This window comes from Dromiciops gliroides, chromosome 5 (assembly GCF_019393635.1).
Source record: "Dromiciops gliroides isolate mDroGli1 chromosome 5, mDroGli1.pri, whole genome shotgun sequence".
NCBI lineage: Eukaryota > Metazoa > Chordata > Mammalia > Microbiotheria > Microbiotheriidae > Dromiciops > Dromiciops gliroides.
In genome coordinates, this window is record NC_057865.1 from 288,367,232 (window position 1) to 288,439,320 (window position 72,089).

Consider the following 72,089-nt stretch of genomic DNA (forward strand, 5'->3'; position numbering starts at 1 on the left):
CCCCTTCCACAAGGCAGCAATGAATCTGATATAGGTTATATATATACAATCATGTTAAACACATTGTTGTGAAAGAAGAATCAGAACAAAAGGGAAAAACCTTAAGAAAGAAAAAAAAAGTGAAAATAGTATGGTTCAATCAGAATTCATGTTCCACAGTTCTTTTTCTGGATGTGGAGAGCATTTTTCATTATAAGTCCTTTGAAATTGTCTTGGATCATTGTATTGCTGAGAAGAGCCAAGTCTATCATGGCTGATTATCATACAATGTTGCTGTTACTGTGTACAATGTTCTCCTGGTCCTGCTCACTTCACTCAGCATCAGTCCACTTAAGTCTTTCCAGGTTTTTCTGAAATCCACCTGCTCATCATTTCTTTTCTTTTTCTTTCTTTCTTTTTGTGTGTGAGGCAATTGGGGTTAAGTGGCTTGCCCAGAGTCACACAGCTAGTAAGTGTCAAGTGTCTGAGGCTGGATTTGAACTCAAGTCCTCCTGAATCCAGGGCTGGTGCTCTATCTACTGTGCCACCTAGCTGCCCCCATCATTTCTTATAGCACAATAGTATTCTATACACCATTCATACACCACGAATCGTTCAGCCATTCCCCAATTGATGGACATCTCCTCAATTTCCAATTCTTTGCTACCGCAAAAAAGAGCTATTATAAATATTTTTGTACATATGGGTCCTTTTCCCTTTTTTATGATTTCTTTCAGATACAGGCCTAGCAGTGGTATTTCTGGGTCAAAGGGCAATAAAATAAAGGCAATAAAAGGCAATTTTATAGCCCTTTGGGCATAGTTCCAAATTGTTCTCCAGAATGGTTGGATCAGTTACAAATCCACCAACAATGAATTAGTGTTATGGAATATAATATTTATTGCATTTCCACCAGTAAGGGATTGATAGAAATGGTGTGTATGCCTCAGTTGGCAGGATACATTATTCAAGTCCTGGGGCCTTCTCCCCCATCTCTACCATTCCTTTTACTGTTGAGTTGATGAGCTTTAAAGCATATTCCTCTCAGATAAGAACAAACTACATAATTCAAGCCCTAAAAGCTTATTCCCACTCCCCAAAATTCCCCTTCCTTTTCTCTGCTGAGTCAACAGATGTTTTTTAAAGTTAGATAACAAAGAATCATAAATTTTCCAGGTCTGGTCTTCCCAGGGGTAGGGGCAGCCACTGTGGTGCCACATTTGGTGGAGGGGAAGGAGGGTGGTCTATATGTTTAGAAGTGTCAGTAAAGAATGTGAACCCAGATGGGGGAGGGACCTTGTATTAGATGTAGGATAAAAGAAGGGATTTTCACTGGAACAAACTGCGGTACATAAAGGGAGGTAATTGCCTATCCTTGTAAGGTAGAGAATAGATGGCCTTCCTACTTTGCATCAGACTGAGGTCCTATTTCAGTTTATCTGTTTCTTACAGGGATATATTTAATATTTCTGATTTTATACATTTTGGAGATTTTTATGACCTTATACAAGGCCAATTTCTGGTAAATATTCCATAAACACATTAGTATATGTATACTCCTTTCCATTCCATTTAATAGCCACTAGAGAGCTATCATACTGTGATGTTTAAAATCTAAATGGGATGTCTAAAAAAATATAATGTGTGGTGGCCTTAAATTAGAAGCTTTAGCACCAGTCTTTGGGCATTAAACATTTATTAAAGCATACTAAGTATTAGAAAAAAGAGGACATGTGGAGTTAAGAAAAGGCCTATCTAGCCTAGAGTTCCAGCCTGGTCTGGTTCTTCCTCAAGTCCTCAGCCACAAGCCTGCTTCAACCATGAACTCTTCTCAAACTGAGTGTGGAAGCTTTTGATAGGTCCGGAGCAGAGGCGGGCCTTACACACTGCTTCAAGCTGATTGGTTAGCATCATCCAAATCCATTGGTTCACTGGACTTGAAGGTGGTCTCGAGTTGAGTTCAAAGTCTTTAGCTTCTGAGAACAATACCTTCTTTTTTTTTTTTTTTTGGTGAGGCAATTGGGGTTAAGTGACTTGCCCAGGGTCACACAGCTAGTAGGTGTCAAGTGTCTGAGGCCGGATTTGAACTCAGGTCCTCCTGAATCCAGGGTTGGTGCTCTATCCACTGCGCCACCTAGCTGCCCCTTAATCAGGCTTCTTAAGGGCTAGCCAGGTGTGATTACAATCTAGTTAACCTGAAGTAGGCTAATGAGCAGTCAATCACTCTCACTTAATTCAATCAATTTATATTAATCTCCAGGTGGGCCTTTGAGTATCTGCCAAATCCCATTATTTTCTCACAATATCTAACTTAGAAATTCTACTTAAGGGTCTTATCTTCTTTTTAAACTTTTTAAGGGGAATTATATGTCAGAAAGGGTTACACTGAGACCCCCCCCACTATTATAATTTGATTTTTCTTTCTTCCTATAATGTCTTTAGCTTTTCTTGTATGTATTTCGATTATTTGTCATTCAATGTATATAACTTAATATTGAAAGTAATTTATTCTGTCTCTCAGAGTAATATAATTTCCACGTTTATATATATATATATATATATATATATATATATATATATATATATATATATATATATATATATATTGTTGTTGTTGTTGTTTTGGGGGTTTTTTTTGGTGAGGCAATCGGGGTTAAGTCATGTTTATGTATTTTAATCATCTATGATTGCTATTGTTTTGTATGGCCTTCATTTTACAAATGAGAAAACTGATGCTCACAAAGTTAGAGTGACTTATTCAAGGTCATGGAGGTAGTAAGGAATAAAGGCAGGCTGTGAAGCCCAGTCCTCTGCAGCCAAATTCAACCTTTTGCTTACAAATAGCTTTTCTTGCTACATTGTTGAGGAGTTATTTTGAGCCTTGGGGATCTTCCCTGCCTCTTATCCCTATCCTCTCTTGGAGAAGTCTGTCTACTCAGGCTGAATGGCCATGGTTTTGAAGTTCTCCCAGGGAGAGGTAGGCACCAGTGTTCATAATTGGGTAGGAAGATAAGACAGCATGAGTCTGGTCTGGTACAGGGGGAATATCCCAGGGAAAGGGAGAGGCAGGTCCTGACTCAGGATCTAGGGGAAGGCCCTCATCCTGGGTTGATTCAGGTCTTGAATCCAAGGAATTCTGGAATCTTGAGAAACTGGGTTGGTCACAGGATGGGGCAGTGGCTGTGCCTTCTTCAGGTGGTGAAGTTTCCTTCTTGTCCTCTTTTCCTGAGAAGGAGATACTTTGGAGTCCCAGGTTATTCCCAGGGCCCTGTAAGAGCCTGGGGGAGAAGAGGATCATGTCATCTCCAGGGGGAAATGTGCAGTATGAGTCATCCTCAGGACCTCCAGGGGGTAGCTGGGGCACCAGGGAGCCCTGCCCCCCTTCCTCTTTGTTCTCTTCTTCCTCACTGAAAGGCTCATAGGTGAAATACACCTGGCAGGACTCAACCTCCAGAGCATCAGGGAGGTGGAAGAAAAAGTAACCCTGGTTGGTGAAGCAGCTGGAGAGGGACTGACCGCTGGTGTCTGAGGACCTATAGGCTGGAACCAGCTCCTTGGAGAGCAACAAACCCAGGTTTAGATCTTCCTTCTGCATCACCTCCAGTGGAGAGATTTCTGGGGCCAAAATGCTGGTGGTAAAGGAGGCAGTGGGGAAAGGAGAGGAAAGCCACTTCTGCAAAAGAGCACATCATTATTAACAGGGATCCAAGTCCCACTTGAGACAGTTCCTTACTAGCTATGGAACCCTCAGCAAGACTAGGATTCTTTCCCCCATTCCCAGGGCACAATTCACCCTCAGAGTTTTATCTGGTTTCTGGTGGGCGAGAGTTCAGTATATCTAGTGCGTCCCAGACCCGACACAATGCACTCTCTGGCCTGATGCCAGGGTTGTGCCCCTCCCACTACCCCTCCTGCCTTCCTCTGGCAGTATTAACCGCATCAATACCATCATCCCCAGAAAGGTGATGACTCCATTCACCTTTACTGGGACTTCCCAGACCAACATCCCCCTCCCTGGACACATCTCCCTCAATGAGTTGTTGCTCATTTGAGTTACTTGTGGAGAAGGAATATCTTGGTTTTCTGTATTCGTACCCCCATTGCTTAGCACACTGTTTGGTTCGTACTATTTCATTATTTCCCTCCCTCCCTTCTTCCTTCCTCCCTCACCCCTTCACTCCCTCCCTCTTCCCTTTTTTCTTTCCACATTTATCCTCTTTCCACTTCCTTTGGTAGAGCACAGAGGGCTGGCCAGTCCCAGGGAGTGGGAAATGGTACCCAGGGAGCATATTGCTATACTTCCCACTGGAGTTTTAGAATCCCCTTCCACTGGCTTCTCTGCCCTTTTCATGGGATGAAGGACTGGTAACTTTGGGGAATCTTTTTTTAATTAATTATTTTAATTAATTATTTTTTTTTTACGGGGCCATGGGGGTGAAGTGACTTGCCCAGGGTCATACAGCTAGTAAGTGTCAAGTGTCTGAGGCTGGATTTGAACCCAGGGCCGGTGCTTTATCCACTGCACCACCTAGCTGCCCCCAGGGAATCTTTGATAAAAGAGAGGGAGAATGAGGAGAGGAAGAAACAGAGAAAACAGGTGAAAGGTGGAACAAGAGAAAGAAATAGTTTTTATTTTGTTGGGATTTGAAATAGCGAGTGGATTTGACTATGTGTTAGTTACTGTGGGTTACTATGAATTGGGATGGAGGAGAAGCAGAGAGTAAAAGTGACCTTGGCAAGGGGAAGATTAGCCAAGATCTATCTAGAGTCAGCGAGGTGTCCTGCACAATGCACAGAGTGCTGGGACTGGAGTCAAGAAAACCCAAACACAAATTCAGCCTCAGATATTTACTAGCTGTGTGACCCTCAAAAAGACAACCTCTCTGTACCTCAATTTCCTCATCTGTGAAATGGGGATAATAACAGCACATACTGCCTATGGTTGTTGTGAGAATTAAGTGAAATAATAATTGAAAAACAATGCCCGTCACATAGTAGGTACTTAATAAATGCTTGTTCCCCTTTTCTTCTTCAACAACTACACAACTAATTTATGCCCTTACCTCCATTCTCCTGGGTCTCCTAATTTGCCTGAATTAATTATTTAAAATATTTATTATACTGGTTGACTTATTAAATACTTGATATATGCCAAGTACTGTGCTAAGCACTGAAAATAAAAACAAACAGATATAGCAGTCGTGAGATGGATCAGGCTTGTTTGACACCGCCCAACCCAGTCCTCTAGCTCCTGACCTGTCTTAATAGGCTTCTGCATATAATAGGTCATTCTTTTATCTTGGAATTTATATCAAAGGATCTATAATTCCATTTTAAAAAAATCTCTAAATCCACAGTCAGAGACAATGCTCTGGCAAAATGCCAGTGTTAAATCTATCTCTTAGGGGCAGCTAGGTGGTACAGTGGATAAAGCACCAGCCCTGGATTCAGGAGGACCTGAGTTCAAATCCAGCCTCAGACACTTGACACGTACTAGCTGTGTGACCCTAGACAAGTCACTTAACCCTCATTGCCTTGCCAAAATAAATGAATGAATGAATGAATAAATAAATAAATAAAAAGAAAAAAAGCTATCTCTCCCTCTTCTGAGGGGATGCAGCCCATTCAATTGTTTCCTCCCAATTTCATTTGTAAAAGAACATCAAGACCAGGAAAGGTCTGGCTTCTAGTCCCATTCCTATACAATCAGTCTTCCAAAGAGATGCTTGAATAACTTCCCTAATCATCCACACAGGAAAAACCAAATGGATGAAAAATGTATCTTTTTACAGATTATGATATGCTATTGGAAAAATGACTCATTGATCTGGTCTATCAGTGTTTGTGTGTATCTATATGTATGTGTATATGCACATATAAGACAGACAGAAAGAAAGATAGATGATAGATGATTAGATAGATATTTTGTAGGTATATTATATGTATATAGTACATATAACATACACATGTGACAAAGGCAGGATTGGTTATTTGGGAAGAGTCACTGTTCTTCTCATAGTTCCTTGGGGCTTCCAGAAGCCTCAGGAATAAACTGTGACCTCTGTGGCATAAAATATAGGTCATAGGGCAGTCTCAAAACCCTTTGTCCAAGGTCTCGAGAACTAGAAAGGACTTTCTAACTTATGTATTCCATGGAATCCTCCCTACAGATTCCTCAAGTAGAAGTCAATTAGCCTGTGGAAATGTTTTGCATGACTGCACATGTATAACTTACATTGAATTGCTTGAGTTCTTAAGGGAGGGTGGGGAGGGAGGAAGGAAGAGAATTTGGAACCCAAAGTTTTTAAAATCAATGTTAAAATTTGTTTTTACATGAAACTCAGGGGGGAAATTCTAAATAAATAAAACTAAGAAGTCAATTAGCCTCTGCTTTTGAATACTTCAGGAACAGGGATCTCACCATCTCCCAAGGCAGGCAGCCCATTTCATTGTTGGACAACTCCAGCTGTCAGAAACTTCTTCCTTATTGCAAGCCCTGATACAAGGAGGGTGGGAAGGAGGATAAGGCAGGGACCTAAAGGGAGAGGGCCCAGCTCTGCAAGGCCACCAAGTCATTAGACTGTGAACTCTGTGAAAGAAGGGATTCTGTGTGTGTGTGTGTGTGTGTGTGTTTCTTTCTCTGCATCTCCATTGCTCAACAAAGTACCTGGCTCTTAATAAATGCTTGTTGAATGACTAAATGACTGACAAAGGGTATGTGGGGTCTAAAAGCGCTATTTGTCCAGCTGCAGCACTTTGTCCTCCTCTCCCTCTCACTTCCCCTCCTCCACTTCCAAGTTCCTACTTCCTTCCATCACACACACACACACACACACACACACACACACACACACAAATTATACCTGGAAATCTCCTCCATGCTCTGTGCTCAACGAGGAAAAGAATTTGGAAGGGTCAGGAATGTGACATTTTAGAACCTTCTTCAGCCTGCCAGGGAGGAAATGAGGATGAGAGAGGGGAGAACAAGGATGTAGGAAGCCCCTTTTCTATGTGGAGACCCTCCCCTGATTCCCAGAGCTCTTAAAAAAATTAGCAAATAATCATTATCAGGACTGAGAGTGGAAACACATGTCCACACACAAACATACATAGCCTATGTACACAAACATGCAAATATAATAAACACAAATATGTTATGTACATGCAATACATACAAAGATACATGTACATGTCAATGTATAAAACATGCATTCATGATGTATGCAAACATACTACTCACACAGAAATACAATATACTCATACACCTGTTCAAATGCACAAAAGTATGAGTGCAAACAAGCATGTGAAATATTTACCTCCCACAAATGCCCATACAAACATGATGCACACAAATGTGCATGTGGGCATGAACACACACACATGTGAAATTCTATGCACGCACATGTACACATGTTCACATGCCATGACTGAGATTTCAAGATAAATGGGGGTACCATGGGTTTCTTATTCCTTCTCACAGCTTTTCTCCAATAGCTCAAGCCCAGATCACCCACTCATTCATGGAGTAAAAGATGGGGAGGGAGAGGCTCTTCACTACTTTTAGCTAAGAGCCAAGCAGGAGCTCCAAAGGCTCTAGGAAGAGGGAGTGAGAAAGGATGGGGGTGCCTAGTGATGGATCACAGTGAAGGATAGAGGAATCCAGGCAGGCAAGTAGGTCAGAATCTCTCACCATTTCTGTGGGTACTGCTTGGGCACCAGAAGAATCACAAGGAAGATGCCAACGATGCCACATAGACTCATAATTAAGTGGAACATCTTGAAGGTGGACACTGAGAAGGGGAGAAAAAGCCAGGTGAGTTACCAAAATGGAAGTGAATCAAGGATCAGGGGACATGGTGTGGGGAAGGTCCAATCCCACTCAGTCCCAGGTCCAACCCACCAGTTGTAGATTTATACAGAACTTTATGAGATCAATAGAATACATTTTACCAGCCCCATTTTATAGATGAGCACACTGATACTTAGGGAGTCTAAGTGAGCTGTGCAAGGTCTCTCAGGTAGTAAGTGAGTGACAAGCTAAGAGCAGAATTTCATTAGGTCTTTCAGCTCCAAACCCAATGAATGTTCTTCCTCTATAGCTCCAGTTTAGACAGAGTGCTTTCCTCATTATGACCCTGTGAGGTAGCTAAAGATTATCTCCATTTTACAGTGGGGGGAAACTGAGGCTCCTGTAGATGAATTGTCTTGCTCACATTGCTCCTTAAGAGCAGAAACTGTCTCCTTTCCTTGTATCTCCAGCACTTAGCATGGTGACTCACACATAGTAGTCACTTAATAAGTGATTATTGACTGACTGGCATTTGTGCATCTAGAAAATAGCTGTAGAACATTTAGGGAAGGTTTGTGTAGACCGATTAAGAATATTGGAAGTAGGGGGTAGCACCAGCCCCGGATTCAGGAGGACCTGAGTTCAAATCCAGCCTCAGACATTTGACATTTACTAGCTGTGTGACCCTGGGCAAGTCACATAGCCCCGCCCCCCAAAAGAATAATAGAAGCATCTTTAGGGCAGAAATTGTTTCATTTTTCAGCTTAGTATTCCCTTCACTGAAAGCTTCCATTGGTATTTATACAATGTTAAGAGAACTCAAAGTCTCCTGGAAAGCTGGATGGATTAGTTGTAGATTTATGGTGGGGGAAGGAGGATGAAGAAGAGATCAGAGGAGGCAAATGGGAAAGAGCTCTGATCTGTATCATTGGAGGGAATAGCCACATCATTAACACTGGAGTATCTCTGGGCCCTACCCAACACAGTTCCTTACACATAGTAGGTGCTTGATGAATTTGGAATGGCTTGTTGTTTAGTGCTTTCAGACCACCAACGATTCAGGATCTTTTTCACATACACTTTTGCGACCAGTCATAGCTGCCTCTCTGCTTTTACTTGAGCACATGATTTCTTGAACCCCAGTGTGGAACTTGACATTTATTCTTTATTCTATTTCCTCACATCAGAGTCTGCCCACCATTCTAGTCTGTTTAAATTGTTTTGAATTTACCAGTCAATGAGTTATTTATCCCATGAAGGAGTCTCAACCCAATCCTTCACCATTTCCCTCAGTAACAAACTTCCCCTGTTCCTCCTCATTTTCTCCCCCCCCCCCACTTTCTACAAATAACCCTCATGTTCCCCTTATTTCTTTTTTTCCCCTTCCCTGTACTTCCCTCCTTAAATCTTCCTACCCAGGGATATCTATCACAGTCCCATCTCCTTCCCCAAATGATCTTCTTTTTAGATACCTTGTGGTTTTGTCTGGAAGATGAGGGACTGGCTCCAGGGACTCCAGACTGCCAAAGTCCCGTCTTTTTTTGGTTTGCCTCGGACCTGGAACTCATATGTTGTGTCAGGAGCAAGGTTTTCAATGGAGATCCACCTCTGGTCTTGCTTTATGGGCAGCACAGTGGCTTTCTGCAGACAACCAATGAAGTAACCAATAACCAGTTATTAAATACCCACTACGTGTCCAGAACCGAGCTCAACCAGGCACTGGGAATACAAAAACAAAAAATGGCAAATAAAACAATCCCCAAGGAGTTTCTTTTCTATAAGGGGGATATATACACACACATAAACTAAACACAAGGTCGTTGGGCAGGGGAGGTACTAGCAGCAGGAGAGATCCTCTGGAAGAGGTGATATTGTTTTTTGTTTTGTTTTGTTTTTTTGGGGGGTGGGGCAATGAAGGGTAAGTGACTTGTCCAGGGTCACACAGCTAGTAAGTGTCAAGTGTCTGAGGCCAGATTTGAACTCAGGTCCTCCTGAATCCAGGGTCTGTGCTTTATCCACTGTGCCACCTAGCTGCCCCAAGAAGTGCTTTGAAGGGAAACAGAAAAAAGGGAGGGCATTCAAGGTGTCTGGCCCTGCCTGTGCAAAAACACAGAAAAGATGGACTGTCTTGTTTTAGGGACAGTGGGGGAATTTATAAAACCTTAGAATCCTGGAATTGTAGAATCTTGAACTTTTAGAATCTTGGACTATTGGAATTTACTTCATATGAGTTTTTATAGTTTGTTGACCTGATTTATGTTGACAGGGCAGGGTCTAGGGCAATGGCAGCAAGACAAGGATGGTGAAGTCTTCCACACATGCTGCCCTGTGCCCCAACAATCAGCTTCTTTCACCACCTCTCACCTGGTAGTCCTCACACCCTCATGCTGTTATGCTCTTCTCTGGCACTCTGAATCTAGTCTCAAATATCTCATTCATGCTAAAGGATCATTAACTGACAAAACTCCTTTTCCATGGGTGGGTTTGACTCAAGTCACGGGACTAAAGGGTGATGCTTGGCCCTAGTTAATGTTTCACTTGGTCCAAGATGGCAAAATAAGACTGAAGTAATTTACGGGAAATTAAAATTTTGACTAGATATAAGAAAGAATTTCCTAAAAATGAAAGCTGTTCAATAATGGAACAATATGGATCAGTTAATAATAACAATTATCATATATTATTCTTATATTTTATGTATTATATATTTTACAAAACATTTTTTACCTGACAGATTATTTCATTGGCATAGGGAATTCTGGATAGGAAATTCTAATTCCACCAATATAAATCAGTACTTCCTTGGCCACTTTTAATCCTCAGAGAATTGGCTAGGGGACTGGGAGTGGAAGGGATCACAGAGTCCCACAGCCAGTATGTGTCAGAGGCTGGATTTGAATGTAGGTATTCCTGTCTCCAAATACCTAAGACCAGGTCTCTCTCAACTACGCCATATTTGCCTCTAATTGTTGGAGTTATTGGTCTGGACCCATGATTTCACTGGCATGAGGAATTCCTCAATGAGGAAATGCCCTTTACCAAAGCAGATTGGTATCTGCTCTCCAACTTCTATTCTTAGAGAATTGGTTGGGCACTGAGAGGTCAAAGGCCACACATCCAATTATATATCAGAGGTAGGACCTGTACCCATGTCTTCTTGATTCTCTTCACTGCCAAATTGCCTCTCCAGTTATCATACTCTTTCATCACACCTTTAATCTATGCTCCAGGCTAGGAGTAAGAGATCCTTTAGTCTAGACCTTTTTTGTGTGTGTGCTGGAGCCCATGGGCAGTGAGTCTGGTGAAGTCCCTTCTCAGAATCATGATCTTAAATGAATACAATAAAATACATGGACTTATAAAAGAAACCAATTATCTTGAAATAGTTATCCAAATACTTTTCAAAACTTCATGACCATCAGGTTAAGAATCCTGGTTTTAAGCTATAAGAAGGCTAAGAAGAATTTGAGGAAGGGTCCTGAACTGAAACAAGAAAAAAAGGAGTGGGAATAGCAACTGAGCCCAAAGCCTCAGTATTCACTCACCTCCCAGGAGCTTCCTTGAACCTGATATCTAGCCTCAAACATTAGGCTTCCATTCAGGTAGTGTGAACATACAGGTACTTCCCAGGACACCTTATAGGTGTGTTCTTCTTGCTGGATGAGGCAGAGGTCACTGGGGGCCATCAGTCGGACTGAAAAAGGAGAAAGGGACAGAAAAGTTAAGGATGCTGGAGGAAACCTCAGTACAATAAGGGCTCAGTTATCCCTCCTGCTTTCCTCCATCTAGTTCCATCCACTTTGACTGGAAAACTTCCCCCTCATCTGAGATCTCTGCCTTCTAATCCCTGTGCCACTGCCATGGCCAAGGGATAAACAGGTCTCTCTTCTTCATACTTAATTCAGATGAGAAAAGCTAAAAAAACAAAATAGGAAGCTAGAAAATAAATATAGGATGGATTTACAGAGCCTAGAGCCAATATTTGAGTAGATCTAAACTCTGACAATTGAGAGGCATTGGCTAAAATAGTCTATGAGTCCTAGAACCTTAGAGCTGGGAAGGCCCTTAGAACCACATTCAATTCCTAGGCCAAGAGGATGAGTTTAAGGCCCATATAGGAGCATGAACCAAAGAAGAACAAGGCATAGAGCCAGAATGTAGGAGATAAAGTCCATACCTTGCCCATCTTTGGAACCATGAGCTCTTCCTACTGTCCAGATTCAAGAAAAGGAGTTGACTTTCTACCAACCCTATTTTATTTCCCTGTCTGCTCTTTCTTACATGCAAGAAAAGGGATCTTGGGAGCCAAGTTGGCAGAGAGAAGCTTGCATGAGAAACAACATTAAATCAAGCCTCTAAATGGATTCTGGAGCTATAGAACCTACAAAAAGACAGAAAGAAACAATCTTCCACCTTGAGATAATTTAGAAGACTTCAGAAATGATCTGCCTCACTTGGGCAAGAACAGTACAGAAGATATCTAGGCAAATCAGTGGGAGGCTCTTAGCCACAACACAGATCAGCAGCTGAGGCCTCTTGGTCCTAGCTCAGCAAGCTGGCACAGCAAGCCAGTTGTGAGACCCCCAGCCCCAGATGAGAAGGCAAACTGCCAGCTAGAGAAACACCCACAGGACAGGTGTGACTAGGCCAAGCCTTCCCAGCACAGAGAGCAAGTCCAGAGGAGTGAGGAATCCTTGAGCCCCAGAGGCTTCAGGGAAGAAAGCCAGAAACTTGCAACAGTGACTCTTGTGCCCCAGGAGCAGAGGTCAACTTAAAAAGTCATAAAATAGGCTAAAATATAATCAAGAAACAGAAAAGAACCCTTATCATAGAAAGCTTCTATGGCAACAGGGAAGACCAAAACACAAACTTAGATGATAACAACACTGTCAAAATGCCTGCATATGAAGCCTCAAAGGGGAAGATGAATTGCTCTCAAAACCAAAAAGCCTTTTTGGAAGAGCTCAAAATGGATTTTAAAAATCAAATGAGAGAGGTAGAAGAGAAAATGGGAAAAGAAATTAGAAAAATGAGAGTTTTGAGAGTTATGCAAGAAAATTATGGAAAAAAGAGTCAATAGCTTGGAAAAGGAAGCACTAAAATTGACTGAAGAAAACAATTCCTTAAAAAATACTATTGGCCAAATGGGAAAGAAGGTGCAAAAGCTTACTGAAGAAAATAATGCTTTAAAATTAGAATTAGGCAGGTGCAAGCTGGTGTCCATGAGACACCAGGAATCAGTCAAACAGAATCAAAAGACTGAAAAACTAGAAGAAAATGTAAAATACCTCATCGGAAAGACAACTGACATGGAAAATGGATCCAGGAGAGATCATTTAAGAATTACTGGACTACCTGAAAGCCATGATTAACAAAAAGAATCTAGGCACCATATTCCAGGAAATTATCAAGGAGAACTGCCCTGATGTTGAATCAGAGGATAACATTGTCATTGAAAGAACCCACCCATCACCTACTGAAAGAGACCCCAAAAGGAAAACTCCAAGGAATATTGTAGCCAAATCCCAAGGAGAAAACACTGCAAGCAGCAAGAAAGAAACAATTTAAATACCAAGGAGCTATAGTCAGGATTACACAGGACCTTGTAGCTTCAATATTAAAGGATTGGAGATCTTGGAATGTGATATTCTGGAAAGCAAAGGAGCTTGGATTGCAACCAAGAATCAATTACCCAGCAAAATTGAGCATTATCTTTCAGGGGAAAAGATAGACATTCCATGAAATAGGGGACTTTCAAGCTTTCCTGGCAGAACTGAAAAGAAAATTTGATCTTCAAATACAAGATCCAAGAAAAGTATAAAAAGGTAAACAGAAAAAAAGAAACGGGAGAAGAGTTGAGTCCATATCCCCTACCTCCCCCTGAATCCTGGATCCAGCATCCCCTCACTCACTGTTCTGAAAGGGTATGAATTCATCTTCCATCACCATCCTCTTTTCCCCAATAAGGCAGCTCACCGTCATGACCAGGACATCAGCAACAGTCAGAGACTGACTCTGGAAGGAAAAGAGATAAGGACTGCAATTAATGGTCCTAAAACCAGTTCTGAAGAGGATGGGTTTTGGGGAAAGTGGACCCAGGTCATCAACAATAAAGAGGCAGGGCTCTATAGAAACTCCCACTCCCCTCCTACCTTGAATTCATAGGGCCGTGGCTATGGAGTCAGAATGAACCTTATAGGTCATTGAGTTGAACTGCCTCATTTTTCAGGTGAATAGGGCTACAGAATTAAAGCCCAAAGTCTCCCTTGATCACTCCCTCCCTGATTCTCTGAAGACCCAAGATATCCTCCCTTGCTTTCTCTGCCACTTACTTCTACTGGGTCTGGCAAGACCCGACTCGAGACTTATAGAGTCACAACCCTTTTTTCATCTCTTGTTATTGTCAAGATGATGGAACTAAGGGCCAGAGAGGGAAGGTTACTCAGGCAAAGCCAGTGGCAAATCTGAAGTTAGAATTGCATTCAAATCCCACTGCCAATGTTTATTGCCTGACTTTGGGCAAGTCCCTTCATTTCTCTTGGACTCAGTTTCCTTATCTATATAATCAGGAGGTAGGGCTAGAAACTGAGATTCCTTCCAATTCTGGATCTATGATGTTTTCAAAAGAGCCCTGCCACCAGTCTGCTGGTTCTGGGTCTAAATATAGAGAAAATCTGCCTCTTGCCTGAGGACTCCTCCCTCACTCTCTTTACTGTCTCAGCCCTGTTCTTCATAGGATTCCAGCTACTCACATTGATTCCTCCTAAGATTAAGTCACAGGTACACAGTGTTGGCCGCACGCAGAGAAGCTCACAGCTTCGGTTCTGTGTTCTGCCAAGGGGAAAATAAAATAATTTTTAAAAAATCTCTTTTAGGGCATCCAGAAATAGAATCATTCCAATCTATCTCAATCTCTCTATACCTTGTTTGTACATAGTTGTTGGTAGATTGTCTCCCCATAGTAGACTGTGAGCACCTTGAGGGTAGATTGTGTTTTTGCCTCTCTTTCTATTTCCAGCACTGGTTCCTGATACATATTAGGTACTTAATTAGTACGTGTATTCTTTTGGGGGGGGGGCAATGAAGGGTAAGTGACTTGCCCCGGGTCACACCACTAGTAAGTGTCAAGTGTCTGAGGCCGAATTTGAACTCAGGTCCTCCTGAATCCAGGGCCAGTGCTTTATCCACTGTGCCACCTAGCTGCCCCCCACCATGGCTTTTTCCTCAGTCCTCTTCCTTTCTCCCTCTTCTCTCTGTAACATCTGCCATCAAGGAGTACTAATTCCTTCTTGATACTCTCTCTTCCTTGGTTACAATTAAATAAAAGTACCTGAAGGGCAGGGTAATTTTGTCTCTGAATGCCTACAACAGGCATAGTCATACATAGTCATTGCCTAATAGGAACATGCTTGCCTAATAGATGTTGATTAATTGATCTACATAATGCTTATCTTTGTGCATGTTGTTTCCCCCAATAGAATGCAAGCAATTTTCAACAAAGGCTATTTCATTGTCTGTTATTGACTTCTCTAGTACCCAGGAGAGTGCCTGGAATATCGTAAGTGCTAAGTAAATGCTTGCTGATTAATTGAATATATCTATATCTATATCTATATCTATATCTATATCTATATCTATATCTATATCTATATCTATATCTATATCTATATCTATATCTATATCTATATCGATATCGATATCGATATCCATATCGATATCCATATCGATATCCATATCCATATCCATATCCATATCCATATCTATATCTATATCTATATCTATATCTATATCTATATCTATATCTATATCTATATCTATATCTATATCTATATCTATATCTATATCTATATCTATGTATGTGTGTAAATTTGCACATGAAATTTCCTTTAATAAAATGTAAGCTTCTTAAGGATGGGGGATTTCTCATTTTTGTCTTTTTTTTTTTTGTATCCTTGGCACTTAGCACAGTGCCTGGCACATATTAGTTGCTAAATAAATGTATGGTTGTTTAGTCACTTTCAGTCATGTCCACTCTTCATGACACCTTTTAGGGGTTTTTTCTTGGCAAAGATGCTGGAGTGGTTTGCCATTTCCTTCTCCAGCTCATTTTACAAATGAGGAAGCTGAGGCAAACAGGGTTAAATGACTTGCCCACGGCCACATAGCTAGGAAGCATCTGAGGCTGGATTTGAACTCTGGTCTTCCTGACTCCAGGTCTAGTGTTCTGTGCACTATGGTGCCACCTAGCTGTCCTTGTTGATTAATGATTGATTTATTGATTTCATGGCACTGCTCCCTTTCTCAGTTGCCTGGAAGTTTTCAATATGGAAGCCTACTGGACTATAAGCCTCTTGGATATGGTAGCTGGAAGGTGTAGTAGATAGAGCACTGTACTTGGAGTCAGGAAGACCTGACTTCAAATCCTATCTTAGACACTACTTTTATGACCCTGGGTAAGTCACCTAACTTTTCTGAACCTCAGGTTCTTCATCTGTAAGATGGTGAAGTTGGGTTCTAAGGTCCCTTTGAACTTTAAGTTCCTATTTTCCTTCCTTACCATCCTACAGTAGTCATGACCAGTAGGGTGCTAAGCAACCTCAGCCACTCAGAAGAGGTCACAAACACAGATACAGTTGTAACAATAACAAAAAGGTGTTTGAACAAAGCATAAAAATAGTTCTCACAAAGCCTTTGCCCTTTACTTGATAGAAAAGGGATAAAGGTGGGGTAGTGAGGTGGCATAGTAGATAAAGCACTGGCCCTGGATTCAGGAGGACCTGAGTTCAAATTCGGCCTCAGACACTTGATACTTACTAGCTGTGTGACCCTGGGCAAGTCACTTAACCCCTGTTGCCCCACAAAAACAAACAAAACAAAAACAAAAAACCTGCTGTTCCTTTGTATAGCTAAGGTGACACTGAAGGTGATCAAGGAAACCATATAATGAGGCTTTTTAAGCTAAGTATGCATTTTCTACACACTATAATATAATGAGTCAACCTGACCTGTCTGGGGCTTTACAAGTGGAAAAGCCTATTGTCCCCTCTTATACATATCCCACTCCACTTTAATCAAACTCTCTTATCTCTGGAATTAAATATAAAATCCTGATGGGCTTTCTAAGCCCTTCAAACCCCAATCCCCCTCATCTTTACAGTCTTTGTAGAACTTATGCCATTCCTTCCTCCATTTATTTGGTGAGCCAGTGACACTGGACTCCTGGCTGGTCCTCTCACAGGATGCTCCATCTCCTGACTCAGAGAATTTGTGCTGGTTTTCCACTGCGCCACCTAGCTGCCCCCCAGGAATAGCAGCTTCAAGAACAGTTACTAGTGAATACAGGGGTCAGCAGGGAGACTGGACAGTTGATGACAAGGAGATGCTAGAAGCATTAATGACCACCAGTTCGTACCGTAGCTTGGACTTGGAATAGATACGGCATCGCTCAGTCTTCAGGGCAGGGTCTGGGCTCCAGGTGCAAGAGATGTTGGCTCTTGAGTTATAGAAGCAGGAGAGCTGAGAAGAGTCTGAAAGTAATCCCATCATCAACCAAGGCTTAAAATCCTCCTAGCAGTATCCACTATCCTATCATAAGCCCTTCCCCTTGGGGCATGAATTGATTTTTCTTTCTCAGTGCAAACAACTCTATGTTTGATGAGATAAGGGTTATTCTCCCCATTTGACAAGTGGGAAAAGCGAGTCCCTAAACTGGTTTAATGACTTGCTCAAAAATCACATAGTTAATATGTGACTGGGGAAAAACTAGAACCCAGGTTTCCTTACTCCCTTTCCTGGATTCTTCCCCTTAATCAAAGATGTAGATGATTTTAAGTGGGAGCTATACTGGAAGGGACCATGTTTTATAAGGTATGGAGTTGGAAAAGACGTTAGAGCTGTTCTAGGGCAACCTTCTCAATTCACAACAAAGGGAAACCGAGGCTTAGAAAGATCTGCTATGGAGTACTATTCATAAGGTTGCATAAATGGCAAATGATAGAACTGGGATTTGAACCCCAATTCTCTCACTCCAAAGGCAACACTTTCCCCACTGGACCACAATGGATTCAGTCATTCTGGAAGCTTCTGCTAGAAAGCATGAAACATTCTTCTAGTCTGTGTCCTCTGGGCTTCTCTACTCTCAGCCCAACTCAGTGTCAAATCCTTAGTCCATTATAAAGACTCTTGAGCATATAAAATAGTCCATAACACTCAAAATTCACAACCTGGACTTACCTGCAAGAAACCCTGAACACACACACACACACACACACACACACACACACACACACACTCCCATCTAAGCTGGATGCTCAGCTTATAGAATTAAGTTATGAAGCATGGGACTGGGAGATGGGTTCCCCCTCCTTGAATCAGGGCAAATGTTGGAAAATGGAACCAATGAACCGAAGTAGACTTCAAAGACCATCTAGTTAACCCTCTCATTTTACAGAAAAGACAAGTGTGCCCAAGGGAGATTCAGGGAGAGGTCCAAGATCACTGAAGGCAAATCCAGGTTTCCAATGAAGTTCAATGCTTTGTACCAGTTCTCCAACTGCAAGCTTTCCTCACCTTTCAAGGCTCCCTGGATCCAAGGGAGAGCAAGGAGAAGGAGGAAGAGAGGTAGGTACCATGGAAGAGGAGAATAGGTGGTCATACCCACAGGATGAAGTTGAGTATGTGGCCCCTGGAAAAGAGAATGTCCCTGATGTGTTATTACCCCCACAGCCATCATTATCACTATAATTATCATCACCACTGTCACCATGAAGAGCATTGTCACCTCTACTATCATCACTTCCATCATCATCAAAAGTAATAGTACTAACACCTCCATCACTACAACCTTCCTGTGTGACTCTGGTTTGTGGCTTCCTGTTAATCTTCCCCAGGTAATACAACCAACATCAAGGGGGGGGGGCGTGTCTTCTTTTTCCTTTGACATAACAGGGATATCAACTGAGCATGCAATTTTCCATTGTCTGCTCTCAAGAAGTGGCAGTACCATCTCCTTTAGGAAATTATATAATACTTTGAATGGTTCTAAGCTTTTTCCTCAGGCAATGACCCTTCTTTGTAATAGCCGTATTCTTCAGGACTTGGCTATAAGTCAATGGATACCACAGTATCCTAAGAATACAGGCTGTGGGTCACCCAGAGGTGGATGATGCAATGGAGGGCTGCATAGTAAACATAAAGAGGCTATAATTTATTGGGTACTATTTGTGAGTACTCTTTCCACTTCCTCCAATTATCCTATACCGCACATGTTGTGTTTTATCCCTTCCATCCAAGGAGAATATAAGTTTCCTAAAGGGCAGGAATGAAAGTCTTCCTCTTTGGTTTCACTTCATATCCCCAGCACCTAAAAAAAATACCTTGTATACAGTAGGTACTCATTAAATGTTTGCTGAATTGAATTACAGTGTTAATCCACATTTTATAAATAAAGGTACTGAAGTTTAGAGATGTAAACTAACTTGCCCAGGGTCACAGGGTTAATAATAGTAATTAATATTTACATAGTTTTTTAAGGTTTGTACTTTATAAGCACTTTACAAATATCTATCTCATTTTATCCTCACATCAATCCTGGAAGGTAGGTGCTGTCATTATTCCAATTTTATAGACAAGGAAACTGAGGCATAGAGAGGTTAAGTGACTTTCCTATGGTTATATAGCTAGTAAGTGTTTGGGGGACAGATTTGAACTCAAGACTTCCAAAATCAAAGTTCAAAATCCTATCTCTGAATCACTTAACTGTTAATAAGTGTTGGGTCCACCTTTCAAAGCTAGAGTCTCTGATTTTAAGGCCAAGACTCTTGGCACTATTCCACACTGCTTTTTAGGACCATAGAATCTAGAATCAAAACTAAGGTCCAGAGAGAATGGATTATTTGCCCAAGTCATAAACTAGTAACAGAACCAGGATTCCAAGCTCTGACTCCAATTCCAATGCTCAGATATTCTACCATACTGCCTCTTTGAAGGGACTCAAAGGAATAGAGTAGGAATGGTGGGAAGGGGGCAGTGGACTTGGTCATTTGCCTCTGCCTCCTTCAATCATCCTTAAATCCTGTAGGCTTGGGGAAAAGAAAGGAATGGGGTAAATGGGTTGGAAATGTGTTTTTGTGTTTTCTAATCTACTAAGAACAAAGATCCAAGCAGTTACCATATGGAGAAAAGGTTGTGTTGGTATGTCCCTAGTAGCAGATGTAAGTCCTCTTCAGTTTTATTCCTGGTGCAGCTACCAATAAGAAAGGAAGTCTTAAATCAGGCTTGCTGTTCATCTGCACCCTAATCTTCTTATCTATAAGAGGAGAAAGATAAGAGAACTCAGGTTCACAATGAACTAATTCATCTCAGGGACTTCTTTCCAGACATGCAAAATGTAACCTATCCATGCTTTCTAGGTAAAAGATTTTGTGAGCCCTAAAGAAGTTTGCAAATGTTAGCTATTATTGTAATTATGATCACTACCATGATAAATCATGACCCAGTATTATCATCATTGTAGCAATGGGCATATAGTATAGACCCTAGGGTTGCCACAAGGGAAGTACTTTGTGATTATTAAATCAAACATTAGAGAAAAGTATTTAGCAGCAGCATCACTGTCACCATTATGTTGTTATTATAATTCTCATCACCATAATGATGGCTCCCATCATCCATAACTGTCATTCCCAAAATCACCCACATTGCTATCATTGTATAATCTTCCATATTGTCATTCCCATTCTCCCAATGACCATAGCCATCATAATCAACATCACCCTCATCTCATCATCTTTTTTTTTTGGTGGGGCAATGGGGGTTAAGTGACTTGCCCAGGGTCACACAGCTAGTAAGTGTCAAGTGTCTGAGGCTGGATTTGAACTCAGGTCCTCCTGAATCCAGGGATGGTGCTTTATCCACTTCGACACCTAGCTGCCCCTCATCTCATCATCTTTGCCAACACTATCATGATGTGGCCACTAGAACCATCCTCTCCATTACTGTCATCATCATAGTCATGAATTCTGCTAGCATTCCCATTTTCATTACTATTATCATCACCATCATCTCTATCACTGCCAGTGTCAACAATCCCGTGGAACTCTCTTCCACGCCTTCTTGTTAATTCTCCATAGGGAATGCATTTAACATGCTGAAGGCATTCTAAGACCCTTGATATATTGTGGATACCAGTGGAATACACAGTGGTCTGTGCTTTGCTCTCAGTAAAGGAAAGCTCCACTTTCTTGGGGAAACAATAGCTTCTCCCTCAAGCAAAGTATTTTTTTTTTTGGTAACATTCTCATTCTCCCAGAGATGTCTTGTGACTTTGAGCCCTGAATGCCACAGTCTCCAAAGAATTAAAATTGTGAATATAAGAGAAAATAGGAAACACAATCATTTCACATCTTGATGCACTAACTAGAAATCCCTCAACCACATGGGCTTGGACTAGATGACTTCTAAGGTCCCTTCCAATCAATGAAATTATGTTTCTCAGCTGTCCCAGGTCACATGGTTAGTAAATTGCAGAATTGGCATGGGGATCCCAGTATCCTCACTCTTAAGTCTAATGCTCTTTCCTCTATTCCCATGCAGTCTAATTTGGGTTGCTAGTTACTTGTATATCCCACAATCCACCAGGTTTTCTACTTGAAATGCTGGTGAGGTGCTAACATCCCATGCTGTCCATAGCTGGGCACTTTGAAGGCCATGGTCGGAGGCCAAACACACTCTAGCAGGCTAGCACGGCTCCTCTCTCTCTGACTCCATCGTCCCACAGTGTTCTATACTCTGTTTCTCCCTCCTCACTACTACCTCCTAATCATTTCAGTATGACTTCCATTCTTTTTGTTTTGTGCTCCTTTGCTTCATCTTTTAATTTTATTTTTTCCACTTTGTATTATTTGATTTTTTCCCAATTACATGTAAAGATAGTTTCCAACATTCATTTTTGTAAGATTTTGAGTTCCAAATTTTTCTCCCTCCCTCCCTTCCCTCTCCCAAAGACAGCAAGCAATCTGATAAATGGTACAATCATGTTAAACATATTTCCACATTAGTCATTTTGTGAAAGAAAAATAAGAAAAAAAGGGAAAAGCATGAGAAAGAAAAAGTAAAAAACACTGAAAATAGTTTGCCTCCATTTGCATTCAGACTTTATAGTGCTTTCTCTGGATGAAGATAGTATTTTCCATCATGAGTCTTTTGGAATTGTCTTGGATCATTGTATTACAGAGAAGAGTTAAATCTATCAGAGTTGATCATTGCAGATTGCCGTTACTATGTATAATGTTCTCCTCATTCTGCTCACTTCACTCAGCATCAGTCCACTTAAGACTTTCCAGGTTTTTTTCTGAAATCTGCCTGCTCATCATTTCTATAGCACAATAGGTTTCCATCACATTCATACATCACAGCTTGTTCAGCCATTCCCTAATTGATGGGCAAACCCTCAATTTCTAATTCTTTTCCACCACAAAAGGACATGCTATAAATATTTTTGTACATGTAGGTTTTTTCCCTTTTTTATGATCTCTTTGGGATACAGACCTAGTAGTGTATTCCTGGGTCAAAGGGTATGCATAGTTTTATAGCCCTTTGGGCATAGTTCCAAATTGCCCTCCAGAATGGTTAGGTCAGTTTTACAACTCCACCAACAATGTGTTAGTGTTCCAGTTTTCTCACATCTTCAACATTTATCATTTCCTTTTTTTTTTTTTGGTCATATTGGTAAATCTGATAGGTGTGAGCTGATACCTCAGAGTTGTTTTAATTTGCATTTCTCTAGTCAATAGGGATTTAAAGCAGGTTTTTCATAAGACTATTGACATCTTTAATTTCTTCATCTGAAAACTGCCTGTTCATATTGTTTGACCACTTATCAATCAGGGAATGACTTGCATTCTTATGTTTGATTCAGTTCTCTACATATTTGAGAAATGAGGCCTTTTTCAGAAACACTGACTGTAAAAATTATTTCCCAGCTTTCTGCTTTCCTTCTAATCTTGGTTGCATTGGTTTTGTCTGTGCAAAATCTTTTTAATTTAATGTAATTAAAATTATCTATTTTTCATTTCATAATGTTCTCCATTGATTATTTGGTCATAAATTCTTCCCCTGTCCATAGATCTGACAGGTAAACTATTCCTTCATTTCATAATTTGCCTATGGTATCACCCTTTATGTCTAGATAATGTACCCATTTTGACCTTATTTTGGTATACAGTGAAAGATACTGATCTATGCCTAGTTTCTGCCATACTGTCTTCCAGTTTTCCCAGCAGTTTTTGTTAAATTATGAATATTTATCTCAGCTGCTAGTCTTGGTGTTTATCAAACAGTTGATCACTATAGTATGACTTCCATTCTTATCAGTCTCCTGACAACAACTTTTCAGTCACCAGTCACCAGTGACTTACTAGGGCAAAAATACTATGGCCATTTTCAGTTCTTCTTGTAGTGATCACCCAGGAGCCTGAATGGGTTTACTAAAAGCAAGTCATGCCATAGTAATCAAATATTCTTTTTAATAGGACTACCAAACTGATAAATGAAAAAATATTATAATCATGAATTTTGATGGTCTCCCACAATATCCTTGTGGGTTACATGATGATCCAGTTAGATGAGTTTAAATACAATGATGAGACAAGGTGATGACATATTAAGATGGATAATTAATTAATGGTAAATTCATCCTTCTTTTTTGCCTTGTAGCTAAGTTGAATAATGAAGTAATAACTGCAATGATAAACATTTTAATAGCACTCTGAGGTTTGTAAAATGCTTTCCTGGTCTATGAAATAAGGAGATTGGACTAGGTGACCTTCTTGCTCCTCCCAGTTCTCACATACCATGATTTGAGTGAATCCTTGTTAAGCTGGAGAAAAGTGGAGTGTTCCAGAGATCTGTCCTTGGTACCATGCTATTTAACACTTATCAATGACTTCAGAGGTCTCGTGGATGGTAGATTGAGAGGTGGGCTCTTTGTCAAGAAAATCTGGGCTTTAAGTGCTGCCTTTGATGCATAGTCTTTGAGTGACTCTGGGCAAGTCACTAAACTCAGTTCTCTAATAAGTCTCTAAGACTGTGGAGTTGGGGTGAAGACATCAACTTGCATTTGGAGAGTTTCCCCATATAAGCATTCTTTTTGTTTGTTTGTTTGTTTGTTTTTTGGTTGGGCAATGAGGGTTAAGTGACTTGCCCAAGGTCACACAGCTAGTAAGTGTCAAGTGTCTGAATCTGGATTTGAACTCAGGTACTCCTGAATCCAGAGCCAGTGCTCTATCCACTGCGCCACCTAGCTGCCCCCCCATATAAGCATTCTTGATGAAATCCCAAGTCCCTCCCCAATCTCTGTCCCTACCAGCTTCTTGGATGAAGGCACCAAGGTCATGTGGGGTTAAACAGGAGCGTGGCACCAAGCAGGGAGGGATATCTAACTGGTTGGATGACAGAATCAGGATCTGTGGGGGCAGAGCCAAGATGGTGGAGGAGAGGCTGTGACTCCCACAAGCTCCAGACAGAATCAGGATCTAAAAGAGTTGACACACTGATGGATGAAATTGAACAGGAGGGAGATGAAGAAGGATAGGCCCTTTAATTGAGTCCAATGATCAGCTGCATGAATACAGGATGTGGAAAATGTGGGGAGGAAGCAGATCGGGTCTAACCACATCACTCCTCGGTGTCAGGGGTTCCTCCTGCCTACCAGAGCAAAGAACATCAGAGAAAACATCAGAGCTGGGAGAGCCCTGAGAGATCCTTGTGCCCAACCCCCACCCCAAGATTTTACAGAGGGATTTCCTATTTCCTCTTCTGTAAATGAGGGTTTTGGAGTAGAAGGCTTCAGGAGTAGAGCTTCCAGCTCCAATTCTATCAGGATCTCGAGGGACTGAGTTCAAATTCAGCCTCACCAGTGCAGCACTGGGCAAGTCACTTAACCTCTGAGTGCCTCGGTTTTCTCAACAATAAAATGGAATTATTATAATGTGGATTTCATAGAGCTGTAGTTAGGATCAAATGTGATAAAATTTATAAAGCACTTAGCACAGTGCCTGGCATATAGGAAGCACTTAAGAAATTCATTTCTCTGTGAATCTATGGTCTGGGCTCAAAACCATGGTCTATTCCCTCCTGCTCATGTGACTCTTGTCCAGTCAATTAGTCTCCATAAGCATCAGTTTCTTCATTTGTAAAATGAAGGGATTGAATTCAGTGGCCTCTAAAGTTCTTTCCAATTCTATACCTATGATCCTTCTCAAAATATACATTCTCAAAATGTTTTTGACATATTTCTGTTGGGATCCCACCATGAAGGCAAGTTTGGTCACTCTCAGAGGAGCCCCTGGTGCTCACTTTAACCAATGGGGATAACAGGAGATATTTGGAGTGATGATCTAGCAATCTGTAGAGATCTGCCAAGTTGACAATGGAAATCCTCTTGATTCTTACTCTAATATTCTCTATGTGACTTTTTTCCATGTTCTTTCATTTATCAAGTTTTTACATTCTCCCAAAACTCTATCTAGATTTTGTGTTAACGATTCAGCAAGTCATCACAAATATATAGGCTCCTGAGCCTGGCCATCCAGGGCTTCTGATTACTGGAGGGGATCCCATCATCCTCCTGGCTTCATTTGCTGAAATCATCTTTTGTTTCCTCCTTACCTGGGATCTGGACTTTCTTTTTCTTCTCTTAATCACCAACATGATGCCAAGGCCACCATCGGTTAAAAGGGAGCCAAGGTGCTAACCCAGAAAGAAGATTCTCCCTGGAGCCAGAGGGATGGGATCAGATCTGGGCACATCTATTCACTACCTTGAGCAAAGCCTTGCTTTCCTGGTCTGTTTGATGAAGGGTTGGACTATGACCTCCTTCTGCTTCTCCTCCTCTTTTCCCCATAACACCTGGAAATCCTTTCATTCTTCATTTGTTGACTCCATCACAATTCCCATAGTGTCAATTCCAAAACTTTTTAAACTTATCTTAAGCCCACTACACAACTTCCTTTCTCCTATCTCACAGTGGAGGGGTGCTCTCCTACTTTACCAAAAGAATAAAGGTCACCTGTTATGTACTCCCCCTTCTTCCCTACTCCACACCTCCACCCCCTTTATGTCAACCCCCATTATCATCTTTATTCCAGTCCCTGAAGAAGAGGTAGCTCTTCTCCTTCCCAAACTCAACCCTTCCCTTGCTTCAGATCTCATTCTCTCCTTGCCTCCCATTCTCAATCCCCTTCATCTTCCCTGGCTCTTTTTCTGCTGCCTCCTTCCCATCTCTAGGACAAGTTTCACTCAACCCAGCCATCCACTGGACCTATCCTCTCATATGCCTCTTCCTTCTCACCAATAAACTTCTAGAGAAAACTTTCCTCTCATTGCCTACATTTCCAGACTTCCCACTTATTTCCCATCCTTTTGCAGTGGGTCTTATGATCCCCAACACTACTCTCTCCAAGGTTACCAGTGGTGCCCTGGTAACCTCAGTCCTCAATTTTCTTGACCTCTCCTCAGGTATTTATTTATTTTTTTTACTTGTCGACTTCTCCCTTGTTTAGGGAATTGTCTTTGCCTTTAAATTTTGTGACAGAGCTCTCTGTCTTGGTTCTCCTCCTCCTAATAGTTCTTTGAAGGAGATAACTGACTGCATCCTAAACCTGAAGTGTGGGTACATCCCAACACTATCTTGGAACTTCTTCTTTTCTTTCTACAACTGAACTTTTCAGTTCACTACAAGTGAACTTTTCAGCTCTGCTGGTTATAATCTCTTTCTGGAGAAAATTATGGAGTTGTTCCTACTGGTTCTAAAGTCCCTTCCAACTCTCAAACTATGATCCCATGAAATACTGTCTTAATAATGACTCCTAAATCTATATATCATCACTCACAATCTCTCCAGAAACCCAGTCTTATGTTACAAATCACATCCTAGATATTTCCATATGGTCACCTAATAAAGAAGCATTTATTAAGAGTCAAGCACTGCTCCAAATAGTGGGAATATAATGAAAGACAAAACTAGTTCCTGCCCTCAGGGAGCTTACATTCTAATGCCTGATACAGGATCTGAACCAAGGTCTTCCCAACTCCCTGTGGCATTTCTATCTCAACAATGGTTCTTGAATCTGTCCCTTTCTTTTTATCAAATGAGACAATTTGCAGACTTTAAGGTGCAGTATGAATGCTAGTGGTTGTTGGTGGTGGTGGTGGTGTTGGTGTTATCTAAAACCACCACCATCCTCATTCAGGTCCTCATCCTCTCTCACCAGGGCTACTACAATAGACTCTGAATTGTTCTCCCTGTCTTCAGTTTCTTCCCTCAACAACTTTTTGTCCACAGAGCTATCAAAGTGATTTTCCTCAAGGGCAGAGCATACTACCTGATTCCCAAACTCACTAAATTCCAAAGGCTCCCTGTTGCCCCTAAGATCAGATATAGGTTGCTTGGGGGGGGGCGGGGCAGAGCAATGAGGGTTAAGTGACTTGCCCAGGGTCACATAGCTAGTGTCAAGTGACTGAGGCCGGATTTTAACTTAGGTCCTCCTGAATCCAGAGCCAGTGCTTTATCCACTGTGCCACCTAGCTGCCCCCCAGATAAGAGCTTTTTAAAGATATGGGCCTTTAAAGTCCAACACAACCTGACCTCAACTCAGTTTCAACTTTATTTTGTATATTGCTCCTCTTTTCACACTGTCCCAAGGCCCCTCTGGCTTTGCTGTTCCTCACACAAGATACCATCTCTCATCTCCATGACATTGTATTGGTTTTCTCACTCCCCCCACTGCTTCCCCACCCTACCTCCAGAATGCAATTAGGTTGCATGGTGGGTAGAGCGCCGGGTCTGGAGTCAGGAAGACCTAAGTTAGAATTCTGCCTCAGGAACTTACTGTTTGATGCTGGGTAGGTCATATAGTCGCCGTCTGCCTCAGTTTCCTCATCTGTAAAATGGGGAAAATAACAGCATCTGCTTCCCAGGGTCATTGTGTAAAGCATTTGAGAGGGTGCCTGGCACACAGTATGTGCTTAATAAATGCTTGTCCCCTTCCCCCTTCTGACATGAATCTCTTAAAATCCCTTGCTTCTTCAAAACTCTTCTCAAGCACCATTCTCCAAACAGGAGTCTTCCTTGATCCCTTGTTAGCCGTTGGTTCCCCCAGCCCATGCACAAAAAAGTGAGCTTGGGTTTGTATCCTATAAGCTCCTTAATCACATGTTGTCTTCCCAACTCAAGCTCTCTGAGGTCAGGGACTGTTTTGTTTTTGTCTTTGTATTGCAACACAGTATCTGGCATATGGCAGGCACATTTTTGTTAATTGATTCCTCATCTCTCCTTCATTCTCCCACTCCATTGCCAGCTCACCAGTTGGATCCTCATGACATCTTTCCCCTTCTCTCCACTCAGCTGGCCACCACCTGATCTCTTGCCTTCATCACCTCTCACCTGGATTGGTCCCTCTTACTCTATCTCCTTAAATCATCTCTCTTCTCTTTCCAGTCAAACTCCAAACAGCGACCAGAATGAATCTTCTCAAATAGAGGTCTCATCATGTCATACCCCTGCTTTAGAAGCTGCTATGGCTCCCTATGGTAGTGAAGATGAAATATGAATAGCTCAGCCTCCATTTAAATACCTGCACAATCTGACTCCTGCAGACCTTTCCTGACATTTCATGCAGCTCCCCTTCATTAATCAAGCCATTGACAAGCATTTATTAAGCACCTCCTGTGTCCAGGTTATTCTGATAGGTCCTAAAGATACGAAGATGGGGCAGCCATGTGATACAGTGGATAGAGTACCGGCCCTGACATCAGAAGGACCCAAGTTCAAATCAGACTTCAGACACTTACTAGCTGTGTGAAACTGGGCAAGTCACTTAACCCTGTTTGCCTCAGCTTCATCATCTGTAAAATGAGCTGGAGAAGGAAAGAGCAAACTGCTCCAGTATCTTTGCCAAGAAAACCACAAATAGAGTCATGAAGAATCAGATGGGACTGAAACAGCTCCACAACAACAGCAACAACACAGAACTTTTGTGTGGAGACTCAAAAGCAGGAAATTGCAACGAGCCCATGGTTCAACATAGTTGAGATGGAGCGCCATCTCTTCAGGACGTGCTCCAGCTTGTCAATCAATATCTTTTCTAAAGACCTGGCACCCTGATTAGAGCCTGATGTTGTTGGGTGATTAACTGGGCTCCCAATCTGCTCTTAATTCAGTGGGAGACTTTGGGCAAGCTGTACCCATTTCTCCTTGGCTTAGGTCTATGAAATCCCAGGGTCTTCAACCCAGGAGGAATCCCAGCGATCCAACTTCATTCCCAGCACACAATCTCCCTTGAAGTCATCCCTTTCATGAACAACCTTTGCATGAAGACTCCTCCCCAAGGCAGTGGATTCCAGTGTTAGGCTATTCTGCATTGCATTGAGGTTAAATCTTCCTGTCTGTGATCCCCCCCCCTCCCCGCCCCTGCAAGTTGGATGGGACGTTAGAGATTCTCTGAAGAACAGAGTTTATTTTGTCCAATAAGGAGACCAATTAATTGATCTAGAACTACAGAGAACCTTAGAAGATAATGGATCCAACTCCTTTTTTTTAAATTTACAGATGTGAACCCTGAAGCACACAGAAGAGACATGTCTTGCTCCTTGCCTCCCCAGGTCCTAAAGTGGGGGAATGAGTTTCAGACTAGATATTTACCCTCCCCACCCCCATCAGTCTTCTCTCCCTTTGAAGCTGGCACTAATTCTTCCTGCCCCTGGCAGCTGAGTGGAGGGAGGCATTGAGGTACCATGGGAAAACATCAGATTTACATGCCCGGGAATGCCATCTACAACATCCCTCAGGCTGTCTCTTGGTCCCTTTCTCCTAGTTTTGTCCTCTGGAGTCAAGTAGGGTGACGACCCTTCAGATATGGGAAGACAGCTCTCCTGGTCTCCTCTTCCCCTTCACAAACCTTCTCATCATAAGGGTTAGTTCCTTTAAGCAATTCATATGAATGTGTCACAAACCTCCCTTGGGAGGGCTCAAGCTTGTTGGTGACAGAGGACATACTCCAGGTGGGGGCTGCCTGGGGCACAGCTCAGTGGGAATATCACACCCCCCTTGCCCTGGACATTCTTCCTGTGGCCAAGGAAGGCACTAGCTTTGGAGAGGCTCCGCTGCAAAGCTGACTCATAAGGAGATCACAGCCCCAGTTCTAGCTCTCATAATTACTAGCTGTGTGACCTTAAACGAATCACATCCCCTCTTTGGGGCACAGTTTCCTACTTTGAAAATGAGAGAGATGGACTCCATTATCACTGTGGTATTCTATGATAACCTGACCCCCAGCCTTCTACAGGGCGTAGGGCAGGAGGCTTAGGAGTGGGGGAATCTTGAGTCATAGAGATACACTTTGATCTCATGTGATGAGACACAAGGGCAGACACAATCCCTCTGCTTCCTCATCCCCTGACAACTCAGTGGTCACAAGCTCAGAAAGGGAACCTAGGATCCTTCCCCATTCTTCTAAGGAGGAAGGGAAAGGCAGGTCTTAGGGCACAAGGAAGGCAATCTAGGGGGATAAAACTGGAGGAACCTCACCACTTCCCTGCCTGGCTGTCCCCCAAGAAACAGTGGATGGTAATCTTTTCGCCCATGGGCCCCAGATCTGTCTTACTGCTGGGAAAGATGTGTCAGAATGAAACTGCTGGTATATGTGCCTGCCATCCACCCCCTCCTTAGCTGGGAAGCATCCCCAAGCAGCCCCTCCCTTTTCTCATGGCCCAACACAACATCCCCATTATTATTCTCCACCATAGCCCTCTTTCCCCCCTGTTCCATCCATGTCCATACTTCCCACCTTCCCCATCCCACTTACTTCAAAGGTCCCTCACCCAAAGGAACAGAGAATATAAACCCACTAATTTCAAGCTGGGGAATGGCATCTTAAGAGATTGCAGCATCACAGGATCTCAGAGCTCAGAAGCCATCCAGTGCAACCCATCTCTGACCAAGAATCCCCTTTACAACACACCTGCTGGGTGGTCAGTCCTTCCATCTCTGCTCAAAGATAAATGTCCAATGAGACATTCACCCATCACCCATTCAACCCATCACCTCTCCTGGCCACCCATTGCACTGTGGTCCAGCTGTCATGGTTAGGAAGCTTCCTAATGGAAGCCAAAATCTCCCCCTTTGCATCTTGCACCCACTCCTTCTAATTCTGCTCTCTGTAGCCAAACAGAACCAACTGAACCCATCTTGCACATGATAGCCAGCCCTCCAGAGACTTGAAGGCAGTTCACATAACCCCTCAGTCTCGCACCTGAACCTTCTCTTCAGAATCAGCATTTCAGTTCTTCCAACCCATCCTCAAATGGTAGGAGCTCCATCCTTGTCATTACCACCCTTGTCTACTCTCTAACTTGTAAGAGAACTGGAAGGCACTTCAGAGGCCAACCCAGGATCTCTAATTCCAGAATCAAGGCTTTTGCCAGCATCCCAATGGCCTTTCTAAAACGGACTCAAATCCAAACATTACTGTCTATTTCAAATCCTATATATTGACAGAGAAGGAAACCGAGGCCCAGAGTGGTAGAAGAACTTGTCCTAAGTTGTATTAGAGGCAAGATTTGAATGCAGGTCTTGTTTCCAATTCTAATGCTATTGTCCCACCACAGTGACCTGGGTCCCTGGGCATTTCTTTCCCCATCCCTCCCATCTACTTCTCCCCCCTTTCACAAGGTCCGTTATTTCTTCCCCCATGTTTATCCCCATCATCCAGTCCCCACCTCTCCTCTTCCACATCTCCTCCTCCTCTTTGAGAAGGTTGCCGGCCCCAGACTTACCTCCTCTAACTCAACTCTCCAGGCTCTGTTACCTTCTGCATCAGAAGCTGCCCCCTCTGCTGCCTCTTTCAGGGGCACAGCCCCTACTAGGGCCACCAGAGGGGGCAAACACTCTTTGAGTCAGGGATTTCTTAGGATGAGAAGGGATTCCCAGAAACCATAGGTCACTGTCCCTTAGGTGGCCTGAGGGGGAAAGCAGGATCTTCTTAGTCCCCTGCCACTCTGCCCTAAGTGCTCCATGCACTGGCCTGGCCCAGAGCCTCAAAGTATGAAAAGGCAGCTAGCTGGGCAGAGACTAAAAATCCCCCAGGCTCAGCCCACTTCCTGTGGTGACTGGGGGAGGGGGACAGAGGTGGGTGGAAATTAGGCTAAGTCTGAAACTCTGAACAGAGCAACCAGGTACCAGATAGAGATCTCCCACCCCCCACCCCCACTCCCACAGCCTGAACAAACACCCCACATTCATATGTACACACATGCCCCATTCTGCATGGAAGAGGAGAGACTGGTGTGTGCCTCTCAGGAAAGGCTTCCCTGGGACTCAGCTCCCACTTCTCAGGTCTTAAACCCACAAAATCCTCCTCCAATTACTGCCCCCCAACATATATACACAGACCACCCAATGCAGAAGTCAAGTGCACTCTTACCCACACAGTCACACATCGCCACAGGCACTACACACACACACACATACATACATACATACATACATACCTGTAGCAGCAAATAGCCAACATTCCTATAAAGCTGTCTTTTCACATGTAAGCTAATCTGATCCTCACAGCAGTCCTGTAATATAGGCTTGGCAGTAACCATCACTCCAGTTTTACAGATGGGAAAAGTGAGGGGGCTTGGCCATAGTTACAAAGCTAGTAAACATGGAAGGCTGAACTAGAACCCAGTAACCCAATGACAGAAATGTTACTCCCATTACAGCTACTGTACCATCCATTCAATTCTCTCTGTCTACACACACACACACACACACACACACACACACACACACACACACACACACAAATTAGATAATGTATATAAAGTACTTTGCCCCCTTGGCATACTCTAGAAATGGTAGCTCCTGTTGTTGTTATTATTATTATTATCATTATTATTGTTGTCATTATTATTATTATTATTATTATCATTACCTCAGAGATCATTCTCCATGACAACCCAAATACCTGCCTGTCCCAGAACTTCTCTGGCCTCCCAGAGGCACTCCCTGGGCAAGGAAGGCAGCTCTTGGGACTGTGCTTCTCTCACTGGAAGAAACATCAAATACTTATTTGAGCACTCTTTGGTGGGTCGAGCCCTGCATTGGATGGTCTTGGGGGAATGCGGAGGAAAGAGGAGACAGTCCCTGCCCTTTGAGAGTTTTGTGTACAAGGTCATGAGATGGAGGCTGGGAAAGGAAGCAAACACAGCCTCTATTCTTGGGAAGTTCTGGACTGAGGACACGGAATGCCATGGCCTTGATCCTCACGAGAACTTTCTCTCTGATAGGAGACACAGAGTCTCTGTTCTCAAGTATCTGTCAGAGATGTGAGGGGGAGGCAAGTTCTCTTCTCTCAGGAGGTGTCCATTAAAAGGGGGCGACCCTTCTCTCACATGCCCAGAGCTAGCCTATGACACTGCCATGAGGGCCTAATTCTCTCCCCTGTGGTAGGGCTCAAGCAGGAAGATTTGAGGTGTCTGTGATCAATGGTGGGGGGCGGTGGCTCCCTGGTATCCTGCTCTCCCCTTGGGCAGGGCACTGTGGGGAAGTGAGAGGAAGCCTGGGCCGTGTTGTTCCAAGTTCTCACGGAGGCCACCCCACCCTGACACATCCATTCATGTGGGCAGGGTCCCTACCCCTCTTTCATGATAGATTTAAAGGTATGATGCCTCTAGTTTCGCATTTAATGACTCACAGAAAAACAGACTTAGAATAGACTTAGAATAGAAATGAATAGGTCTCCACTCTCTACAGGCAAACATACCACTCCAGAATGTCAGGGTTAGGAGGGGCCTTAGAACAGGGAAGGTCAGAGCTGGGAGGGACGTTAGAACAGGGAAATGTGAAAGGTGTGAAGGAGCTTAGTGAGTCATTAAGCATTTATTAAGTGCTAAGGACTACAAAGAAAGACCAGACATTGACTCTGCTGGGGAAGGGGGGTGGGGGGAGTGGTGCCAACATGTTATATATACATGGACACACACAGAATCGAAGGGAGGTAATTTCAGAGGGAACAGACCGGCGCTAGAGGTGGGGGAAGAGAGATTGGAAAAGGTATCCCGGTGACAGATTTGATCCGAGTCTTGAAGAAAGTGAAGATGAGGAGGGGCAGCATTCTAACCTTAGGGGACAACCACTGTGTACGTCCCTGGAGGAGGTGGGGGTTACTGCGGGGCTGGATGGGTTGTCTCCATAGCAACCCCGAAAACTTTCCTCTGCTGACTAGTACCATAAGTCCAGAGAATTGTAAAGGTCCCAGAGGGAGCTAAGGGCATGTCATTGCCTGTTGAACTCCTTCCTACCTCAGATATTATCTTCCCCATAAAGCTCTCTCTGACCCTCTCCAGCTAGAGTTGGTTCCTCTCCATTCAAGTTTTTATTAGGCATCTCGACAGGACTTCTCATTCATTCAATAAGCATTCACCAACCTTACCAGACAACAATTCTTCACGATGTTGTGTTATAGTTACTCATGCTGTTTCCTATCCTCTTGAGTGATGGGTCTCAGCTCTCCCCAGGACTTGGATTTGATTCCAAGTGCCCCCACTCCAAATCCAGGGCTCTTTCCCTCACACACTATATAGTCTTCTCCTAATTCCCACCTCCAGGTCTGTCATTCCATGTTCTAAAGTCTTCCTATGTCCACCCATGTCACCATCCCCTGTACGCTCAATAAATGCCAATGGCTTCCTATTTTCCCCAAGAGGTAGAGTGGATAGAAAACTGAACCTTGGGCCAGAAAGACAGGGCTGAGTTCAAATCTAGCTTCAGATTTTTCTTAGCACTGTAAACTGGGGGAAATAACTTGACCTCATTTTTCTCAACTGTAAAATGGGGATAATAATAGCACCTTCCTCCCAGAGAGGGAGGATCAAATGAGGTCGTCATTGTGAAGTGCCCAGCCCAGGACCCGGCATGTAGGGGGTGCTATAGAAACGCTCCTCTTTCTGTTTATTAGTTACATCAGTTTATTATCATTAAATTCAAAATCCCTCACAACGGAGGCTCTTCTGACCTTGTGCATTGGACACTATTCCCCTTCACACATGACTTCGTGCAACTTGGCCTCAGATACATACTAGTCATTTGATCCTTGTCAAGTCACTTCCCCTCTGTTTGCCTCAGTTTCCTCATCTGAAAATGGAGGTATTAATAGCACCTATCTCTCTGGGATTTTGTGGGGATCAAATGAAATAATAATTGTAAAGGGCTTAGAAGACTGGTGGGTACCTAGTAAGCCCTATATAAATGTTAGCCATTGTCATATAATGTCACAGAGAAGGATCAATGACATAGGCGATATAAAACTGGCCTTAGAATCAGAGAGAACAGGGGGCAGCTAGGTGGTGCAGTGGATAAAGCAGGGGCCCTGGAGTCAAGAGGACCTGAGTTCAAATCTGGCCTCAGACACTTGACACTTACTAGCTGTGTGACCTTGGGCAAGTCACTTAACCCTCATTGCCCCACACAAAAAAAAAAAGAATCAGAGAGAACCGAGTTCAAATCCTTACTAGGAAATACATTTTTTGTGTGACTTCAAGAAAGACACAACTTCTGAGTACTTCAAACCACTCTTAAGGATAGACAGAGACAGAGACAGACAGAGACAGAGATCAAAAAAGAGCATTTATTAAGCCCTTTTTATGTCCCAGACACTGTACTAAGCACTGAAGAAACAAATAAAAGCAAGGGAGATGGTCTTTGCCCTTGGGTAGCTTATATTCTAAGACTGTGAGTAGCAGACCCAAATGAGAATCTGCATTAGTGAAGGGAGTTTCTTCTCTGACACCTGCCTTGTATGAGTGAAATTCTAGCGCTGGTTGATGCCTCCCTCTACCTGCCCCCCCCCATATAGGACTATACTACGTTGTCAGTAAAAGTCAGGCAACAAAGTATTTGTCACTTTCTCGTAGGAGAGAATATTTCCGTGTGGTTTGTATATTATCCAGTAAACTCTGTTGTTGGTTCAAGTGAATGTGAGACAATGTGTCTGTTCCTTGAGTCCACTCTGTCCTATATGCTTTGTTGTGAATGGATGGATTTGGCTACTGTAGTTTCCTCTAACATACTATACCATACAATTCAAAGCTATGCCACACCACAATTTATTACACAAGATGATATGATTTGGGCATGAGGGGAGGAGAGGGCAGGTGATAAGGGTTCTGATTTCTTTGATATAAAGAACTCTCAGGTGAGAAAACTCCTTTTACCTGTGCGGGTGTGCATCCTCTCCTGTCTTAGAGAGTTTACTAGAGCAGAGATGTCAAATTCAAAGAGAAACCTTACATAAGGATGGAGGCAGCTGCATATTGACTGAGAAAACCACATCTTGACGTTATCTATGTTCTATTCTATTTTTATTTATTTTGTTAAAAATATCAATTACATTTCAATCGAGTTTGGGCTACATATAATGGGCTTCTTGCAGTCAAGGGGCCATCTTTGACGCCTCTGATCTAGAGCACTGAGGGACTAAATTACTTTCCCAGGGTCACATAGGCAGGAGGGGTCAGAGGTAAGATTTGAACTCAGGTTTTCCTGACTGAGAGGCTAGCTCTGGAGCCAATCTGACATGTTATCTTCTTGAGGACAGTACTTTATTATAAATACGCACACACTAATATTCTTTACTGAACTAAATGAAACCTACTGTGCTGGTCATTGCTGGTAATGGTAAGACTAATACTATATAGGCTAGGTACCTCTGTGGATAGAGCTCTGGATTGGAGACAGGAGAACCTGAATTCAATTCTGACTTTAGACACTACCTTGGGCAAGTCATGTAACCCTTTTTGCCTCAGTTTCCTCACCTATAAAATGAACTGGAGAAGGAAATGGCAAACAACTCCAGTATCTTTGCCAAGAAAACCCCAAATGGGGTCACAAAGAATCAGACATGACTAAAAATTACTAAACAACAACAGACTAACCTGTGGAAATAATCCACACCCCCTCATTATGCTTCTGAGGTGTTTGGAGAAATGTTTGTAGGTGTGTTCTAGCCATAACCCTTAAATAAATATCTCTTTGTAAGAGTGAATTGGATGTTAAGTGGTTAAATGGAACTTCAGTACTAATGACTAGGACCCTAACATTGAGGAAGGAAAGATCGGCAGAAGGGACTCAAGTAGATGAAAGAGAAGAGACTCCCTGATCCCTTCAGAGTAGCTGAGAACCCTGAGGGGCTAAAATGGAAAAGACCTGGTCCTGAGAGAGTGGGAGCAGAACCCACCACATTACATACCAAATTGTATTATAGTATGCAAAACAAAACTATACTATAACTTACTAAGAGGCAAAATCTGGTGTTACCTTTATTACATATATTACGGTACCTACCCTAACAAGCTGTCTCCTTGGTCTTGGGCTTCTTGATCTTGGCATATAAACTAGCTCTTATTAATTCTTCTCCCACCCATCTCACTCTTCTTTCTCCATCCCATATGGCTGGCTCACCATCCTTCTCTCACCATATAATGGTGAGTGTTCCCCAAGACTCTTGTCCTGGGTCACCTTCTCTTCTCTCTCTCTCCACACTCTCAGTTACTTTAGCAGCTTCAATGGGTTTAACTATCAATTCAATCCAGCTGACTCCCAGATCTCTATGCCCAGCCCTGAGCTTTCTCCTGACCTCCAATCCTGCATCTCTGCTTGTACATCCTGGAGGCATCTCAAACTCTACGTAACCAAAATAGAATTCATCATCTTCCCCTTCCTCCAAGTTCGTTCTGCTGTATCCTACTTTGTTATTATTATTTTTAAATTTTATTTTATTTTTTTGTGGGGCAATGAGGGTTAAGTGACTTGCCCAAGGTCACACTGCTAGTACATGTCAAGTGTCTGAAACAGAATTTGAACTCAGGTTCTCCTGAATCCAGGGCCAGTGCTTTATCCACTGCGCCACCTAGCTGCCCTATCCTACTTTGTTATTAATAAAAATGACCAAAAAAGAGAAACAACATCATAATCTCTCCCCCAATATTGCTACTTTCGCACCTCCCACTCACTATTTATAGTCTGGTTTCTGCTCCAAACAATCTACTCCAACCTTCTCTGTAAGGTTAACGTTAACATTCTCCTTGTTATCCAATCCAGTTGCCCTTTCTCATTCCTCATCCTCCATGACCCTCTCCTGACCACTGAACTTTCTCTCCCCGCCCTGCCCCCCTCTCTCTCCCTTTGGTTTCACACTACATTGTTCTCCATTTACCTCTCTGACAATTGCATTTCTAATAATAGCTAACATTTATATAGCATGCAAAGGTTTGTGAGATACTTTCTAAATGTCTAATTTTATCCTGACAACAAGCCCAGGAGGTAGGTGCTTCTGTCTCCTGGATCTCTTCCCATTCCTTGAAGGTAGATATACTCCAAGACTGTGTACTGTAGATTTAGACCTGAAGGGACCTTGGATGCCATCAAATCCAACCCTCCCGTTTTACAGGTAAGGAAATTGAGGCACACAATGAATTACTCAGCTAGGATGTGTTCAGGCAGAATTTGAATTCAGGCCTCCTTGATTCCATACCCAGTATTTCAATTTAGTTCAATAAATATTTGTCAAGTCACTAATGTGACAGGCATTATGCTAAGGACTGGGGATACAAACAGGAAAAAGAACAGTCCCTGACCCCAAGGAGCTTAGAATCTCAAGGGGGAGAAATGATGCACAAAAGAAAGCTAAGAAGTGGGGAAGGGCTACCCAGCATAGAAGGGCATGGTATTCACGAAATTATAACCAAACAAAGCTGCTACAGGAAAATGAAGAGGACTCATACCACTGCACCAACTGCTTAAAACCAACCAACTAATTTAAAAAAATTACTTAGCCCACCAGGTGTTAGGTACTGTGCTAGGTTCTGGGAATACAAAGGCAAAAATGGCATAATCCCTGCCTTCAAGAAGTTTATATTCTAGTGGAGGAGATAACACACATTTACTAATCAATCAACAATCCATTTGCCAAGCACTGCGCTTGGAGGCTAGGAGTCAGGGTGGAGGGTTAAAAACAAAAGCGAAAGTCTCTGCCCCCAGGGCATTTAAATCCCACTAGGTGGCTATACCCAGAGGTATACAAAATTAGTACCAAGTGATTTCAGGGTGGGGGTGGCGCTAACAGTTTGAGGAATCATGAAAAGCCTCTTGAAGGAAGTGGTATTTGAGCTGAGTCTTCAAGGGAGCTAGAGGTTCCAAGAAGTGGAAGGGAGGGAAAGAAAGCACATCAGTTGTTGAGAACTGACTCTACAGAGGCACAGAGATAGCAAGTGCGCTAATCTAGCTGAAGTCTTATACGCATAATGGAAAGTGATGTGTCATTAACCTGGACATTTAGGCTAAAGCTTGATTTTGAATAGCTCTAAATGTAAAATGAGTGTTCTTGTACTAGGGGTAATGGGGAGCTACTAAAATTTCTTGAACAGGAAAGGAACCTGGTGTTATCAGTTTGTTGTTGTTTGTCCTTCATTCTCAAAGAGGACCGTGACATCAGGAGGTGATGTCTTGACTTGCAAGTGAATTGGATTTAAGTGAGACAGAGCTGTGGAAAGTCACCAGCTTCACTCCTCCAGAGTGAAGGCCGGCTAGTTGGAGCATGAATTGAAGAGGGGCGAGACTGGCCGCAAGAAAGGCTTCCTATAGGAGATGGAACATGAGCTGAGCCTTTAAGAAAGCCAGGAATTCCTAGGGATGGAGAGAGAGAGAGAGAGAGAACCCTAGGAATGGGGGAGAGACCATGATAAGGCACAGAGTCAAGAAATGGAATGTTGAGATCATAGAAGAGCAGACTGGCCAACTGGGCCAAGGCTGTAGCTTGTTAACCAGAGCGACCCCGCCAAGCTACAGGGAACAGAGAAGTTCTAACTGCATTCTGCAATGGAGGAGTTTAGCTGGGTCATCAGCTGTTATGCTTAGGTTCTTCAGCTGATCTCACACTCTAACCCCTCCCCTCCCTATCCTGTGTGAGTTCTGCCATAAATCATCCAAAGACATTCTAACTAACATGGCAGCAGACTCCTTTCAGGTCAGGAATTTTTAGCCTGGGGTCAGTGAATTTGTGTGTGTGTGTGTGTGTGTGTGTGTGTGTGTGTGTGTGTGTGAGAGAGAGAGAGAGAGAGAGAGAGAGAGAGAGAGAGAGGCAATTGGGGTTAAGTGACTTGAGCAGGGTCACACAGCTAGTAAGTGTCAAGTGTCTGAGGTTGGATTTGAACTCAGGTCCTCCTGAATCCAGGGCCGGTGCTTTAACCACTGTGCCATCTAGCTGCCCTGTCAGTGAATTTTTAAAAGATATATTATGATGTCTGGAACCTATCTCAGATTGCTTATGCTCTGGAGGGGGGAGAGAGAGAGAGAGAGAGAGAGAGAGAGAGAGAGAGAGAGAGAGAGAGAGAGAGAGAGAGAGAGAGAGAAGAAGAAGAAGAAGAAGAAGAAGAAGAAGAAGAAAATTTAGAACTCAAAACTTTTTAAAAAAAATGTTAAAAATTATTTTTAACAAGTAATTGGGGAAAATGAAATATTATATACACATATATATTATGATGGATGGAGGAGGGGCAGGAAGGAGAGAGAATTTGGAACGCAAAATTTTAAAAAATGAATGTTAAAAAATTTTTAAAATTTAACTGAGAAATATTTAATGAAATAAATAAAAACACAATCAAAATACATTATGATGACTTTTCCCTCCCAATATAGCTGAGTTCCCTTGTAATTCTATGTATTTGATTCTATTCATTTAAAACCATTCTTCTGAGAAGGGGCCCATAGGTTTCATGAGTAGTACTGTGTACAAAGCACTTTTCTCATATCAAGATAAACAAAACATTTTAAGGACAATAGGGAGCAGAGGAGAAGGCCAAAGATTTCGTCAAGAAGAGGGCTGCTGCTAGAATGCTAAGGGAGGTTGGACACCACTCAGGGATTTGCTGGAGCCGGCTCCAACTGAGTCTGAGAGCCTTAAATTTTCAGTGCAAGCAATTAATACCTCGGGAAATTGGCAAACACTACGGGCCAGGACTTGATTTATTGTTTTGTTGATTGTCTCGATTTGAGAAAGTGATGGAGAAAAATTGAACAATATAGATTAAATTTAAAAGTGTGTCTTCACACAGCTTTTCCAGAGAGCTAGTTGTTAAGCGTTTTCCAGTAAATGTATTGACCGATGAAGCCACTCCTCTTGGAGTGGAGGGAGAGACCAGAGGAGTGCTGAGAGAGGCAGAATCCAAAGGATATTGTTTCCTTGGAGGGGAAGGACAAAGCAAGGCGAGGGGACTGGACAAGGAAAATGGATTTTATTTATTTTTTTTTTTAGAGCCAACTAGTGAGCTTTGCCCTGAGTTGGGGGAAGTGTCAGACAGTAAGACGATGGACTTACAAAACAACCAAGTTCTAGACTTGGCTTTACCATTAATTCACTAGGTGACCTTGATTTTTTTTAGTCACGACCTTGGGACAAGTCACTCTGTTTTCTCATATGTAATAATATGATGCAATTGGACCAGATGATCCCTTAGGTTTCTATAGCTCTCAAAATCTATGCTTCTGTGAAGCTCCCAAATAAGATTTATTCCTCTCTCAAGCTGGAACCTCCTGGGTACCCCTCACTTGCCAAGGAAGAGATACTAGAGCAGGATGCAGTTTTAGCCCTCGGGGGTGGTGGTTGTCACAGCAGTCACATCAGGACAGAGGAAGTGGAAGCCCGGCTTGAAGCATGAAATAAAGAAACTGCTACTGTTTTCCCCTACCCTCCACTTTTACCCTTCTTAACCCTGACCACATATTCCTCTGAAACTGCTTGATGTTTCAGGGAGGGGAATGAGGAGAGGGAAGAAGCTATGATATCACACATAGCACTAGCTAATTGACAAACCACTTTCCTTCATCTCTGTGAGGTGAATGGTACAAGTCTTATATCCACTTTACCAATGAGGAAATGGAGGTCCAAAAGACTTACCTAAGGTCACATGGCTATAACTCAACTGCATCTAGGTCTCCTTTTTTTTTTTTTCAGGAAATTTGGGGTTAAGTGACTTGCCTAGGGTCACACAGACAATAAATGTCAAGCGTCTGAGGCTAGATTTGAACTCAGATCCTCCTGACTCCAGGGCCAGTGCTCTATCCACTGTACCACCTAATTGCCCCATTTACCACCTAGCTGCCCCAGACCTAGGTCTCCTGATGTTAAATCCAGGGTGCTTTCTACTAAATATGTAGTTTTCTTTTCTTTTCTTTTTTTCTTGTTGGTGGGGCAATGAGGGTTAAGTGACTTGCCCAGGGTCACACAGCTAGGAAATGTAAGCGTCTGAGGTCAGATTTGAACTCAGGTCCTCCTGAATCCAGGGCCAGTGCTTTATCCACTGTGCCACCTAGCTCCTGCTTTCTACTAAATCTGTGGGAAATTGGGGAAGGGGACAAAGGAGAAAGAAAATAGGAGGGAAGAGCAGGAGACGATTAAAGGCAAATTCTAAAACATTGACACCTGTTCAAGGATAGGGGAGGGAAAAAAAAGACTTAAAGCTGCTAGTAGAAGAGAAACATCTTTGCTCCTGCCTCCCCTTTGAATAAATTCTGTACAAGGCCGTCTGAGGAGAGAGAAATCACAGACATTGTTAGGATGGGTGCAGATTTATCCATACCCATGCCTAGCTAAATCCTGTTTGGGATAATCGATAACTTGAAATGCATTTTCTCTTCTTGAGCTATAATCCACAGCCTGTTAATTAGTGATAGCAAATGTGTCGATTGGTGTCTTCCTCCCCACACCCTCACCGAATGCCCTTATGTCCCCCACCCCACTAAGTTCTGACAACAAAGGGGAGAGTCAGGGGCAGGAACCTACCTCTCCTTATTGACCTAGGAATCAGCACCCCAAGCCAGCACAGGAAAATATAATTCAGGATAAAGTCCCTTAGAGAATGAGGGATCACCATGAAGGCTGGCGTTCCCCCCTCATGGATTCCTTCAGTAAAACTATAAAAAGCATGCATAGGTGGAGTGTTGGTTAATGTTTAACAACCAGCTCTCCCCCCTCCAAAGAATAAATGCACGTGGCACACTTTCAAGTTTTTAATCTACATTAACATTTTCTCCATAGCTTTCATATGTCTAGACAATCGACAAAACAATAAATCAAGCCCCAATTTGTAGCTCTTGCTGATCTCAGAGGTGCAAATGCTTCTACCAAAAAAATTAACAATCAGCTTTCCTGGCCCTAGCTGGCTCCAGCACACCCCTGTACGGGGAGCGAGGGCAAATGGGCCCAACTTGATACTGGGATGGCATCATTGTACCTGTCACCCACACATATTTGATGACTCATTCATCTCCAGACTGAATTCCAGACTTCTTCCACCACAAGCTAGCTCTTCATCCTGAAGCCTCACTCCCAGCCCCAAGCACCCTCCTGTAGCCTCTGCTTCTGATTGAATGGCCTCTCCCAAGAACTCAATTTAAGGAGAGTGCCTGGGCTTCATTCCTCATTAGGCTACACTATGCACCCTCTCTCCTAAACACCTTAGTTTGCGCCTACTCATCCAACATCCCCTTTTAGTTTCTTTTCCTTTTTATGAGTTGTTTTACCCTATTAGAATGCAACCTATTTGAGGGCAGGGACTCTCTTTGTTTCTCTTAGTATTGGTATCCCCAGTATTTATCAGAGCACTTCAGCCAACGAAAGCTCTTAATAAAGGCGTGTTGACTAAGTGACTGAAGACTGAGGCTTCCAGCATACTTCAGAGTTTGGGAGGATGGGATAAGCAGTGGTTATATTGAATGAAGAACGTGTCTGGGAATATAACTTTGCATATTTCTATGCTGTGATGTGCTCATTTCCAGTCAGACCTCAGAGTTGACCCACATCCTTCAAGGTAACACACACTCTGTAAATGATCGATTATCCAACTGAATTTTAAGAATAGTTTGTATTTTAATCTATGCATTTAATATATACACTTTCCAATCATTTAATACATACATTTTACATAATAGAACATTTTAATAGTAACTCACATTTCTGTAGTGATTTAAGGTTTAGAAGTATAAATAGGAATCTGGCACATGGACAGAGACCCCCTCAGCTTGGCTCAAATGGCTGAGGACCAAAGGTAGAACATTTTTGTTTTTGTTGTTCAGTCATTGCACTCATATCCAACACTTCATGACTCCATTTGGGGTATTCTTGACAAAGATACTGGAGTGGTTTCCTTCTCCAGCTCATTTTACAGATGAAGAAACTGAGGCAAAGAGCATTTAGTGGCTTGTCCAGGATCACACAGCTAGTAAGTGTCTGAGACCTGACTCCAGGCCTGGTATTCTACCCACTGGACCACCTACCTTACTTCACATAGTGACCTCCATCTGAGTCAAGCTGATGGAAGTCTGTCCTGTGCTAGGAGTCCATTACAATAAACACTATCCTTAAAATAACCCTTTCAGGTAGGTAGTTGAAGTAGTCTTTTCCCCATTTTATGAAAGCAGAAACTGAGGTTTCATGAAGTTATGTGAGTTGCCCATGGTCCTGTGGCAAAATTTCATCCCAAGTCTCTTTGGAGCCCAGTGCAGTGGTCTTTCCGATATGTAACACTGCCTTCCCAAGCAGGGCTAACTCCTTGTGACCTGAACTAGGAACACTAAAGTTGTGGGAACCTCAGGCCAGACTATTGCTCGACAGACTTAATATAACCAGGTTCTTGAAAGACATCACCCAGAAATGGAAGTAAAACCAGGACAGGGAGAGTGGGGATATTGCTTAGACACTGTCCTTCTAAAATGACCAAGGTTGAACACAAGCCCTTCAAGGTCCCTTCTGTCTCTAACTCCAAAATCCTACGAGGAAGGGAATGGATAATCTCTTCTTCTTCTTCTTCTTCTTCTTCTTCTTCTTCTTCTTCTTCTTCTTCTTCTTCTTCTTCTTCTTCTTCTTCTTCGGGTGAGGCAATTGGAGTTAAGTGACTTGCCCAGGGTCACACAGCTAATAAGTGTTAAGCGTCTGAGGTCAGATTTGAACTTAGGCAGGTCCTCCTGACTCCAGGGCCGGTGCTCTATCCACCTAGCTGCCCCTTGGATAATTTCTTAAGAGGTCACCCGACCTCTCATCACACCTCCTGTGTCATGGCTAAGATCAGCCCAGCAGGGTGTTCAGGGCTGTACGGGGGCCCAGGATTCCACTTAGGCTTATGCAACTGATGGCCCATCTCTTGAGCCACAGGCAGGCAGGAGGGATCCATAGTGGAGGTTACTCGAAGGATGGAAGCTTTTGGGCAGAAATGACTGAAAAAGGAGGAGGGTTGGGAACAGGCCATCTGCCACAAGAAAGACCACACTCGGGAAAGCAGAAGGGCTTTTTAGAGCACCCCACTGGGGAAAAATTTGTAGAATCCATATTCTCCCACCTTTCGGAAACTAGGACAGATCTGCCCACAGCCAGACCTGTTATCTCTCTTCTGTTCTCCTAAGCACCTCAGAGATCACCTCCAGCATTCCGCAATTAGTAAGTAATAATAATACAACAACAATAATAAGCATTTATATAAGGCTTTAAGGTTTGCAAAAAGCTTTACATATATTAACTCATTTGATCCTCACAACAGCCTCGTGTGAGTTATTATCCCCATTTTACAGATGAGGAAACTTAGGATGGGAGAAGTTAAAGGACCTGCCCAGGGTCATACATCTTGTTAATGTCTGGATTAGTTTCAGTTTTAGTGTCTTGTTAGTGTCAGTATCGAAACTTAGGTCTTCCTGACTCCAAGTTACAGGACCACCACTTACACCTACCATTAAAAAACCAAACAAAAACAAAACACACCCATGGGGATGTATTTGGATTTATCTTTAATGCAGCTATAAAAACTAACATCTTGGGGCAGCTAGGTAGCACAGTGGATAGAGCACAGGCCCTGCATTCAAAAGGACCTGAGTTCAAATATGACCTCAGACACTTGACACTTACTAGATGTGTGACCCTGGGCAAGTCACTTAACCCCAATTGCCTCACCAAAACAAACAAACAAACAAACAAACAAACAAACAAAAAACTATCATCCTAACTCATAGGGTTGGCCATCTCACCTCACTCCTCTGCTCCCTTCCAATCTAAGTCAAACCCTCTCCATCCTCAAATATCTCCTGTCTACTCATCTACATACATGTGGTATTCCCTAGTAGAGTTCTTTGAGAGCAGGCAGTAGTGATTTTTATCTTGGAATCCTCAGCACCCAGAACATCCTCTTGCCTGTAATAGGTTCTTTTTTTTTTTTTTCAGGGCAATAAGGGTTAAGTGACTTGCCCAGGGTCACACAGCTAGTAAGTGTTAAGTGTCTGAGGTCAGATTTGAACTCAGGTACTCCTGAATCTAGGACCGGTAATGTAATAGGTTCTTAACAAATGTTGGATTTGATCGAATTAAACCCTGTTTAGTCATTTTTGCTTTATTTGTTTTTTAATTCTCAGTTTCATTTCTCTTGGTAGAGAAAATATGCAAAAATGGGAATTGAGTAGTTCTGTTTTATCTCTGTTGTCTGTTTGGGTCCGTCAACAAATATTACCAAGGTTGGGGGAAGAAGCACCAGAAACTGGGGGAAATCAGAAATGTCCTAGTGAAGGAGGGGGTGCTTCAACTGAGCCTTGAAAGGAAGCAGGAATTTTGGAGGGATAAAGGTGAGCAGGGAGAACCTTCCATGAAGGCAGGAGATTAAATTTTGCAAAGAGGAGATAGCCCATTAGACCAGTTTAGTGGGAGCATAGAGCACTTAAGTGAGAGTGAAGTGTACTCAGCTGGAGCCAGTTTGTGAAGGGATTTAAAAGATCTATCGACCCCACCCTCCACATCATAGATTAAGGAGGCACTTAGGTTATTGCTCTCCACCCAAACCCTTGGGAATTCTACATAGGAATACTAACCCAGATTCAGTAGGAGAGGAGAAAATGAACTTTGAATACACAAAGATGTTAACAAGTAGGGATTGGCCATATATGTAATATTTATATTTATATATAATATTTATAATATATAATATATATTTATTTATAATATATTATATATATTTACATACATACATAGATCAGTACATTCACATCCATAGATGAATATATTCACATACATTCACACACATGCATGAATACATGCATCTATCTTAGCAACAAATATTGATTTATTTACATTTCTCAGGGTGGGGCTGGACAGCATTTGCAGTTATACAATTCTAACCAGAAAAACCATGACCTTGCTCGCTTTACCAAAAAAAAAGGGTTATAGAAACTACAGTGACCCGGCGTGATAGAAAACACAACAGCTGTTAGTTCTGTGGGTCCTGCCACAAATGTTCTAGGGCTTGACACACAGAGGACAATGCCATCCACAAACAATAGCATTTGGAGGCATTCTCCAATTATTGGAGATCCCACTTCTATTTGGATCTTCCATTTGGACTGATGAACATCTTCTATGGAAACAGCAAACATCTTTATATATCTTCCTGTTTGATGCCTGACATGATGTTAATTACCAGTGTGGTTTTCCTGGACCTGCTTTTCAGGGACCTAGGTTGGAACTGCAGCATTGGACTATTCTGTGATGATCAGGAGTGGCCACTAGGGCACGCTGTGTCCTGTTTTAAGGGAAACTTGACCAATCAGCTTTTATCTGATCTAATTATGGACAAGGTTGCTTGTGCCAATACATTGGATACATTGATATCACATTTCAATTCAAGGATTAAGTGTTCAGCGAACTGATAGAATAACATACTTGACCATCCTGACCAGTACAACTTGCATTTGGCCAACTTAGCTCTACATGTTTACCAAACATATCTGGTTTTTAAACCTACATAATCAGGTTTATATAGTTAGATGTACAAAATGTGCTTCTAATTGAAAATCCATATGGAATTACTCAGGTCAAGAAAGCCTTTACAATACATTCCCAGGATAGATTTCTTCCTTGTGCCTTTCACTTGGTTCTAACCATTTTTACCTGAATTTGTCTAAGTTCTATTTATACTTCTTCATATAGTACATTAGGGAATGGTATTAGGTCTTGATGAGATGATTCACTGATGAAAATAGATCAGTATAGAAGTACTGAGCAATCTGTTCTATTTTACCTCTATTTGTTTTCCTCCTACCAGTTTTATTTGTGAATGTCCTTGGGTTCAATAGAGTTCAATAACAAGCATTGTGCAGACATCTTGCTTTCACTAATATTCATTCTTTTATGAGGCAATGTTATTCACAATCTTCCACCATCCTCCTCAGCAAGCATTTTATAGATTTTGCATTCTAAACTGGTCTCATCACTGGCTTCTGTCTCTCTCCCTGTGCATCCATGTGGATGAACATAGATCAGATCAGAGGATCAAAGCCTTTAGCAGTTGAGGGAAACTTACGGATCATCTAGTCCCATTTTATAAATGAGGAAAAGAACAATTGCTTGTTGGGTTCTTTTGACTGCCTCATTGTGGCAAGTGGTTCATACTAGTTAAGTGTTTCCAGGGAATGGTCAAATAATTAAGGTAAAAAAACAAAAACAAAAACAGCCTGGAAGGCTCTTTTAAACAGGCCAGGTTGAAGCTCGCGTGATTGTTCAGAGTACCTCCTCCTCTCTAGCCTTCAGTTCAATTCAATTTTATTTTTTGACCTTTGATTTAAAGAATCATGGTCGACCTGCTTGGAGACAGCTATTTCTGCTATGCCTCCCACATCAATAACCAGTCATATCCTGTCTAACATATAGCCAATCTGATTTTTTTCCATGATGTTCAGTCTGGTCTTGAATTTTTAAATTCTCTTCAGGAGGAAAACACACATATATACACATACATACACATACTATGTGGTATGTGTGTATGCATACCACACGTGTGATATGTGTGTATACACACGTGTTTGTGATGTGTAGGTGGCCACTGGTAAGTTGTCTATAAGCCTTATTTCAAGCTTTACCCTTCAGAGTCATTTTCACCATCTTCCTCTGTGCCTACTTGTGCCTTTCACTTGGTTCTAACCATTTTAACCTGAATTTGTCTAAGTTCTATTTATACTTCTTCATATAGTACATTAGGGAACGGTATTAGGTCTTGATGAGATGATTCACTGATGAAAATAGATCAGTATAGAAGTACTGAGCAATCTGTTCTATTTTACCTCTATTTGTTTTCCTCCTGCCAGTTTTATTTGTGAATGTCCTTGGGTTCAATAGAGTTCCTCTGTGCCTACTTGTGCACCGAAGTCAATAAATAATAATCGATGTGTTGACTTGTAAAAGAAACATGTCGAGTTCTAAATAAAACATCTCTATCTCATTGCCTTCTGCAACAGATGTTGACCATAAGCTCCTTTAACGCAAGTATTGAAAGAGGAAATGACCAAGTATCTTATGAAATGTTCCTTTTTGCCTCTGGGGGCCCAGGGCTTGGCGCCATTTTCTGTTTTCCTAGCGGCCAATCCACTAGTGATGGGGCTCATCACTCTTAGTTAGGCTGGCTCTTGGGCAAGCAGCCATAATCAATGACTGGGACAATTCTCAAAGGTTTTCCTGTATTGTAGAACTTGGCAGAGATTGTGTGCTGCTGTTATATCTTTGAAGAACCCAGAATCAGAGTAGGGTTTTGTGGAAGATGATAGTAGTAATACATGAAATGTGTATAGGAACACTAGAACTCAGAGATCCTTTTTGGAGCACAACAGGGGCAATTTTTTTTTTGTTTTGTTTTTGTTTTTGTTTTTTTTGAGGGGCAATGGGGGTTAAGTGACTTGCCCAGGGTCACACAGCTAGTAAGTGTCAAGTGTCTGAGGCCGGATTTGAACTCAGGTACTCCTGAATCCAGAGCCGGTGCTTTATCCACTGCGCCACCTAGCCGCCCCCTACAGGGGCAATTTTAACACAAAATATAATACTTTCCATTTTTATAACATATTAAGGTGAATAATGTGTCTAATACCAACCCTGTGAGGTAAGAAACATAAGTATTATTATTATTCCCATTCTACACATGAGGAAATTGAAGTACATGGAGATTAAATGCCTTACTCAACATTGTACAGTTTGTAAATGTCAGAGTCATGATTAAAATGCAAGGCTCCTGTCTGTAAGATTTGAACTCAGTTTTCCTGATTGCAGACCCGGCACTCTATCCACTGCACTGCCTAGCTGCCTAGACCACATGACATCCGTAGATATAGGTTGCCTCTCAGTCAAGAAACATTAATTAAGCACTTACTGTGTTCCAGGCACCATGTATTATTGTTTGTCCTTCATTCTCCAAGAGGACCATGACATTGAGGTGATGTCATGACTTGCAGGGAATTGGATTTAAGGGAGGGAGGGCTGTGCAAGGTCACCAACCTCAGTCTCTCCTCCAGAACCATCTGGGACCAGTGGCAAGATATACATCAGGACTACTGGAGATGGCTGGGATGCAGTGGGACACCTTGGCCTTTTAAGCTAGGTCTTTCACAGGTCTCAGTTTGCTTGAAGCAATGCCACTTGGTGATTAAGGCTAGGTAAGAAAAGAGGCAAAGAGAGATTTCTTTTATTTAGTCAAAAAGAATATAAATAAATAGATAAATGAGGGGTGGGGAGGAAGAAGATCTTCAGGGTTTCTGGCCCAAAGAGAAACAATTGCTATTTACTCCTACTCTGAGCCATCTAGAGGCCAAACAATGGTCAACAGGAGGCCTGTGCTGGGACATGTGGTTAGTCAATCAATGAGAACCAGAGTTATTTGGGTGTAAGGAGTGGTCCTTAGAAGAAATCTAGCATGCAGACCCCAAGACAATTGTGGGGTTTCAGCAAACTTATATAGCACCATGTATGTAATACAATGAATACCCCATATGACTGCAATCATGTCAGCAGCCCACATTGCTTATGTGCTGATTTTCTTAAGCCTATCTGAAAGTAGGGTGTCAGGTTATTCATTTCTCAGTGATGGAATATGAGATTGAGTTGTCCATCAGCTGGTATACTCAAGACACAAACCAAAAGGTCTTGCCGGAGTACCTCAGTTAAGAAAACTCCAAAAACATTCCCATACCATCAGGTGGCATAGCTTTAAATGGGCAGGTACAAATCCCACCCTGATCAGGTCCTGAATTTAGATTAGAGGATGATGAAATACCACCAAAAATGAATGTGTGTGATCATAGTTTTCACACAGCTCTGTGCCCCCACCCCACAACTGGACTTTTATCTCTCAGTCCTAGTGCAGTAACAGGATACAGCCAATCAGCAATCTAAAGACAGAGTTTATTTAACATAACAAACATTAAGGAAACAGGTTTCAGTGTTCCCACTTCTAGGATTTTGCCTCCAAACCTCTCCCCATTTGCCCCATCAGTTTTTCCTTTTGGGATCCTAGAGGGACAAGTCCAAAGTCCTCTCCCTCCAAGATCATGAGAAAGAACAAGGGGCTGTTTTACATGTATGGGACCCACCCATCCTCACCGTCAGGACTGCAAACAAGAGAGGGCTAGGGGACCCAAGGGAGGTGACTGGATCTCCTTTTCTTCTGACTAGCAGGGAAGGTTTTCAAAAGCTAGTCTTCTAGGGTCTAGTTCAGTCTCACTTCCACACTTGTTTCGACTAGTCTCATTCTCCACACCTGGACCTCCACGTGAAAGTTTCACCACACATGCTGTTCACCACAAATAGGGTTTGGCTTGTAGTTATGGGCAACAGTGGCATCTAAGCACATGATTCAATAGAAAAAAAATGATAGGTTTGGAATCAAAGACCTTTGGGTATCATCCTGGCTCTACTCCTTTCACCTGGTATGACCTTGGACAAGTCATTAGCCCATTTTGGGCCCTAGTTTCTTGAACAATAAAATTAATGGGTTGGATTCACTGACCTTGGAGATCCCTTTCTGTTCTGAAGCTGTGATCCTCTATTCACCACAAATACACTTGCAGCAAACTGTCACTACAGTGGTTCTGGGTGTTCTGAAACTTCAGTGACTGAGAAGTGTCTCCCAAAGGCAAACAAGAGGAAGAGAAAATCAATCCTGGACACCAGTGTCATTAGGACCCTTCTCCTCCCTTGCCACATCCTCTTCCAGTGTCTCTGCTCCCTGAGACAACACTGGGTTTCTGTTCTCTCCTTTAGCTTTTTGCCTGCTGGGAAGTCATGCTTTCTTAAACTATTATCATCAGTCTTCTCTCTCTGGTTTCAAATCATCACTCTGAATGCCAAAGGAAAATAACCACTCAGAAAAGACTGATTTCCACAGACCATTATTTATACCTACCACCTATTATTTCTTTTGGCAATATAATATACCTCCCAGCTCAAGGAACTCTGGGTTTTTTAAATTTAATTTTTGTTTATTCCAAACTTAAATGCACACAAAAATAGAGCATTTCCATACACACAGCAGAATACACACACACACACACACAAACACACACAAACACAAGTGTCATGTCATTTGTTTTAAAAACAGAAGTATATAATACATGCTATTTGTTACTTTCAAAACCGTCCTGTTTTTCTGGGCTCCCTTCTAAATTTCCTTCTGTTCTCTTTTGTGCATTAAAAAAATGTTTCATTCTCTTTTTTGACATTGAACACAGCTTTTCTTTCCCCCCTACCACTTTCTGTGGTCCCTCCTAGTTCTGGTATTTCTATTTTCTAAGGTCTTTTCAGTTATAGCATTCCATGTTCTTTTAAAATATTTGATTATTTTAATGAACAGTTTCTCCCTCTCCCATTCAGCCCCTTTTGAAGAAAAAAACATGGAAAAATAAAACTTTTATAACAAATATGTGCAGTCAAGCCTCAGACTCTAACTGTGTGACCCTGGACAAGTTACTTCACCCTGCTGACCTCAGTTTTCTCAACTATAAAGTGAGCTAGAGAAGGGAATGGAAAACCACTCCAATATCTTTGCTAATATCTTTGTACATATATATGTATATATATATATATATTAGATAGGTAGACAGACAGACGGATAGATAGATAGATAGATAGATAGATAGATAGATAGATAGATAGATAGATAGATCCATTCTGCACACTGAGTCCCTCATCTTTCTGTCAGGGGGTATTGATGAGAATTCCTAAGTCTTTGCAAGCAGCATGTCTTAACAACATTGTTATCATTGTACAAATTATATACAGGATAAGGTACAAAGTTTTTCTCACTTCACTCTGAATCACTTCATCCAAGTTTTCCCAGGTTTCTCTGAAACCATTGCTTTCATTCTAAGTGAAATAATGCGTATAAAATATTGTGCAAGCCTTAAAGCACTATTAAATGTTAGTTATTGCAAGTATAAATATTAACAAAAAGATTGTGATGTGGTATTATAAATATAATAATAATAACGAATTGGAGGAATGTGGAACATGATTTATTTGGGAGTAGGTAGAGATCTCAGTATATGGGGAAAGAGTGGGGCAAGGAGGAGTGTATCCTAACCCGTCATCTGGTAAATTCATATTTCAACTAGTTATTCTGGCTAACTAGTTGCCAAGTTCTACTGAGTCTACTCTGTATTGTCTAAAAAGTGTGCCCTGTAAATCTGGTGTCACAGGGACAGGTTGAAGTTGGAGCCTTGACACACAGGTGATCAGAGAGTCATTGTTGTAGAACTGGAGGGAACCTCAGAGGCTAAACTGGATACCACAGTATCCTCATTCACCCATTTTGCAGATAAGGAAACAGGACTGAAGTCCAGGGATATTAAGTTGTCTAAGTCTACATAGGTAGTACAGTTCAAAGTCAGGATTCGAACCCAGATCCCAGAACTCCAGAAACAGTTTGATCTCCACTGCTCTATTTACTTACTAGCTGTTTGACCCTAGGTAAGTCACTTCTCTCACCGAACCTCCAATTCTTCCTTGATACTATCCCCTGCCTTCTCCTCTCCCTGCCCCCACCCCATAGTAATTGCAATGAGGGGACTATGTAAGCCTTAAAACTCCGATTCTTATCCTCAGCCTCTCATCAGGTATTGTACTAATGCGGAAAAAAGGAGAGACTGAGCAGAGGATGTCAGTGAGCCCGAGGTCAGAGACCTGCCATCCATCCTCTCTTCCCAAAGCTCCTCCTCCCTTAACTGGCCTCCAACACCCTCCCCCACCCCATCACCCATTGGGATTTTGGTGGTTCACCTTTTACACAGCATCAAAACCACCCTGAACAAACAGCTTCACTCACTCACGCTACGCAAAAAGGACATTGCCTCACTTCCCCTAGACTTGGCTGATGGGGGCCTAGCTTCTGTCAATCAGCTCTTCATGCAAGGTCAGTTTACCAGGCATTGAAAATCCCAGGGTGGTAAACCATTCGCACACGCACACACGCTCACACACATGTGCACACATACACATGTACCTGAGAATCAGGGGACCTAGATTCTAGAGCTATTTCTAGCACTGTATGTGACCCTGGCCAAGTCACTTCATCTCTGTTGTGGGCCTCAGTCTCTTCATTAGTAAAAAGAAAAGGTTGAAGTATAAGTATATATATATATAATATAAGTATAATATATAATATAAGTATAATATATATAAAATATAAGTATAATATAGAAGTATATATACATATATACTTATATATACATATATACATATCTATACATACATCTATACATATCTATATCTATATCTATATCTATATCTATATCTATATCTATATCTATATCTATATCTATATCTATATCTATATCTATATCTATATCTATATCTATATCTATATATAATATGGACCATCCCAGCTCTGACATTCCATGTTCTAAGGGCTCTCCAAGCTCTGACCTTCCCTGTTCTAAGGCCCTTCTGTGCTCTCAATCTCTATTTTAATGTTCCTCTCAGTTGACATTCTATATTCTAATGTTCTCTGAGACTCCTCCAGGTTGACTGTTCTCTATTATTTGGACTAAGTCCCTGCTCATTCTCTTATAACCTGTTATTCCAAGCTGGGCTCTAGTTCATCAGTCTGCAGGTGAGACACTGATCGACACAAAGCCCAAAATGGACCATCCTCAGCATTAAAGGGAAAAAAAAAAAGAGAACAATTCCTCAATTCTGAGCCCTGAGATTTTCCTCTGGCATTAAGGATGTTTGTGGCCCTGTACATCTCCTGTGGCCCTGGGCTATTCATTATCTTAATCAAAGACCTGGATGAAGGCAAAGCTAGTATTGTAAACACATTTAATTTGCAGGTGACACCCAGCTGGGTACCAGTTGGCCAAGTCAGGATCTAAATGGATCTTGGCAGGGTAGAGGCTTGGGCTGAATTCACTCAGATGAATTTTAACAAGGATAAAAGTAAAGTCTTATACTCATCTACAAAAATCAATTTCACAAATTTAAGATGGGAGAGGCATGTCTAGACAGCAGCTGTTCTGAAAAAGACCTGAAGGCCTTAGTGGATTACAAGCTGAATATGAGTGAGTTTGAAGCAGCCAAAACCAAACAAATAAAACAACAAAAATGAACCCAAAGGTGATCTTGGACAGCACTGAGAGAGGCCTAGTTTTCAGGAATCAGGAGCCGGTTCCCTGCCCTCTTTCAGTGTCCTCCCGCCCCCACACCTTCTTCCATCCCCTTCTGTCCTCAGACCCCATATGCAGGCTCTCTTCAGTTCTGGGGTTGGAGTTGGCTTAAGAAAAGCGCTGCTTAAGCCAGTGAATATCCAGGAGAAGGCAGTCAGTTTGCCAAAGGGACTTGAGTGATGGAATAATTTGGAAGACCTGGAGATAGTCTGGAGAAGAGATTTGCTCTGTTTGGCCTCAGAGCTCAGCAAAGGGAACAATTTGGGCTGGATATCCAGGAAAAATTCCCAACAATTAGAACTGCCCAAAAAGGAGGGGCTCCCCATCCCTCAGGCTCATCCCCCTGGAGACCATCGGGCGAGCACAGGGTGTGGTTATCATAGTAGGTCTTCCAATAATGTATGGGTTGGCCAGGATACCCCCTGGGTCCCTTCCAACCCTCAAATACACTCATCCTCTAACTTCTCTCTCCCAGGTGCTCCATGCATCTGTAAGCATGATGCAGCCAAAATGAGCCTGTGAAAGAAAATGTTGTTCACCGGTCCCCATGGGCCCCAAACTTCTGACTTTAGCTCATTAGCTCTGGGTTCTAACCTCTGAACCTCCTAAGTGCCTCTTCTGAAACTTGGTGACTCACTTAGAACCAGGCCCAGTCCTTCTGGTTGGGGGAAACGGCAGGAATTCAATAATCAAATTGAGAACACATTTATTTTTTGTAGGAGGTGGGGGAGGGGGAGTACGATTTACTGAGTATGTTGGTGGGGGAAGTGGGGAGAAAGAAAAGTTTAGATGAGGCATAGTTAGGCTTTGCCTTCATAGACCTTATAATCTAATAGGATCTTGAAAGCCAGTGCCTCTTGACTCCCTCTCCTCCACTTAGAGGACACTGTTGGGGGTCTCACCCTGAACCCAGAAGTCCTGGCTGCTGGATCTAGCCCCTCTCAGATTGAAGAAGGTCATCATTCCTCACTAATCATACAGACCTGGATTCAAATCTCAATCCTGCTGTTTATCATCTCTGTGACCTTGGGGAAGGTCACCCCCGGGCCTCAGTTTCTATCTCTGTAAAACTGAAAGGAAAGTGATTTTGCTTAGACTTCATCATGTCCCTTCCAGGTCTTGACCCAAGATCTTGTGGCTTTAAAATTCCTCTGAATGTGGGTAACAATTCGCCATTCGTGTGCTTGCACCTTGCGTTAGGCCTCATTCTCAGGCCCAGAGGGAGAAGGGGCTTCTCCAAGGTAGGACGATAAGGAAATGGACAATTCCAGGTTAGAACCAGTTCTCCTGGCTCCTCATCTGTAGGACCCCTTCCATGGTGCTGTTGTCTCACCATGATCCTCTAGCTGTCATTTTCAAGCATTCAGTCTCCTACTCTGGAAAAAACAACAAACAAACAAAGAAATATATCAACACCCTAACCTCCCCCCCCCATCTCACTTGGAAAAAGGCATGTGAGCCCTTTGCCCCGTGCCCCTGCTGGGCCTGAGCAGGGGCAGGACAGAGGAGTGGATTGGTAAGGCTCAGACTGGAGAGGATGTGGCTGGTTATTTTAGGCCCTGTGGTTCCTAGCCCAGATAAGATGTTGGTGGCCTTGATCAAAATCACTTGTGCCTTTCCCGGCACCTCAACCTCATGAAGCAGGAAGAAGAGGGGGGAGTGAGAGTGAAGAAGGAGGAGCTGAGGAGGTGTGAGTGTGGCCCATGGAAGGTGGGGTATGTGAAGTGGGCACACTCATGTGGGTGGAGGGAGAGGTGACCAAGGCCAGGCTACCACTGACCTCTTCCTGTTTCTCTTTCTTGGCGTTTCTTGATTCCTCCCCCAACTCCCAAATTTCATTTTTTTCCCTCTGTGACCTTCTCTACCCCATCCCTCCCAGGCCCTTATGAGAACAAAATCCCAGGACATTCATTGAGACAGAACAATGACAAACATTTATTAAGCATCTACTATGTGGCTGACACAAATAGGTTTCTAGTCAAGGATTTTACATTTTATTGGGTCCTGTAAAGGTTTCAGAAAAATAGCATCTCAAGGAGGTTCTAGAGACTAGAACTATGGGAAGGTTCTAGATGATGGAACATGCGGAGGAAATTGCAGAGGTTAAAACTATATGGATGGGGGCAGCTAGGTGGCACAGTGGATAAAGCACCGGCCCTGGAGTCAGGAGTACCTGAGTTCAAATCCGGCCTCAGACACTTAACACTTACTAGCTGTGTGACCCTGGGCAAGTCACTTAACCCCAATTGCCTCACACACACAAAAAAAAAACCAAAACAAAACTATATGGATGTTTCCATCAATAAGTTCTAGATACCTACTAGAAGAGAGAGGAAGGAGGCAAGTGAAAAATCCCCCTTTTCCTAGTTCAGCAGAATTTGGGTTCAAATACTACTCTTTTCTTTTTTTCTTATATCATAAAAGTATTTTATTATTTTCTAGTTACATGTAGAGATAGTTTTCAACATTTGTTTTCCTGAGATTTCTAGTTTCAAATTTTTCTCCCTCCTCCCTCCCCAAGACAGTAAGCAATCTGATTTAGGTTATATATACACAATCACATTAAACATATTTCTTCATTAGTCATGCTGTGAAAGAAGAATCAGAGCAAAAGGGAAAAACCTCAAAAAAAAAGAAAAACAACAACAAAAACAAGTAGAAATAGTTTGGTTCAATCTGCATCTAGATTCCACAGTTCTTTTTTTGTGGATTTGGAGAACATTTTCCATCATGAGTCCTTTGGAACTATCTTGGACCATTGTATTTCTGAGAAAAGTCAAGTCTATCACAGTTGATCAACACATAATGTTCTTCTTTTTTTTGCAGGGCAATGAGAGTTAAGTGACTTGCCCAAGGTCACACAGCTAGTAAGTGTCAAGTGTCTGAGACCGGATTTGAACTCAGGTCCGCCTGAATCCAGGGCTGGTGCTTTATCCACTATGCCACGTAGCTGCCCCAATCAACACACAATGTTGTTGGTACTGTGTACAATGTTCTCCTGGTTCTACTCATCTCAGTCAGCATCAGTTCATGTAAGCCTTTCCAGGTTCTGAAATCCATCTGCTCATTGTTTCTTACAGCACAATAGTATTCCATTACATTCATATACTACAACTTGTTCAGCCATTTCCCAGTTGATGGGCAACTCCTCAATTTCCAATTCCTTGCCACCACAAAAAGAGCAGCTATAAATATTTTTGTATACGTGGGTCCTTTTCCCTTTTTTATGATCTCTTTGGCAAAAAGATCTAATAGTGGTATTGCTGGGTCAAAGGGTATGCACAGCTTTATAGCCCTGTGGGCATAGTTCCAAATTGCTCTCCAGAATGGTTGGATCAGTTCGCAGCTCCACCAACAATGCATTAGTGTTCCAATTTTCCCACAGCTTCTCCAACATTTATCATTTTCCCTTTTTTTGGTCCTATTAGTCAATCTGATAGGTGTGAGATGATACCTCAGAGTTGTTTTAATTTGCATTTCTCTAATCAAAAGTGATTTAGAGCATCATATCCTACTCTTTTCACCTGAAACATTGAACAAGTCTCCTAAGCACTCTGGGCCTCAGTTTTCTTTTCTGTAAAATGAAGGTGTTGAACTCAGTATCCACCGAGGTCCCTCCCTGCATGAGATTGCTGATCCTACAGTCCTAGGATGCACCCTATTCCTCTCCCCCTCCCTGTGTCTGCTCTCTTCTGTCCATTCTGCAAATGTCACAATGCCCTCAGCCTTCCCCATCTTTGGGCCCTATCCTCTGAAAGGAAGGAAGGAGGAAAAAAAGAAAGGAAAAAAAGGAGGGAAAAAGGAAGGAAGGATGGGAGGGAGGGAGAAAGAAAGAAAGAAAAAAGGAAAGGAAGGAAGGAAGGAAAGGAAAAGAGAACAGAAAAGAAGGAAGGAAGAAAAAAGAAAGAGAGAGAAAGAGGGAGGAAGGGAGGGAAAGAGGCCTAATCTAGTAAGATTAAACTGAATGAAGAAACAGGATCAGAATTAATTGCAGAATTAGATATAATGGGTGAGACCTGGTTAGACAGTTTCTGTCCAAAAGATCCAGGGTTTTAGTGGGCCACAAACATGATCTGAGCCAACACTTTAACATGGTAACTAAAATAATGCATGTGCACTTGGGCTGTCCTGGGAGAGGTACAGTGGCCAGAATGAGAAATGACTGTCCTTCTGCATTCTTCCCTGGCCAGATGAGTTCTGCATTCAGGTCTGAGAAAAGGTCATCATCAAATTGAAGAGGACCCAGAGGAGGGCAGGTAACATGGCTAGAGGACTGGGAGATGAGCCACTAAAGGGTTAATTGGAGTGGGGGTGGGGAGGGGGAGATGTCTTGCCTGAAGACAGTTGACCTGGGATGAAGCACAGCAGCTGCCTTCAGGTACTCAAAGGGGCATCATTACAGCCCAGGGCATCAGTTTATTCTTTTTTTTTTTTTTTTGGTGGGGAAATAAGGGTTAAGTGACTTGCCCAGGGTCACACAGCTAGTAACTGTCAAGTGTCTGAGGCTGAATTTGAACTCAGGTCCTCCTGAATCCAGGGCTGGTGCCCTGCATCAGTTTATTCTTGGGGCCGACCTGGGGGCAAGGGGTAAAGCTCAGATCTTCCCAGGTCACCCCCCCTTCCACCCCTTGCCCACACCCCTTTCAATAAACTCCCCTGGCTCTCTCTCATTCCAGGATCCTATACAAAATCCTCCATAAGTGGCCCCTTTCTCCCTTTGCAGTCCTCCTGTACCTTACTCCCACATGCTTCACACTCTTGGAGACAGTGACTCTGCCCACCCCTCCAGCTATTTCCTAAATAAAAGCCTCCAGACTCTTTCTCTGGTGGTGTTCCCTGCCTGCAATGCTCTCTTTCCTTGTCTCTGTCCCCCCCTCCCCCTCCTCCCACCCCCACCCAGTCTTCCCCCCCCCTTTCCCTAGCTGCCTTCAAGTCCTAGCTAAAATCTCACCTTCCCTAAGGAGCCTTTCCCCTTTATTCTAGCCCCTTCCTTCTGTTGATCATCTCCTATCTATCCTGTCCATGGCTTGTTTGTACACAGTTGTTTGCATGTTGTCTCCCCATTAGACTGAGACCTCCTTGAGACCAGAGACTAGATTTTGTCTTTGTAACCCCAGAGTTTAGCTCAGTTCTTGGCAGCTATTAGGTGCTTAATAAACGCTCGTTGACTGACTGAACATTACAGATTTATGAAGTGTGTTTCAAGTTCCAAAATCTTATTTATGCCCATAACTAGTAAGCTTTGTTCTTTTGACTTCCAAGTTAAGGTTGAGAATCCCCAGGATGGGAGGAGGCAGCAGTATAGGGAAGAGGCATAATTTGTTGCTAACCATTGGGCAATCAATAAGAAATGGGATGGGAAAAAATCCTCTAAATCACTCTTGATTAGAGAAACACAAATTAAAACAACTCTGAGGTACCACCTCACACTTATCAGGTTGGCTTATGTGACAAAAAAAGGAAAATGATAACTGTTGGAGGGGATGTGGAAAAACTGGGATACTGGTGCATTGTTGGTGGAATTGTGGATTGATCCAATCATTCTGGAGAACAATTTGGAACTATGCCCAAAAGACTATAAAACTGGGCATGCCCTTTGATAAAGCAATACCACTGATAGGTCTGTATCCCAAAGACATCAAAAAAGAGAAAAGGATCTATTTGTACAAAGATATTTATAGCAACTCTTTCTGTGGAGGCTAAGAATGGGAAATTGAGAGGATGCCCATCAAATGGGAAATGGCCAAGCAGTTGTGGTATATGATTGTGATGGAATATTATCGTGCTATAAGAAATGATCAGTAGGATGCTTTCAGAAAAACCTGGAAACACTTACATTAGCTGATGCATTATCAGGGGGCAGCTAGGTGGCAGCTAGGTGGCACAGTGGATAAAGCACCAGCTCTGGATTTCAGGAGGACCTGAGTTCAAATTTGAAATCAAACACTTGACACTTACTAGCTATGTAACCTTGGACAAATCACTTAACCCTTATTGCCCCACAAAAAAGTGAAGTGGGCAGAACCAGGAGAACATTGTATACAGTGACAGCAATATTGTTCAATGAAGAACTGTAAATAACTTAGCTATTCTCAACAATACAATGATCCAAGACAATCCCAAAGGACTCATGATGAAGCATATTATCTGCCTCCAGAGAGAGAACAGATACTGTCTGAATACAGACTGAAGCATGCTATTTTTTACTTTCATCCTTTTTTTATTTGAGTCTTCTTGTACAAAATGATTCATATGGAAATGTTTTACATGATTGTACATGTAGAAACTATCTTGGATTGCTTACTGTCTTAGGCAGAGGGGAGTAGGGAGAAGAGGGAGGGGTGGAATCTGGAACTCAAAACTTTTTAAAAAACTTTTAAAAATTGTTTTAACATGTAATCGGGGAAAAATAAAATATTGTAAAATTTAAAAACGTAAGCAATGGGATGCCATTCCCCAAAGAGCCCAGAACAACTTACCCTGACCCTTTGATTCCCCCCTCAAAGTTCACAAAAGATGAGCCCTTTTCTTTCAGAGGATGGAGGTGGCAGCACATCATATGTACCTTGAAAATAGATGTGATTTTTGACAGAAGGAGATAGAAATTAGAGAGGAGGGCATTTCAGGTGAAAGGAACAACATGGCCAAAGGCCTCTGAGTGGGAAAGCATCCTTAGAGTGAGATGTGTTTGTTTTATCCCCCATGGGGGAGGACACACCCGAACTTGTTCCCAGAGGCAAAGTGATGCAGTGGAAAGACTTAAGATTCAGAAAGGAACAAGGGGGAGGGAATGCAAGCATTTAGTAATCACCTGCTGTATGCCAAGCACTCTACAAATATCATTTCATGTGGTCCTCGAAACAACCCGAGGAGGTAGTGCTATTATGATCCAAATTTTACAGCTGAGGAAACTGAGGCAGGCAGACAGTAGTTAAGTGACTTGCCCACATTTACACAGCTAGTAAGTGTCTGAGGCAGGATTGGAAGATCAGGTTAGGAGATGGGGGTCCTCTCTGAGGGGGATACTGGAGGACAGAAGGGGGATTTCAAGCTCCAGGAGCCCTGATCCCAAGGCAGGGGGAGAGGGAGGGGTTGTGGTGAACAAAATCCACATTGGATACACCCTGTTTCCCCCTGGTTTGCCCTCTCATTCAGCCCCTCACACAGTTGTATCTCTTGAGCCTTGCTTGTGTTTTGTGTTTTGTTTCTGTTTTTGGGCAGGGCAATGAAAGTTAAGTGACTTGCCCAGTGTCACAAAGCTAGTATGTGTCCAGTGTCTAAGGCTGGATTTGAATTCAGGTCCTCCTGAATCCAGAGCCGGTGCTTTATCCACTGTGCCACCTCGCTGCCCCCTGGGTTTTTGTTTTGTTTTTTTGTTTTTTGAGCCTTGCTTGTGACTCAGCTGTGCAGCAGAGGCTGTGGGCACATTTTCCTGGCATTCAAGACCCCCCACGAAATAAGGCTCTTTCCAAACTCATCCCACATTCTCTCCTACATATGCTCTGCCTTCCAGCCAGCCTGGACTATTTCTATCCTCCAAATCCATCCTGTAATCTTCTGCTTCCATGGCCTAGATCATCCTCCCCATGATCCCGTAGCCGGATTCTCCCTGAGACTATTTCCCATGCAGAGGCCGATGGGAACTCTGAACTGCACCATTCCGATGGCCACATGTTAGCCAGGGCTTGTCATCACGGGTCCCAGATGCTTGGGCCACTTCCCGGTGATGGGCAGAAGGACTCAAGGCTGCTCAGCTTCTTTGCCCACCTACCCCACCCGGGGCTGCTAGAACCCTTTCTCCCCAGGTCTCTGATCTGGGACTCATACCTAGGTCTTCTGGGTTCCACTACTGAATGCTTCAGAGTCAGAAGACTTGGGGTGGAACCCCAGCTCTGCTATTTGCTAACCATGAGAGCTTGGGCACTTAATTTCCTACTCTGTAAAATGGCGGGGGGTGGACTAGACTTCCGAGGTCCCTTCTAGCTCCGTGCCTGTGATCCCAGGATCCTGACTCTATCCTGGCCTCCTCCGGTCTGGTCACAGCCCTACCCTAGCAGGGCAAGTTCCCCAGGGCTCTTGGCTTCGTCATCTCTAGCTCCAGCTCCCACACGCAGACGCCTGGTCCCTGCCAAGCCAGGCTTAGCCCTGGTGATCCTTCCTCATGTCCTGGAAATCTTCCCCTTCCTGCCTGGCCCCCGCATCGGCCCCTGCTTCCCTCTCTCCCCACTCCTTACACCTCCTAATTTTCTTTACATCTGTTCCTGGTCGGGTTACAGCTTGGTCCTCCCTCCCCCCTCTGCCCGCCCCCCCAACTTCCCACTATCCTCACACGTGGCAGTGTGTGTGTGTGTGTGTGTGTGTGTGTGTGTGTGTGTGTGTGTGTGTGTGTGCGCGCGCGCGCGCTACTGTGATGAGAAAAGGGAGAAGAGGGGGAGCAGGAGCAGAAAATGTATCGCTTCCTTCTCTGGCTCAGGACCCTGGGCTCCCCCGGAGCTCCCACAATCCCTTCCATCTGGGGAACTCTTTGACCCTCCCAAAACCACGTGTCTGTCTATTATCTCACGGCACAGACTCTCGGAGCTAGAAAGGCCTTCAACGACATCTGGTTCGGCCATCCCCAGTCAGAAATCCGCCTTGCCACACCCCCAGGGACTAGGCGTCCGACGTCCGCTTGAAAACCTCCTGGGATGGGGTGTTCGCGGCATCCGGGGGCAGCCTAACCTGCTCTGGGAGAGCTCTGAGTGTTTGTTAGGAGATGGTTTCTGACCCCAAGCCTAAGCTTGTCTCTTTGTAACTCCCATATGCACCTTCTCTCCTCTTCCCCATCTCAAGTCCCTCCATGCTGGGAGGTCTGTTCCCTGGGGCCAAGGAGAAGAAATCAAATCCCTCCGAATAGACTTTCTTCAGAAGATTGCTTTATGCCCCCCCCCCTCCCCGTTATCCCTCAACCTTCTCTTCTCCTGGATAAACCTTCCCATGAGGGGCAGTCAAGGGCACCTGCTATGACCTGATCTTCAAGCTCTTCTCCATAATGTTTACCCTTGTCTGCATAGCCTACAGATTGTCAATGACCTAAATATACTTGGAGATGTATAGATAAACAATAGATAATAGATAACAAATGATAATAGAGGATATAGATTAAATTGATCACATATAAATATGCAATAAAATATTAAAATAGATAATAAATATATAATAGAGAAAATGGATAATTAATAAACAGGTAATGAAATATAATAAAATATTCAAACTGAAAATATATAATAAATAATAATAGATAAATAAATGAAATTAGGAGCCTGGATTATATATGTTATATTTTGTTGTTCAGTTGTTTCTGACACTTCATCGCCCCATGGACAGTACGGTCCATGGGGTTTTCTTGGTAAATATACTGAAGACATTTGCCATTTCCTTCTCCAGTGGATTAAAGCAAACAGAGGATAAATGACAAGCCCAGGGTCACACAACTAGTAAGTGCCCGAGACCAGATTTGTACTCAGATATTTCTGAATCTAGGCCTGGCTCTCTATCCACTAAGTCACCTGGCTGCTTCCAAACTCTTCATGACCCCTTTTCCTTCTCCAGCTCATTTTACAGATGAGAAAATTGAGGCAAATAGAATTAAGAGACTTGCCCAAGATCACCCAGCTAGTAAGTGTCTGAGGTCAGATTTGAACTCAGGTCTTCCTGATTCCAGACCTGGAGCTCTATCCACTGCACCACCTAGCTGCCCTATTAATCTGTCATGTTTCGGAACCCAGGTCAAGAGTTACCCTTTCTTGGAGAGTTCCAGAATCCCCTCCATTTGTGTCCATTCCTCTAACAGGTACCCCTCAGCAATTACAAATCCACTGTTCATCCATGCCCATTGACTTTCCTTGTAACGTGAGGGTTTATTCCTTTATCCTTGTGAGATTCCTAATTCTCGAGGCTTCTTTGAAGGTTCTAATCTGTCTCATCCGAAGTGGGCCTTTAATGAATAGGAACCAAGGATTGAGCACTGGAAGGTACTTTAGAGATTTTTCAGTCCCAGGCCAGTGACTGACCCAAGGTCACACAGCTAGGATCCTGAGGCTTAGAACTGCACAGCACTTAGATATCAGTTGGCCTGAGCAGTGTCTCTTTTTCCCATGGGACTTTGCTGGCTGGGATGATGGCTCTGAGGGCTGGGCTGGAGGCCTCAGTGGAGGCTGCTACTCAGCTAATTCTCAGGGCTCTTAGGAGCTTGTCTGCTTGCCAGTAGCAGTTGGTCAGTGGTCGCTGGTGGTAAGAGTCTCTCCTCCGCAGTTAGCTCATCAACTGATCAACTGAGTAACCAAGTGACCCACAGACTGACCCATCCACCAACCCGCCAGCCTGAATTTGTCTCATTTACTGTCAGACCAAGAGCATAAGGACACAAGGATGACGTCATGAGCACCCAGGGCCGGCTAGTAGAAGGGCTGGACAGCCCCCCCCCCCCAGCCCTTATGCATCTTAGCCTCCAAGGCCAGAAGGGGACCCAGGGGCAGCTCAGTTTTCTGAGGATGAGGCCTAATTACTCAGCCATCCAGGACCTGAGCTAGGCCCTTCCTGAACCTGTATGCATGTTGGGCCAGCCTGCAATAAGACCCCAGACCAAGCCAGCTCTTAGGAGTCTGCAACCCTGGGGAAGAGGTGAGGATTACAAAAGAGGGAAAGAACAGTCTGTCAGAACGGGAGGGGCCTGAGAACAGGGGATGTCAGAGCTGGGAGGGCCTTATCCGTCACAGAGTGCTCCCCTCCCAGCACCACCTCCTTTGGCAGATGAGAAAACTGAAATCCAGAAAGAGAAAGTGACAGGTACCAGATCACAGAGCTGGTTAGTGGCAGGGCTGGAATGAAGGTGTTTTGTCCACCCCACCACAGCTGGGTCCTCTTCACCCATCTGAGAAATTTTCTAAAACACAGTGGCAAGAAGCAACCCCCCCTACACACACACACACACACACACACACACACACCCAGTGTGGGGGGAGAGATGTGTGGAAGGGATCAAGAAGGGCAAAGGGTTCTGGGGAATCCCAGAGGTCCTCAGATTAAATTTGGGAATTGGGGTCTTAGAGATTTTACAATCCACTCCTCTGCTTTTGACAAATGAGGACATTAAGGTCCTGAGATCTCAAATGACTTGCCCAAGGCCACATGTAATAGCCAGACCTCAGAGGGACCCGAGAGGCCATCTGGTCTCAAATACTGCTGCCCCCAACACACCCACTTTACAGGTGAGAAAGCAGAGCCCTGGGAATGTTGCTGACTAGCCTGACGTCCTGTAGTTTGTGAGTAGCTGAGTTGGGATTTAAACCTAGATCCTGGGACCCCACACCCAATGCTCTTTCCAATTATCCCATGCTGTCAAGAAAGCCCTATCCCTTTCTAAAGGTCAGCCTGTGCTAAACCTAACCCTCTCCAGCTTGTTTAGTTTATTCTGGGCAGCTCAAGGCTAGAGCTGGGCATGTTAGCCTAGAGAACATGCATCTGATTTCAAAGTCTGATCACTGTATTTCAATGCAATTAATTGGTCTCTGTTCTAATCCCATATATTTTATTTTATGTTTTTAAAATGATTCTGAAAAGGGGTCCATAGGCTGCAGCAGACTATGGGGTCCAGGACCCTAAGAAGCTTCTCCTTTCAGCTTTTGACCCCATCAAGAGGGGCCTATACAGAATTTGCTGCCACATCTGCCAGAAAGCTCAGGAAATCCCTGTGATGCTCTGCCATTCAAGGGCGGGATGGCATAGTGGTAGATGGGAAGGAGCTCTGGCTTTGATGTCAGCAAAGAAAATGATGCAAAAAAAGAAGGCTGGAGTTCTCTTACAAGGGTTTTCCTTCCTTCCTTCCTTCCTTCCTTCCTTCCTTCCTTCCTTCCTTCCTTCCTTCCTTCCTTCCTTCCTTCCTTCCTTCCTTCTTTCCTTCTTTCACAGTTGGGGGAGGAGAGTGGGAAGAAGAGAAAGTAGATTTTTGTTCATTGGAAATTTTTAAAAAATGAAATAAAATAAAGCTAGCTCTTGGAGTCAGAGGGCCAAGGTTTGAAGCCTGGCTAGTGGTGTGACCTTGGGTAAGTCATTTTTAATGTTTCTCCGTCTACATTTTCTTATCTGCAAAATCAGAGGATGAACTAATTGATAAGATTCTTCCAGCCCTAAGTGTAAGATCTTATGATGGCGATTGGTGAATATCAAGTTCCTGATAATTGGATTCCATGCAGGGATTAGGGGTCCTTTGATGGGGAATTAGAAACTCTGTCCTCCTCAACCACATCCCCCCAAAACAGTGGATTACTCCATTGACCAACCCAGCAAGTTTCCAAATATGCTCTGAGGCAGTCTTGCCTAAATTACAGGACTGGCTTCCCACAGTTCTCCCAGAGCCCTTTGATCTCTCCCGGTCTGTCCTCTACAAGAACATCAGAGCGGGAAGGAGATTGCATCCCATCTGCTCTGACCCACGCCCAGGCTAGGGCCCAGAACTGAGGAGTCAATTCCTATGTTGGTTGAGTTTAATTGATCTGCCCCGCCCCCCCCCCAACCACAGCCCCTCATTTTTACAGAGAAAACTGAGGTCCAAAAACAAAGGAAGTGGCTTTTCCAAGATCACAGACGGAGTTGTTGGGAGAGCCTGCGTCTGACCCGCTCTCCTGACTTCTGACCATTATCCACTGCATAACTAACTCTTGCTTCCTTCTATCCCTGCCTCCCACCTCAAACTAGCCAATATCTGCTATGTCAGAAAGAAAAAAAGAAAGCCTAGAAGGGATCCTAGCTTTAGACTGGATGAGGCTTCAAGGTCACTGAGTCACAGAAGCTTGACTGCCTTGCTCAAGGTCACATGGCTGGTAAATGGCAGAGTCAGAAAAGGACAATGACCCCCTAGTCACTGGAGCCAGGTCAGAGTTCAAATCCTGCCTCCACCACACCATACAATGCCAGGACAAACCTTGCTTGTTTCAAGTAGCCCTTAAGTGATCTGGTGAACAATATAGATCCCTCTTTGAAATGCACCTAATAAAATATATGGGATTACAAAGGAAGTCAAAGGTTGGTAAAAATGAAAATATGTGTAATATAGAAATTATTCTTGAATTTTATTAAATTAAAAGTTGAATTCTATAACTTATATGATATATAAATTGCCCAATAAAATTATATATTAATATAATCCATAACTTTTTAAGTTAAATTAAAATATATGTTTAATATGGAATATATATTTCTCATTCAAGTTTATGAACCCCCTAAGATCTAGTCATAGAACCCTTGTGGGGGGAAAGGGAGGAGGTTTTCTGTTCTCCAGGTTAAAGACCCCTTATCTAGAATCTACTACTTGTTATTTAACCTTGAATGAATTATCTAACCTCTATTACCCTCAGTATCCTCATCTGTAAAATAAAGGAAAGAAAGAAACAAGCATTTATTAAAAGTTTTACAAATATTATATCATGTGGTCCTCACAACAACCCTGGCATGTAAAATGCTATCATTATCCCCATTTTACAGTTGAGGAAACTGAGGCAGACAAAGGTTAGGCAAATTGCCCAGGGTTGCATAGCTAGTTTCTTCTGAGGCCAGAATTGAACCGAAGTCTTCCCGGATCTGGCCCCATCACTGTGCCCCCTAGCTGCCCCATGAGGGGCTGAATTCAACTCCTTCTAGGGCTCTCTGAGCCCAAGGATTCTCTCTCCCAAGGCAGCGCTTCTACTGCCTGTGAGAAGCTTAGTCACGAGGACTGTCTGGTGGGGGGGGGAAATGACAACGTTGAGGGGGGCTCACCTCTTACCCTCTAGTCCCTCCTCCCCGGTTCTGTGACAGCAGGTACCAGTCCAAAGAACAATGAGGCCCAGAAAAGTGCTGAGAAAAACATCCCTTGGTTTTTAATAAGCCTGAGACAAGACCAAAAAGTCGCTGTGGTTTGGGGTTACATCTCCTGTGACCCTGGGTGCTACTGAACATGTAGGTCACCCCAGGCATCGGTGAATGCACAGCACGGAGCCCAACCCCAACCTTGACAACTTCTGCCCACAAAAAGCACCAGGGCCTGACCCCCCCTCCCATGCAGACCAGGAGGAATTAGCACCAATGCACCATGGAGAGAATGGGGAGGGAGGGAAGTAGGGTCTCAGCTCTGTCCCCTTTACCCTGGATGCTTCCCTTGTTTCCTGGGGGGGTCATTCTGCTGAGGCTCCCTGGGAGAGGTTACCTAGTCCAGCCCCCCTGCTTGAAGGTCCTTGGGGACCAAGGAAACTCAAATTGTAGGAGAGGTATGGTGTGACATCCTTGAACCCCGAGTCTTGGGTCTTCCTACCCACCCGAATGCTTCTCTTAGAATCATAGATTTTTAGAGATGAGGTTAGCTCATCCAGCCCATTTCTCTTCTTCTTCCCTCTTGGGGGCCAGGAGGAATTAGATACCCCATCCTTTCATTTTTCTCCCCTTTGCAGATGCCCCAGGCCTGCTGGGGGAGGGGTACATTTTTAGGCCTCCTCTCCGCTCCCTCTCCCTTGCTCGGTCTGGCCCTTCATAACTGGGGAGCACCATGATGAGCCTGAAGACAAGGCTGAGCTGTGTTTCCTTAGCACCACGGGAAAGAGTGAGCGGAGGAGATTTTAAAATGTGAGCTTCACATTATAGGCCACAGGCTGCCCTAGGCAGGGGCAGGGAAAGGGGAGGGGGGAACGTGTTGGCCTCAGGGTCCCTGGGAAGCTGCCCCATGGAGAAAAGGGAGAGGATGGGGGCCCTTGTCTGTCTGTCTCTGTCCTGAGAGAACAGAGGAATAGGCTGTTCCAAGGGGCTAGGGCTGGAGCAAAGGCCCCTGGCCCCAGAAGAGAGTGTGAGGATGCCTGGAGGCCTCACCAGGGTGGAGGGAGTCCCAGCTGTGGTCCAGCTGTTCATCAAGGCCTGGTCAGCGGCAGCTGGTAAGAGGGGGAGAGTGGAGTGCAGAGGGCCATCTCCTAGGAACTGGCCACGCTTTGAGATCTGGTCCTCCTCTCCCCTTTAGCCACAGACAGGCAGGGAGAGGAGGGGAGGGGAGAGGAGGGGAAAGGGGAGGGGGAGAGAAGGGGAGGGAGGAGGGGAGAAGAGGAGGGGAGGGGAGAGGAGGGGAGGGGTGGGAAGGGGAAAGGAGGGGAGGGAGGGAGGGGGAGGGGAGGGGAGGAGAGGTAGGGAGGAGGAGAGAAGAGGAGGGGAGGGGAGGAGAGGGGAGGGGGAGAGGAGGGGAGAGGGGAGGGGAGGGAGGGAGGAGACTGTATCACAGAATTTTAGAAATGGAAAGAAAGCACCTTAGAGATTCTTTAGTCTAGCCCTCAACTTACAGGTGAGTAAACTGAGACCCAGAGAGGGAAGATGATTTTCTCAAGTGAAATATCTAGTTAGTGGAGGGCCTGGGGAGAGCACCGATATGTTCTGAGTCCCTGTTTCCAATGCATAGATGAAGACATGAGGGATATGGGAGAAGAGTTGGGGTGGGGAAGTGGGGGGGGCAAAGATCAGGGTGGGGGAGAAGCTGGGGGGCAAAGGGGAGGGGGCAGGGGGGAGGGGGTCACTCATCCCCTGGCTTGATGAGGTGGCCGCTGAAGGTGATGTAGGTGTCCACATCATCGCTGTATATGGCATTCTCTCGCTGGTGCTTGTAGAGCCGCACCCAGGCCCGGTCACCTGAGGCCATCTCCAGCAGGACGCTCTGACTCTGCATGATGCTGCGGTCACTGGGCTGGGCATACAGGATGACGGTGGGCTCCTCATTGCGCATCAGGTGCAGGTAGGTCTCCTTGAAGTTCCAGGTGTGGACATTGAGGCTGAAGTAGTAGATGCCAGCCACAGGGGCCGAGAAATGGCCGGAGAACATGTCGAATCTGCTGTCCAGGTTCACGAAGACAGTGTCAAAGAGCAGGGGCTGATAGTCCTCGGTGCTGTGCAGGGCCTTCTTGCGGCCCACAGAGAAAGCCGAGTACTGCGCCTTGCACGGTTCCCCTGGGCTGCCTGCCTGGCCTTTGGCCCCCTTGGGACCCTGAGGGCCTCGCTCTCCTCGGGAGCCCTCCTTGCCCATCTTCCCTGGCATTCCCAGGGGACCTCGGTCTCCCTTATCTCCTACAAAGTAAAGCATGTCTGGGTGAGCTCCTATGGGCAGTGGTAGCCAAGGGCTAGCTTTACCCTTATGTAAGCCATTTCAGTCACCCTGGAGACCCATTCCCTCCAAGCAAATATGCCCACATCTCTGCACATATCTCCATCACAATGCCAAAAGTCCCACCATTAGACTTTAGAGTGAGGGAAAACCCTAGCAGGATCTCATCTACACCCTTCATCTTACACATAGATTTAGAGATGGGAGGAACCCCAATACTGGCTATTTAATCCAACCAGTTCATTTTACAGACAAGGTTCAGTGACTTATCCAAGGTCCCACAGCTACTAGACAGCCTCTCATCTTACTTTTTTGACCTGACCAGCCGTGAGAGGACCTAGATGGTGATGTAACAGAGTAGACATTTCCCTAATGCCCAGAGGCAAGGGAGAAAAACACTTCCAGGGAAACAGAGCCAAGAGGAAGATGGATGAGATGCAAGGGTGAGGGCAGGCAACACAAGCCAGCTCAGTGGACAGAGGCAGAGGCTGACTAGTTAGCAGTGAGGAGTAGCCAAGAGTCTGCTGGTGTGGTCCAGGGTGCTTCAGAACTACAGGGCCAAGCACGGAAGAACATGATGCTGACTGAAGCAAGGAAGCAAACCAGGAGCCCAGAGAAAAGTAGGGAAA

At 43.5% G+C, this 72,089-nt stretch overlaps 2 protein-coding genes across 3 annotated transcripts in view; both read right to left on the reverse strand.

Annotated features, from left to right (window-relative positions):
• Positions 1-2,598: 2,598 nt before the first annotated feature.
• IL2RB (interleukin 2 receptor subunit beta) lies at positions 2,599-31,725 on the reverse strand. The gene is made up of 11 exons (XM_043968382.1): positions 31,601-31,725; positions 19,938-20,075; positions 18,338-18,452; positions 17,181-17,295; positions 14,521-14,599; positions 13,681-13,783; positions 11,314-11,462; positions 9,241-9,409; positions 7,670-7,769; positions 6,843-6,927; positions 2,599-3,652 (listed from the first exon to the last, which is right to left on the reverse strand). Exons 2-11 carry the CDS (start codon positions 19,938-19,940, stop codon positions 2,915-2,917), a joined length of 1,656 nt encoding a protein of 551 aa, XP_043824317.1. The 5' UTR covers positions 19,941-20,075; positions 31,601-31,725; the 3' UTR covers positions 2,599-2,914.
• A 38,852-nt stretch (positions 31,726-70,577) lies between these two features.
• The window catches only part of C1QTNF6 (C1q and TNF related 6), an 11,314-nt gene continuing 9,802 nt past the window's right edge, over positions 70,578-72,089 (reverse strand). For both annotated transcript variants that reach the window (XM_043968625.1, XM_043968624.1), the window contains exon 3: positions 70,578-71,423. In XM_043968625.1, the coding sequence (XP_043824560.1) occupies positions 70,876-71,423 (548 nt within the window). In that variant the 3' untranslated portion in view covers positions 70,578-70,875. The remainder of the gene's footprint in view (positions 71,424-72,089) is intronic.

Bases quoted from the DNA above. Each gene is read 5' to 3' on its own strand.
- IL2RB (XM_043968382.1), bottom strand. The intron at 13,784-14,520 runs GTGAGTAGCTGG...TTTTCCTTCCAG, and splicing joins TAATCTTAGGAGGAATCAAT to AGTCAGTCTCTGACTGTTGC. The intron at 7,770-9,240 runs GTATCTAAAAAG...TCCCCTTCTCAG, and splicing joins CTTCCAGACAAAACCACAAG to TGTCCACCTTCAAGATGTTC.